Here is a 61,180-nt window from a genome sequence, read left to right as displayed (position 1 = left end):
ATATATATTATTGTATATATTAAATAATAGAAAATCGAAGGAAGAAAATAAAGGAAACAAAACAAGAAAGGCTAAAATAAGAGTCTCAATATGAGATTGAGTCTTGGTTTGAGTCTTAACTATATTTACTCATATCACAGGCAACTCGCCCGGCCCATCTAAGCCTAGCTCCTTTAAAAGGGGCTTGGGATATGGTTTTTTGCCCGATGGGCTAGACCATATTTAAAAATCAAATCCGAATTTGTAAATAGATCAAGCTCAGATTTATCTCGACTCTATCCGAACTTGCATCCAACTATATTTATCCAATCCCTAATTTTTCTTCAAATCATCGACATTCTAGTCTTAATCCATTCATTGCGATGAAGGCCTAAGACTGCTCTTCTCCACCATTATCTTCTTAATTGCCAGCCGTCTCCTCAACGTGCTTGGTAGCTTGCCTTCTACCTAGCCTTCCCCCTCCTCACATAGTCTCATCTTCTCAACCTCCTACTCTTCAATTCTTCGAGTTTTTCCAACCCTAATGCATGATTCATCCCGATGAAGACCTAGGATTGCTTCTCCCTATCATTATGTTCTTTCTAATTGCCACCTCCTCATGATGTTCTGACCTCTCCACCCACTCGTGTCATCTCGACATCTCCGCCTCCTCTTCAATCTTCATTAGTCACATCATCCCACCCTCCCCTCTTCCTCCTCACATCATCCCCACCTCCTAGGTCTCAGCCTCCTCCTTGCCTCCTCCCGATGTCCCCACCTTCTCATCGCCTAGTGGTGTTGTCGACCGTGGCAAGTAAGCAAAGCCTCTAACAATGAATTTCACATACACCAACGTGTTAAATACTTTAATAATTAATAATTAATATAGATAAAGGTCCTTATCTAGAAGTTTTTCCTAATCTTACTGGTCCATCACTTCTCTTGATGGCCACTTTGCCGAGACTACGAAGAAAATTTTGGATTGGATGACTTTCAATGATCTTTATTAGAATAAATATCGTATTTTCTGAATTTTCTTTTTGCTCTTGCCTTAGCTTTTCTATCTTTCTTAGGAGGCAATAGTGATGCATGATCTGGATGTGTTTAATGATACATCTATTGATTGCAGTTTTATTACTCTATAGCCTCCTCTCCGACTCTTTTTTTCCGCTCAATCTAAGTATTGCTTAGTATCAATTTTGGTCAAATGCTTTGGAGATGTTTTGATTATTTTAGTATTTTTTTTATTCTTCAATAAAAAATTATTTTAATATTTTTATTGAACTCAAACAAGGTATGTACCCTATTTACTTCTAATATCTTAAATAAATAGGACACTACTTAAATGATATCCATGAAAATAAGTCTAAATTTAGTAAACGTTTGTCCAACTATATATTAGTAGTCTACTTGCTTCCTGCTTGTTCTTACCTTCGAATGGTGAAAACTAATACAGCCGCTCTCTTAGACCGAAATGTTAGTTCTGACTAATCGGAGAGGTGGGTGAGTTTTTGCATATCCACTTGCATTAAAAAAAAAAATACTGATCATTTATTTTTTTGAAATTACCTACCTGGATGTATTCATACACATAATTATAATGTGAAGAAGATTAGACTAAAATCGAGGCTTATAAGTAAAAGATTAATAAAAACTAAGGTCAACACCCGACAAGTCAGAAGATACAATTTAGAAACAAAATCTGATCTAACAAAACCAAAGAACCAACTAATAGCAATATTTCTTATGGAAATATTGACTTGAAATATGAATACAGTGTAAAACTATTAGGAACTGAAGCTACCTGGTTATTTCTAGGAAATTCCAAGAGCTGTTTCATATTCTACTTTTTTATATTTTTTGCTGATTTTTTTTTTTTAAATATCATGCACACATAACTTCAAACATCAATGGCTAGTGGCAACGTCTCAGTTAGTATGGATATAGAAGATGGATATAATGATATGGTCATCCAAAGCATTAGAAGTTAAATTCTAAAGTGTGGGATTACATGAAAAGGATTACAAAAAATGATAAAGTAAAGGCCAAATGCAAGTATTGTAAGAGGTTATTTTTAACTAGTGCTAATAAAGGAACTTTTTATTGGTTACATCACATAAAAGGATGTCTTAAAAAGAGGAACGACCATGATATTAAGCAATGCATACTTAAAGCTTATACTTCTACTGATGGAAGCACATTAATAAAAGTTCATAAATTTGATCATGATGAGTCTTGTAAATCATTTATCATTTTTTTGATGGCTGAAAAATATATGTTTATCGTTGTGGCGGCTGAAAAATATCATTTTGATGCCTCTATATTACCTGACAGAGCTGTTGCAGTCTACGTAACGGGGGATCACAATTCTCATGCTGTTCGACCAAAGAGAGAAATTATTATCTTTTGCTTCTATGCCTATTGCTGAACTGCATGCAGCTTGGTTAGGGTTGCAAGCTGCTGTTCCATAGCTTCATGCCACCAATATTTTGCTTGAGGGTGGTTCGACTACGGTCATCTCCTAGATTACCAAGGACTTAGCTACACCCCCTGCCTTTCATCCACTCCTTAGAGATCTCTAGTACCGGAAAAATACTATTAATTCTTTTCATGTTTCTCATACATATCGGGAAGCTAATCAGGTGGCTGATCAATTGGCTAATAAGGCACTGTTGGATGATTTTGTGTGGTCCACTGTGGACGAGTTTAATGCTGTCTGTCTCCATTAATTACTTCATGCAGATGATTATGGCATCGGATTTCCTAGACATATGTAATCTTAATAAGCCTCTATCTTCAGCCTCTGTGATTTTCTGCAATTGCTTTCTTCTGCCATATGCTGTATGTTTCAGGAATGAAGGTCCATTTAGTGGAAGCAAGAGGAGGTTTATGACTCCAATGTGGATTGATCTCCCTTGGTAGAAGCTTATACATTATCTCAAATTCAGCTTCATCTTACATCAGACATTACACAGTGGTTTTGCTGTTATATGTTTCCCTCATTCAATTGCAGTGAAATTCAGCGTTCTATCCTTGTTCACTCAATATTATAGTGTTGCAACTCCGCTTAAGTACACTTCACTGTTGTTGTTTCTTTATTACATGTTCTCCTACGACCAAATGCCAGTGATCGAAGTTTAGTTTGCCACTCTCATCAAAGTCATTCTCAATAGACCCAATGTTTGTTGCTTAACGCTCAAATACTACAGTCTGTCACTTCTCATTTACACAGCTCCAAAGCTTTTCATTCAACTAATCCTCTTCAATATATCAACTGCTGCAGTTTTATGACAACTTTTATAATCTAAATTGTCCCATACTGTTCTTCAAGTAAATACTCATGTTACTCATTTGGGTAGTACAAGGAGTACTCACTTATTCATTTGCCAGTTATACTCAGCTCTACTGCAACTCTGGAAGGAAGTGTTTTATATCAAGAAGCTCTCACATCTGCCTGCTTCTTCAGACTTCATTTTGCTCCAGCTGCCTTTGTATTTAGTTTTTTTGTTCATATGCTTACAGGACACTCTACTGTTGTATACTTCTACTTTCTCTATGTTCTGTTTTCCGATGCTTGTGTCACCTCTTGGGCCAACCATTTACTTACGGAGTTATGGTCTATTCTTTTGGATTGTACAACATGTTTGTTCTTTTATGCTAATAATAATACATATTGACTTCTTACCCGAAAAAAAAAATATATAGCTAGGCCTAATATAGTTTTGTGGAACTAGCTCTTTATCGCAAATGGGGATTTTTTTTCCCCCTTTAATAAATATTGGGGATTCGGATTCATGCATTTGGATCATAGCATGATTACGTTCGGTGCATGTGGGGTTATAAAAACCCACCCAACGCTAGCAAAAGCCATTTGATAATAGTGGCATCCTATCATCTCATCATGCCCACTAAACAACGAAAGTAGTGGCCACTCCTTGGTGGTTATCTTTAATTACGGAATCCATGCGTTCTCATGCTAGCAGACCTTTTGTCATATGGCTCATCTTTATTCTCCCATACTTATGTAATATTTGTGATCGATCATTCAATTATAGCTGTCTTAGATAATATATTTGTCAGTGCAGTCATTCCTAAAGGCATGCAAATACTCAGAGAAACAGACACCTTCCTTTATATTGGAGATGTCGGCCCACCAGACCTGCTTATGAATACCCCTCCCCTCTCTCTCGCTTCCAAAGCCACTCCCCCTTCTGAGTGCCTCCTTCCACAGGCAAACTAGTATTTGTTTCGTTGCATGTAATTCCTCTTCGGAATAGGCTAAAATAAGATCAGAAACAAGTTAAGTTCTTCTTCATAGAAATGGAAAATGGAGGCGAGGGTGGCATAGGAGGGGTGGTGAAGAAGCCAAGAGGGTGCTACTCATGCAGCAAAAAGGACTTCCTCCCAGAGGAGTCCTTTCAGAGTTGGGCCAACTATGGCCGGGCTCTGCGAGAGACTGGAAAGCGGCTCGGGGACCGGATCACCGCGCGGTCACTGGACCGGACGGAGCTCAACGAGGTGAGGGCGAGGAGTGGACACGAGATGAGGAGGAACCTCTCCTGGTGGGACCTCATGTGGTTCGGCGTCAGTTGTGTCGTCGGCGCCGGCATCTTTGTCCTCACCGGCCAAGAGGCCCATGATGCCGCAGGGCCGGCTGTGGTGCTCTCTTACGTTGTCTCTGGTGTTGCTGCCATGCTGTCAGTTCTATGTTACACCGAGTTTGCTGTGGAAATCCCGGTAGCAGGTTTGCTTCTGAAAAACTTGGGCTTGTTTGGCCTCATTAATTGTAGTTTTTGTTTCTCTACGAATTAGTGTAGTGCCACTTGAAGATTTCTATATGTTGAACATAAGTGTTTCCGTTCCTTACTTTTCTTTTTACGCTATTTTAAAACCAATTATACTAATTTGTAACCAAAAGCCAGTTATTTTTTTCTTTTTCTTTTTTTTGTCTTTGATTATGGAAAACAGAAGCAGAAGACAACGTAATACTAAGCCGGCCCTTTAAAAAGGTTTAGGAAATCTTAGAGAAGAAAAGCTCTTGAAGCTGGCAATATTCTTTGAATTGATGTCTAAACGTGCATAAGAATTGGGCATCCCTTATTATTTCGGAAGATCAGACAAAAAACAAGGATCGGCCCTTGGTTTGCCTGTTATTGACAATTAGTGCTAATTCATGTTTCCATTATCTTTTGGTAACAATCGTTACTCGTGTTTGTTCTCTTCATGATTTTGTTTGTCTTGCTGCATGGTTACGATTCGTTTTGTATACAAGTAGAGAATTTAATGTTATCATCAAGAGAAGGGACCTGAGAATAAATATAATCGTTTGCTGAACCTGTCCTTGACACTAGTATTGAAGGTCAACCGAGGGACTGTGAGATAATTTCCTCTTTATCCTCTGTTCGGTAAATTTCCACTTGATCCTTTAACAATTGTTTGGTCAAAGGATAATCGAATAGGATAACTAGATAAGGTGATTAACTATGAAAAGATATGGAGGAATAAAGTAAGATACTTAACCTTTTTGGCAGAACAGAGTTTATTTTAATTATCTGGGTAAATGAGATTTAATTATACGGCAGCGGACCCTCTCTAGAGCCAAAGTTGGGTTGCAGAGGATCCACGTTTCTCCAGAGAATAGTCCTCTTGCCTCAGTTTCAAATGTAGGCGCATGACTAACTATTAATTTGGAGAGCATGAATTCTCTACGGTGTACTGCATCATACGTAGATATAAATTGTATACGTGTATACCACGTATGGATGCAAGTTGTACGATATATATTGCTCATGATCGTATATAGCTGTCCATCGTGCGATAGATTTTGTGTGATGTATTGCACCGTGCAGTACATCGCAAAAACCGCAAAGGATCCATGTCCTAATTTGGATAGATTAGATTAGAGAGGTTTGATTTCATGCACTCCAAACAAAAAGGCTTTAGTAACTCATTATTGTCAAAAAGCCGCTCAACTGCTTATCAAGCAAGGTCAATGATGCAACACAGCTAAGCGTGTTACCTGAGTTATCACAGTATTGCTCGACTCCAAATCATACAAAAATGCTTTGATAACTCAAGAATGTCACCCAAGAGACACTCAGCCGGTGTAGTGCATCCCTTGAATTGGTACATATATTGTGAGGTGTCATACAACTCACAAAGCTTCACAATTGGCCCAAATGTCATGGTTTCACACAACCACATCCAAGAAAAATATAGACATAGTGGAAATACTAATGACGTTTACTCGCTAATTACTATTTTTTTTGATAAGACGTCGCTAATTATTATTCTTTGGCCACATTCAGGTGGCTCCTTCGCCTACCTCCGGGTAGAACTCGGCGACTTCATCGCTTTCATTGCCGCCGGCAACATCCTCCTCGAGTACATCGTCAGCTGCGCCGCCGTCGCCCGCGCCTGGACCTCCTACTTCGCCACCCTCCTCAACCACCACCCGGACGACTTTCGCATCCACATCCCATCCCTCTCCCCGGACTACAACCGCCTCGATCCCATCGCCGTCGCCGTCACGGCCACCGTCGGCCTCGCCGCCATCCTCAGCACCAAGGCCGCCTCCCGCTTCAACTACGTCGCCTGCATCATCCATCTCACCATCGTCGTCTTCATCGTCATCGCCGGCCTCACCAAGGCGGACCCGAAGAACCTCTCCGACTTCGCCCCGTTCGGCGCCCGCGGCCTCTTCTCCGCCTCCGCCGTCCTCTTCTTCGCCTACGTGGGCTTCGACGCAGTGTCCACCATGGCCGAGGAGACCAAGAACCTGGCCCGCGACATTCCCCTCGGTCTCATCGGCGCCATGACCATCACCACCGTCTGCTACTGCCTCCTCGCCCTCACCCTCTGTCTCATGCAGCACTACTCCCGCATCGACGTCGACGCGGCCTTCTCGGTCGCATTCCAAGCCGTCGGCATGAATTGGGCCAAGTACGTCGTCGCCTTCGGCGCGCTGAAGAGCATGACCACCTCCCTCCTCGTCCTGGCCGTCGGGCAGGCCCGCTACCTCACCCACATTGCCCGCACCCACATGGCACCGCCGTGCCTCGCCCACGTCAACGCCTCCACCGGCACCCCCATCAACGCCACCGTCGTCATGCTCGCCGCCACCGCCGTCATCGCCCTCTTCACCAACCTCAGCATCCTCTCCAACCTCATCTCCATCTCTACTTGTTAGGATTTGACGCCTCAAGATTCAGCCCACATTGAGCCCACAGCGAGGTTCGCGGCGAAAAATGGAGTCCAACGAGACCAAGATCACCTGAATCGGAGCTCGGATGGAGAAGATACGAGCTTTCGAAGATAGCACGAAAACCGAGGCGGCGGAGGACCGCCGGCGACCGGCGGCGGGCGGCAGCGGCGCGGCCGCAGGCGGCGGCGCGCGGGACGCGCGTCCCAGGCCCGCTGGCCCGCGTGGGACGCGGGACCCAGGCCCGGGCGGGACGCAGGACCCAGGCCCGCGCGGGACGCGCGTCCCAGGCCCAGGCCCGCGCGGGACGCGCGACCCAGGCCCAGGCCCGTGCGGGACGCGCGACCCAGCAGCCTGCTGGCCCATCCCCGGTCCACCGTGAACCGGGTGGTCCACGGCGCGTCCTGTGGACCGCGTGGACGTTTCTCACTCGTTTCTCGCGGTCCACGGCCCTATTCCGTGGACCGGAGCGCGATCTAAGGGTCCAGAGAGCTTCCGGTGTTGATCGGACGGCTTGGGACGTGATTTGGCTTGATTAAGGATTCCTAATCATCCTCTAACCTATGTTTAAGGCTTTAAAAGGCCTGAGACACAGCAGAGAACGAGGGGTTTCCGGTTTCTCGCCGCCGTACGAACCGAGGAGAGAGAGAGAGGCGTGAGGCGCTGTGAGAGAAGGAGCAGGAGGCTCCTGGACAGCGGTCGCCAGGCTCTTCAGGGGTTCAGGGGGGTCTCCAAGAGAGAGAGAGCTTTTGTGAGGGGAACTTCATGTGAGAGAGAATTGGGTGTACAAGGGTTGAGGGTGAGGTCTCCTCTTGTAAAATTTTCTTTTCATAGTGAAGTTTGCATGCCCCGTGGAGGCGAGCCCTTTTGTGGCTGATCCACGTATTTTGATTGTTTTTTCTTCTGTTTTGTTTCTTCTTTCTTCCTGCTGCATCGCGTGGTACTGAAAGGGTCTTGGGAGGTGGTGTCCTGGCCAGACATCCACCCAACAAGTGGTATCAGAGCAAGGCGGTACAAGGACGCAGATTGCAGTGGTGGTGAGCAAGACTGAAGATGGAGAAAACAGGAACAATCAAGATGGAGATCAACAAGTTTGATGGTAAGAGCAATTTCTCCTTGTGGCAGGCAAGGGTGAAGGACGTGCTCATCCAACAGGGGTTGATCGAAGCTCTCTTGTGCGATGAGAAACCGACCACCATGGAGGTGCAGGATTGGAAACGGCTACAGATGCAGGCGGTGAGTACCATCCGTATGTACCTGACGGATGAGGTGGTGATCCATGTGCTGAGCGAGACTTCCCCGACGGTGCTGTGGTCGAAGCTCGAGGAGTTGTACATGGCGAAGTCTCTCACCAACACACTTTTCCTCTGGAGGCAGTTTTACCAACTGCGGATGACTGAGGGACAGAGCGTGCAGGAGCATTTGAGCCACTTCCAGAAGATCCTCACCGACCTTCTCAGCGTTGGCGAGAACGTTGAGGAGAAGACCAGGGCGCTGGTTTTGCTGGCGTCGCTTCCCCCTTCGTACGAGTCCTTGGTGACTGCTCTTCTAGTGGGGAAGAGCACTATCAAGATGGACGAGGTCATCGCGGCGATACTCCAGAACGAGGTTCTCAGGAGGGAGAACCCAGCTTTGAGCTCAGGTGTCGATAGCTCAGCTTTGGTGGCTTCTGGAGGTGCAGGAGGCGGTAGACGGAGCGATAGGAGATCGCATCGAGGGCGGTCTAAGTCCAGGAGGGACTTGAGCAAAATCAGGTGTTACCGGTGTGAGGAGTTGGGGCATCTAGCCAGAGATTGCCCTCAACTGAAAAATCGGACGGTGGCTGCTGTAGCGACGGCCGGCAGTGATTCAGATGGAGATGTCCTAGAGATATCTGACGAGGTATCTACTTCTTTCCAGCAGTGGATATTAGATTCTGCATGCCCCTATCATGTGTGTTGCAGAGAGGAGCAGTTTGACTTCCTGGAGAACAGTGAGAGCACTGTATATCTGCCGGATGGATCGAGCTGTGCGATCAGAGGCATTGGGACGGTCAGCTAGAGGACACATGACGGTGCAGTGAGGAGATTGGGGGAGGTCCGATACATACCCGATTTCAGGCGGAATCTTATCTCACTTAGTAGACTGGATTCGAGAGGCTACAGGACGGTAGCTGGTGGAGGAATCCTGAGGGTGCTACGCGGCGATAGGATTGTGCTGGAGGGGAAGAAGGGGAGCAGAGGACATTATTACCTGGCAGGGAGCCCAATGCGAGGTGGAGCATCGGGAGCCAGGTGGAGCCCAGAGCGAGGTGGAGCTCCAGGAGGCGGATCGGGCACGAGACAGGAGACTCGGGAGGACGAGAGGCGACGTCGCAAGGTAAGATTCCTATTGCCGCAGGATGATGCCCCGAGCAGGTCTCAGGTCAGGAGGAGCACAGCATACGACGGAGATGGGATCGAGCAGCCTGGCTCGACTCCCATGTTTGCCCATCCATGATCAGCAGGCGATTGCCCCAGGGCATGGGGGCGAGGAGATCCAGAAGCTCTCAGAGTTTGGAGGAGGCTGAATATCGAGTCGAGGTGGAGATTGTTAGGATTTGACGCCTCAAGATTCAGCCCACATTGAGCCCACAGCGAGGTTCGCGGCGAAAAATGGAGTCCAACGAGACCAAGATCACCTGAATCGGAGCTCGGATGGAGAAGATACGAGCTTTCGAAGATAGCACGAAAACCGAGGCGGCGGAGGACCGCCGGCGACCGGCGGCGGGCGGCAGCGGCGCGGCCGCAGGCGGCGGCGCGCGGGACGCGCGTCCCAGGCCCGCTGGCCCGCGTGGGACGCGGGACCCAGGCCCGGGCGGGACGCAGGACCCAGGCCCGCGCGGGACGCGCGTCCCAGGCCCAGGCCCGCGCGGGACGCGCGACCCAGGCCCAGGCCCGTGCGGGACGCGCGACCCAGCAGCCTGCTGGCCCATCCCCGGTCCACCGTGAACCGGGTGGTCCACGGCGCGTCCTGTGGACCGCGTGGACGTTTCTCACTCGTTTCTCGCGGTCCACGGCCCTATTCCGTGGACCGGAGCGCGATCTAAGGGTCCAGAGAGCTTCCGGTGTTGATCGGACGGCTTGGGACGTGATTTGGCTTGATTAAGGATTCCTAATCATCCTCTAACCTATGTTTAAGGCTTTAAAAGGCCTGAGACACAGCAGAGAACGAGGGGTTTCCGGTTTCTCGCCGCCGTACGAACCGAGGAGAGAGAGAGAGGCGTGAGGCGCTGTGAGAGAAGGAGCAGGAGGCTCCTGGACAGCGGTCGCCAGGCTCTTCAGGGGTTCAGGGGGGTCTCCAAGAGAGAGAGAGCTTTTGTGAGGGGAACTTCATGTGAGAGAGAATTGGGTGTACAAGGGTTGAGGGTGAGGTCTCCTCTTGTAAAATTTTCTTTTCATAGTGAAGTTTGCATGCCCCGTGGAGGCGAGCCCTTTTGTGGCTGATCCACGTATTTTGATTGTTTTTTCTTCTGTTTTGTTTCTTCTTTCTTCCTGCTGCATCGCGTGGTACTGAAAGGGTCTTGGGAGGTGGTGTCCTGGCCAGACATCCACCCAACACTACTCTCTTCATCTTCATGCTCGTCGCCGTCGCCCTCCTCGTCCGCCGCCACTACGTCAGCGGCGAGACCTCCACCGCGGACCGTAACAAGCTCATAGTTTGCATTGTTCTTATATTAGGCTCGTCGATCGGGATCGCCGCCTATTGGGCGGCTGGCGGTGAGGGGTGGGTGGGGTACGTGGTGTCGGTGCCGGTATGGCTTTCAACGACGGCGTACTTATGGCTGAGAGTGCCGCAGGCGAGAACGCCAAAGCTATGGGGGGTGCCGATGATGCCGTGGCTGCCGTCGGCATCCATCATCATCGATGTTTTCTTGCTTGGGTCGATCGACCGAGCATCATTTGTTAGATTTGGCGTATGGACGGTGGTGCTGCTTGTCTACTATTTCTTCATTGGGCTCCATGCGTCTTATGACACCGCCAAGGCCTCCACCTCTGGCGAATCTCCAGTCCAGGCCTAATTTTGGAAGATGGCGATGGTTTCTAGTGGGCGGCCACTGATCAGCATGACTGTTTGGGCTCTGGGTGGACTTTCACCCAAAGCCTAAAAAAAGCAGCAAAATATGAATAATAAAATTTAGACTCCATGTGCCACTTAAAAGTATTTTCTTAAGAATAATCATTTTTCATCAGACAAATGGATTTCATAAAACCTATTATCCCTGGAATTCAAAGTCCGTATATCTTTGACACTTGGAATGCACTCAAAAAAACATAGCACACCAGTACTTTCCCACAAAATTTTAACAAACCATAACTACTGTTGAAAAATAATGCATTTCTTTAATCCAAGTAGTCTGTTTTTAAAGTATTTGAAATATCTATGCAAGTGTCCAGTTCCCAGATTTTCTTAGTCAAAAGTCATTTAGTGATGTAAGTCTGCTCAGTTCCTCATAGAGAATGTTTCTTATGTCTAGATTTGCCTAGCTGATGGTAGTAAAAAATTACAGACTTTCTTCTCCAAAAAAAAAAAAAAAACTTCAGCCCCAATATACAGAGAGCTCTGCAGTAGCAACTCTTTGTATTCTCTAAATCAATTGTCATCTTCTTAGATCTCACCCAACAACAACAACTGCTGCTGTTGCTGCTACTAATAATAATAACAACAATAATATAGGATCCTATGTTTATGAGAAAAGGGTTGAGGGTGCAAAAAAAAAAAGACTCACCTTCATGTGAATCTACTGTTGGACCGTACAATGATCACTTCAAAATCTAGGTAGATGGATGAATGAAGGAGTTCAGAGTGCCTGAAGATCTACGTAGGGTATGATCCAACAATCAACGTCGAGAAAGAAATCAATCATTCTTTCGTGTGAAAGATACAACCCGAACCATTTAAAAAAGATATGAGGTAGTGTGGAAGAGAGAGTGCATGGGGAGTAGTGGCTTTTGTTAATTTGTAAGATAGAGGGAGAGCGTGCCGAAGAGAGATTGTGCATGGGGTTGTGGTGGCCTTAGTTGATATTTAAGATAGGAGAGAGTATTGGAGTAAATGTTGTAATAATTAGATAATGGAGAGAAGGAAAAAGTTTCCTGAATCTACTAGAGTGCAAAGTGTATAGGAGTGAAATGAAGTGTCTCTTGATTAACAGAACAAAACGGTCAAAGTTACAAACTGTCTCTCAATGGATAAGAAGAGTACAAACAAAGTGTTTTCTGGCTAAAGAAACCGATGAATGATTAAATTTCAAAAATATAACTACCCCCAATGGAAAAGAAGAGTAAGGAGTTATCTGGAAAATAAAATTCTAACAATTAGAGAGAAAGGTCTGACCAAAGCAGCTTGTCTTGAGTCTAAAAGGTTACACTCTGTTATGGAGATGTGGTTTACAGTTTTGTTGATATTAATTGCACAGATTTATATTGGATCCATATCTTCAAAAGCAGAAAAGATTAACAATATTTGATGGTGTCAAAAATCTAAAGTAGAAGCCTAATCCACTAGCTATAGCCCTGGCTCTAGCTATTATATTATAAGTTTTTTGAGTGTATATTATATCCTCTTAAATATGTGAATTACACGAATACTCTTGTAAGATTGCTATTTGCACATATATCTTTATAAAATATTTATTTTGCTTGTATATTTTTTTCTTTTTTTTTTAATATGTAACCATATATATCATCTAATGTTGTTAACAAATAAACGGTTTAAAATTGAAATGATTGAAATAGTCTCAATAAATAGACATGGAAAAAGAAAATTTATCAGGACATACATGCAAATAATGATTTTTGCCAGATGCTTATACAAATTTAGATATTTAGAAGGGTATACGAAAAAAATTCTTTTAAAAAAAGGTCAAAGTTTGGTTGAGACTTATCTAGTCTTCCATAACTCGATTAAATTGGTAAGTCAAAAGGAAAAAAAAAAAAAAAGTCTGTTCCAAAAGATAACGTTACGCAATTTCGTTTTCATCTGGAGTCTCAAACATAATTGTAAGATTAGTATCAGTTAGAAGATATCCTATCTACCGAAAAAAAAAAAAAAAAAGGTTCGAAGACATCCTGCCGTCTTTTCTCTTAATCGTAAGTGATCACATTTTGTCTAAGTATTCTAAGAAAACACATCAACAGTTACCACCTTGGTGAAGTACAGAGAGTTAGGCACCTAAATAGCTGCTAAAATGGACCAGAAGGGGTGCCTGAGTTGTTCAGCTTTCACGAAGCATATGCTACCCATGACTTTGCTTGCTTGTGATATTACTATATATCTCCCACAACAGATTCTTTATTTATTGAGCATATGCTGGGCATAAGCTTTTGAGTTCTGGGGCAATGCTATTCCCCAAGTTTCAGACGCATGCACAGGAATTTCCTTTAGGCCACCATAACCATCATCCACTGTGCACTTGGAGAGCCATACCTTCTGTCGGTACGGTGGAACAAAACATGGCATCACATCCCAAGAAAAGCAATGCCCGGATGCGATGCTGTTGCTTTAGGCTTAAAGCTGGCGGCAGATACGAATCATATGGTGGCTAGGCTTGAAATGCACGACATCAAATGGATGACCATGCCCACCGAATAATACATGCTATTACTTCTGCGCGGGAATCCACATGATGTATAAAATGGTGGATGAACCGTAGCAACGGGACTACTGATGTTTGATTCACTTGAATAAAATCAAAAAGAAACTAGCACTTCCCCGGCCCAGGAGATTTGCTATGAATGAGATCCATAAAATATGGCATTTTTACTGTAGAGTATGGTACCATCATGGATAGCCACCACGTCATTCATCTAAAAAATGATCGGCTCTTTTTGATCATCTTTGCGACGCACCGTGTGTCACAATGAAAAGCGTTTGGACAAGTTTTCGAGATATTTGAGAGCTATCCATGTCCGAGATGGATTGTGTATTAATGGCTGCTTGGCACTTTAAATGATCCAAGACTTGATTTGCTAAAGTAACATAGAACACGGGGCACATGGAAAGTTCCTCCGATCATATGGCGCCATGAAAAAAAAAGTTATATAATCCATAATAGTCAGGGTGATACATCATGTTGCCTAAAGTCTTCGATTTGTGACTAGACTCAGTCTCCTACTAAGATAGAGGCTGTCACCGACCGCTCTCATTGAAGTAGAGATACTCTTTCAAGGATACCTATAAAGAACTCCACTCGTAAAAGATTTTTTGATGGGGGACCCTTCAATGTTTAAGTTAGCCAAAGCTTTTAGTAAGTAACAGAGTGGAGAGTGAGAGAATGATGGAGTTTAAGCCCAATTTCATGGAAAAGTTACTTACCTAAAGATCCCCTTTAACTTTCTTTATATAAAGAGGAGTAGCTATACATTATCACTGAGCTCGATAATCGTTCTTAAAAATTTGTGCTCATTCAAGATAATAGGACGTGCATTATGCAAGTCAGGTGCAGGCAAGAGTTATGCTTATTATCCACGAGGATTATGTATGGCTGTTAAGCCCACGAGCACGTGATTAGGAAAACATCCCTCAGATTTGTAGATAAGCAATTGGCTTCAGTTGTTCACTGAGCAAATTAGTCATCATCACTTTCTGAGTACGGTTAGTTGAGTACGGTTGATTAAACCAGCACTTCGAGGTGACATTGTACTAACCTGGGCAGATTCAGTCCTCATCATTACAAGGAGGCTTTTAATAGCCTGCTTGGTATACAATCGAAGTGGGACTTTGGCCAGATCAAAGTCAGTTGATCCTTCTGGTTAGTTGACTCTATGGTTAATTGGTGTCCGATCTAGAGATCGGTTGTCATCCATCATAGCATTTCCGTTTAAGTTAAGGTATTTGGAGGCTTTGTAATGTTCATGCTCTTTTTTCGCTTGGACAGTTGGTGAATAATGATGAATTACCTCCTCATCTTGTGGCTCAGCTATTTGGATCAGAAAAATGGCCTATTCCCCCTACACTTGCCCCCAACTCCTAAGTTTGAGGTAGCTTACTATCCTCGAGCAATGGGAGTAGTCAGACAGAAGAGCCATTTTTCGATGTCAGACATCATCGAAGTGAAATATCTTCAAGTTGAGGCCGTGCTTCCATACTTCTATTGCAATATGAGAGATTTCAGACTTCGAATTTTACTGTGACTCCTTGGTTGAAGTGTTGTAAGCGTGCTGGAGTCAAAGTGATGCATCGAAATAATTTGATCCAATGATCTCTCAGATATCGTCGCGGCTTATAACTGCTTGACACATGGCACAATGCATGCTTTTGCAATTACTATGGATTACTATGCTGAGGCTGTGATTGACACATGTTGAAATCCTAGGTCGGCATGCCGAACCATCTTGCTTTGATTTGAACCATTGGTAGCAGCATAAATAGGGGTCCTCCATTTTTCCTTCTTCTATTTTCAGTCGAGTTGCCATTGGAGGAGATTGTTGCCACCAGAAGAAGCTCTTGATGTCTGTTTCCACTACCACCGGTGATTGAGTTTGAATCTTTACAAGGCTCTCAGTCAATTCTCTTTTCTTATTCTTTTAGTTCCTTGTGTTTTCTTTCTACTTTCTAAGTTTCCTTCTCTCAATTTCTCCTGTGTTCTTTCCCTTTGCAATCAGTTTCTTTTTCTTGCATTTTTCTTTTATTTTTCGCTTTTCTTTTGATCTTCCATGGCATTTGACAGTAGTGAGACTCAGGGCGAAAGTCCTTGCACCAGCTGAGATCCTTAATCGGCTCCTCCTTGAGTTGGGTCCAAAGTGGTACTTCGGGCTGCTGTTTTTTTTTTTTGAATTAAAAAAAAAATATTAGCACTCTGGATTACTGTTGTTGCGGGCTTTCCAGCTTAGTTCGGATCTCCTAGATTAGGCGACTCAGGTAGTCCCAAGCATGGACAAATCCATGAAAGATATGTCCTCACTAAGTCTGATCTAGAAAAGGTTTGGGCTTAGTTCTATTTTTAAAATTGATTTCGGTTGGAACTTCCTGATTGGTCTGGTCGAATTATAAATCTCCCTGAGGGGTGTCTCGAAATTTATGAGGTGTCCCTTCGAGCTGGACTTCTTTTTCCCCTTCATCCTTTCTTTGCTAATATTTTTTACTTCTACTGTATCGTTTCGACTCAGATAAGTCTGAATGGTATTCAGATGATTGTTGTCTTTATTTTGTTATATGATTTGCTTTAGATCGAGCCGATGTGCTCTTTTTTCTGAGTAGTCTTTTTCTTGAAGAGGCACCCCCACAATAAAAGTTGGTGGTACTTCTCTCCCCAAGGAGATTGCGGGTTCGTCAAAGGATTGCCTTCTTTAATATATGGCTAGAAAAGTCCTTTCTTTTTTATTTCTTTTGACCTCCCCTTGGGCTTTAGTTCTATCTAGAGTCATCCTCGAGTTTACCCTAATAAAAGAGTCGAGCCATTTTTCGAGGATAAGGAAGACTATCACTTGGTGTGAGATGTCAAGGTGCGGTCCTTGAAGAAGTTCATGACTGAGCGGACTCTTTACGATGTCAATATGAGATTGGCATGTCCTTTTGGTATGGCCGATCTCTCTAACTTGTATTTTTTTTTATTTTTATTTTTGAATCTTGAAAGGGTATTGACTTCTTATGCTCAGTATTGCAGTAATGAGCTTCCTCCTCGATCTGCTCTAAAGAAGAGGTCAGGCTTCTCTAATGAGAGGGCTTCCTCCTTGAAGAAGAAGCAGCAGAAGGTGGCAGCTCCATTGCCTACCCCGGCTTTGACTATGGGTGATGCTAGAGAGGTTTAATATGGATAAACAAATCACTTCAATTTATCTGCTAGACTGTCTATCCACAGATAATGAAGTGGAGGATATTTTTTGAGTATTATATGCTAGTGCAATGGGAAGCTTAACATATGCCATGGTTCGTCGAAGGCCAGGCATCTCATATGTAGTTAATATAGTAAGTACATGGGTAATCCAGGAAAGAAACATTAGAATGTAGTTAAAAGGATATTTAGATACTTAAAAGGTAATGTGGATTTTGGTATCTTGTTTCAAAAGCAAGATGGTGTTAGACAAGTTGCCGGATTTATTGACTCAGCTTATGCAAGTGACTTGGACAAAGGAAGGTATACTGTATGTTATGTATTTGCTCTTTTTGGTAGACCTGTTAGCTTGAAAGATATGCTTCAATCAACTCATGCTTTATCACAATCAAAGTGGAGTATATGACTATAGTCGATGATATTAAAAAGGCTTTGTAGTTGACATGTTTAGTCAATGAACTAAGTTTGAAACAAAAACATTTAAAGTTGTATTGAGGCAGCCAAAGTACCGTACCCTTGGCTAAATTTCAAGTTACCATACTAGAACCAAGTATATTGATATAAAATTTCATGGGAGCAGGTCGAGCAAGATAAGGTAAATTTGGTGAAAAATCCTATAACTAATAATGCAACCGATATGTTGACAAAGCTAATAACTTCAAACAAGTTCAAGCATTGCTTGGATTTGATCAATCTTTCACATTATTGAGGTTGATGAAGCATCCTAGAGCATGGAGATGGGCATCTAGGATTTAGATGTAGGATTACGATTATAGTGCAATTTACAGTTTGATTTGATCTTTAGGGTGTAACAAAAGCCTAGGTGGAGATTGTTATTTTTTGTATCTTTTACTACAATCATCGGATTGGGTTTTAATCTAATGATTTTAGGATAGCCTAAGTTTATTAAAGGTTTTATTCTATTTGCATTAAAACAGATTGTAAGCCATCATTTATTACTTCTTTGCAGGTTGTGAGAGAGAGAGAGAGAGAGAGAAAGAGAGAGTTGAGAGGGGTCTGCAAGAGTAGGGTTTGGGATTAAATCTAAACAAGAATATTTCCTATATTTTTCTCAATTTTTCTAATGGTGAAGAAGATGCATGCTTCATGGACAAAGGCAAGTTTATGCCGAACCACCAAAAAAGCTGTATTTATTAGTGGTTTATTTGATTTATTTTTCCCATTATTTTGCAAAAAATATTTACCGTAAAACTCAACAAGCATGCTGCTTGTACTTATATGCGTTGATGTATGGCAGGTTGCAGCTTAATTGGATGTTTCCTATGAATCCAGCTATGATTTTCTTTGTGGACTGGTTATAGGATTTGTTAGCTGTTGTTAGTGTTACTTATATGTGGTTGCACTACATATATTCCACTCCTCTGCTCATGCTAATCTTCTCTGAGGTAGTACCATGGTGTGAAGATCATTTTCTGTCTGCTGGCGGGATCTCACAAATGATTGGCCCATTCATCTTCACAAAACTCTACATTTCTGCTTCTCACTTCTACAAATATGGTTCACCGTCTGCTCATAGAGCATTTCAAATCTTGGAACTTCTCTTCATAGCTTACAGCTTTTTTCTTGGTCCATGGTTATATTGGTTGTTACATATTACTTCATGTTATATGCCTGGTGTTCTCAGATTACTGCTTCTCAAAGTCTGGATTGGTTCTCTACAGCTTACACAGTCTTTTGTTGGCACATTTGTATAATGTGTTTGTTATGTTTTAAGGTACTTGCTTTGTACTCTTTGTTTATACTGTTGTACATATTTTTGTTGGGTTTTAGCAGGGAAAGAGTTGACTGCATTTTTTTTGGCCCAATTGTTCATAGTTTTGGCTTCCTGTCATTATCTTGCGGTCTGTGTTCTTCTGGTTCTTATTCTCTGTTTGAGGATCTGTGGTCCTGCCTTTTGTACAATCCTTTGCTGACACTACAATAACGTATTTATTCTTACCAAAACAAAAAAAAAAAATCTTACGTATATACAGTAGTATTTTAATTCTTTATAATTTCTGGGTTTGGTTGTGAGATTGAGAGGGGAGATTGTATGTGATTTTGTCATTCATCATTCTTTCTTATGACAGTTTTCCTCACCCCACAGCATGTCGACTAAATGAATTGGAGAATCCAAGAAATGCAAGTATTAACCATTCAGATGCCTACTCTCCAAAAATTGTGTTTCTTCTACAAGGATAAGGTATCTTCTCCTTCCCTCCCCTCCCATTCTATCAAAGATTCTCTTTGAGAAGCCTTTATGGCTTTATCTTTCATTTCTCAGTGAGAGTGATTAGGCCTTGACTAATCTTTTCTTAAAAAATTAAATAGAGTTTCCATCTCAGACAGAAGAGAAGATCCAAAATCGAGAAACCTCTTCCAAATCATGTATCTCTTCTATTTTATTTGTGTAACAACATCATGTTAGTTTGGGAGTCTTCTCAATCTCCATCCCTGCATATGGGTTCAGTTAGACACGCATCCATTTATTAGCTACTCCTAACTCAAGCTTCTGATCATCATAATTTGTCAACTTAACCAAGAAATAATAAGTCTTACTTTATAAATAACCCATAAAATAGATTATATGCAATAACCTGTGCATGAACCAGAATAAATTGCACCAACTTTGTTGCAGACGACGCTAACTTGCACTCACCTGCATTGTTTCAATTGCAGTAATACACACCCATGTGAGACAGTAACTTGAGTTGGCCCTGGTAAGGTCAAGGTCAGAAATCTGTAAGGTTGAATCAGGTCAAGGCGAATGGAAGACCAGTAAGAGGGGATTTTGAGGAGACCGTGTTTTCTTTGCAGCATATTTGTCTTGACAAGAACCTTCCTTGCAACTTCTGAAAAGAAAACTCATACAATCCTAGATGGTGAGAGTCACGCCAAAAATAGTTCCGGACGTTAGGTTTGTAAACAGGGGAGTTGTTTTACTCTGGGGCAGTTTTGTCTCGTGGATGTTTTCTGGTTTGCTTTTGAGTCTTACCTCTGTGACCAAGGCGCTGGCCTTGTATCTCTCATTTCACATCCTAGTGGAAAGGTAGTGACTCTTGTCACCATTTTCTTTTTTTTTTTAAATTCCTTTAATTTGTATTTTAATTTAGTGTTAAATGTTTTTGCTTTACAAAAAGTTTGTCAATAAAATGGTTTAAATCTAGGCGATACAGAAGCATGTCCGGGAAAGAAGAGAGGAGATTTGGCATGTTTAAAACATAATCAATTAACATTGATACACAACTCAAGATCCACTTTTTTTTTTTTTTTTTTTTTCATTGCACCGAATTATGTTTCAATTGGTTAACTTTGTTCCACTTTGCATTTGGCTTGTGAAATAGTGAATTAGGCAACGGTTTGTTCAACCATCCTGAATAGATAACTGTGACTGCAAGGTTAATGCAGATTTTAACTAGTCTAGTGAATTGACCTTGCCCACTTAAAAATATAAAAGAAAAAGGAAAAGGAAAAAGAGGAGCAACAGGGGTAGCGTCTGCCGAAAAAATAACATCTAAACAACCATTATTCAAAACATAAACATAAAAAACAAATTTTACGTGACATCATTATATAAAACAATACCATCATTTTTAAAAGAAATTTCACGAAAGATGGTACTAAGTAATAAAATTTGATGGTTGACCAACAAGAACATTTTATAACAGTCATCATAATTGTTATCCAACTACATTTATTTGACAAGCTAAAATTTTAGCATGCACAAGCCTACAAGACAGCATTATAGTTCATCAAATATAGATAGGCCTACGTGCAGTCCAAATTTAGATATTCTTATGTGCAAGTTAAAAGGGATGTACAAGTGCATGAGATGCCTGTAACTGTAGGATGTGGGGACAGTAAGATGCAAAGGGGGTTTCTTTGTTTCGAGCCCCATGACATCTAAATCACAATAGAGCAACCTTACTGTTCAAGGCTCACTCACAAATATTCTTACATGCAAATACGGGATTTAATTCGGTGGGTTAAATTAAAATGCCTCAACAATTTGACAATCACCTAAAACAACCAAGAGTAGGAACATGAACAACATTTTTCTTGTTTGCAACTGCTCCTACTTCTAACTGAACAAAAGTCACGGGCCTTCAGAAAGAAGAATAGGAAAGGAAACATATCCATATAAATTATCAACAAAACCAAAAAAAATCCAGAAAACTAAATCCACAACCATGTGACACTAACAGAGGAGGCTCACTCATTTAAAGATAATTGCTTCTTGTGCTTCATAGCCTTTGGTTGCAATTTCTCAACCTTCTCAACTGCATTTTTCTCATCGCTCACTGAACCTTCTTGGGCACTACACATCTGGGATTTCATATTGAACCCAAACTTCCTTTGGATGGGGCTCCAACCTTTCCTTCCCAGGGCCAGCTTCTCAATCTCCTCCCTCATGCTTGAGCACTCCTTTTCAAGTTCAGACACTCTCATCCTCATACTGTCCATGCCCACCTTCAAGACTTGGTTCTCCCTAACAGCTGATGCCCACCCACCACCCTCACCTGAAAGTGGAAGGCCACTCCCCAGCGGCCTTGAACCATCAAGGTTGTCAGACACAAGGAGGCATCCAGCAATAGAAGTCCTCAGCTGAAGCTGCTCAAAGAAGAGAACCTGGACCACAACTCGAAGTGGGAGCCTCTCATTCTGGGCTGCATGAGTGCAAGCCTCTAGGGAGAGCTTTTGGCAGTCCATCAGCCGACATAGCTCTTCCCTTTCAGACTCTGTAAGCCATGGGTGTGCCTGTATACCAAAAGATAGACTTCAGAAACATCCAATGAGCTTGTATTAATATGCGTGCATGAAGGAACATGCAGTCAGCATTCAACAATGACTTGTATCAGAAAAATATCTCTTGTCAAACACCCTGGTGGAAGCAAACTGTCATAAGTAATCCCAGAGGGCTGAACAGGGGTTTTGTTCAGTACTGCTTTCAACACAAGTTTCAAAAGGCTAGCCAAGTTATTGATTAATTAGATAAACAAGGAAAGCAGGTACTTGGTCTGTATAACTGAAAGCAAACTAATAATGGACTTCAAGCTGATCTTTTAAGAGTTCTTGGGGGATACTTTATGGCTGTCTATGGGCCTTCTGCTAGAAGAAATGTTGTCAATAATATATGATTCAAACAATTACCTTCAAGTATATGTCAATGGCACGATACAGTCCATCATCCAAGGGTCGGGCAAATTCTGGTAGAGCAGCTGCCAATGATTGAAACTTGCGTAGCTTCAGGTTAACATCTGGTGCAACCTCTGCCAGATACCCATCAATCAGCTTGGCGACCACAGTAATTGGTGTCAAAGATGGGGATCCCAACAGCTGCTCATCATCAGCTAAACCAGGGGATACCCCACCAGTCATCTGATCCATAGCTAAGAAGTGTTCAAGAATTCTGTGGATGCAATCCACGTTGTAGAGTGTTTCCATGGAGCCAGAGAAGCTAGGTATCAACAGATCTTCCAAACTAGCCTGGTCTAGTTGCATTCCTATCCTTCTCTCCAAGTTCGACAAGCAATATGGGCTGGCTTGCAGGATCATTGCCGTGCGAAGAAGACCAAACAAAAGCTTAGTTGATGTCACACCCTTCTGCAAAGGCAACAGCCTATCAAGCTCTTCAATAAGATGCTTCTGTTCCTCTTCAGATGGTGCAGCTTTGGGTTCTCTATGAATTCCAGTTGTGCTGATACTCTGACGCCTATTAAGCCCTGGCAAACGCATTTTTGCATAGAAAGTAAGCGAGCCTGCAACAATCTCCTCTCTGATCCCTCGAGATTCCATGACTGAAATCAACCTCCTATACATTGGAAGACTTAAGGATGATACATCCTCATACCACCAATCCGTACTGCTATTTCTCAGCCTGGCTCCTGTGCTTATTCCATTCCACAGTACACTTCCTCCAGGACTTTGCATAGGACCATGCTCCCTCATCGGCCAGCCAAGCAAATTTGGGTCAGTACATGCTTTTATAGCTAAGCAATCAATGCATCTCTTCACAATGTGCAGATCTTCAGCATGAGGGAGAACATCATCACAAGTCTGGAGTGCCTTGATTGAGTCTTTCCAGCTACGTAGGACTACTTGGTTAAGGAAGGTTTCAGTTTGAGCAATCAAGTTGCCCTCAGCAATTTCTTCGGTCATCTGAAGGTGCTCAGCAGCACAACGCACATAGACAACATTTGATGCAGTCAGTTCCAACTTCACACCATAGCAGAACTTAGCAACAAGTTCAAATGCTTTTGCTCCACCAGGAACATCTGGTAGCTTTATGATACATCCATCTTCCTCATCAGATTTCTCACCGATTAATTTTTCCAAAAGGCCACTCTTGGATAACAGAGGAAACTGCAACAAAGACACAGATGAATCAGAAACCAGAATGGTGTAATCAACAAGCAGGGTAAAGACATAGAAAAATTGAAAATCAGAGGGTACAACTGATGATCAGGGTGAATGGGAAGCAATAAATAATTCTCCACATGTCAAATGTTAAGCAGATGAAGGTTCAGTCTCTCACAAAAGTTAATATTCCTGAATCAGGAGACAAGTTCCTATAGCTGCAATTATATTCCAACAAAACATAGCAACTAACCAAGTAAACAATTTAAGCAAGGAAAAAATAGTCATGTCATGACAAATACCTCCCATGTTAAAATCACGAAAACAGGCTGGAACATTTTAACTAATTTAACCTAATATGCATTTTCAAATAACTTGCAGTTATTTCCAGGAAAAGTTTAACCAAATAAAAAGGGGAACAATATCCATGGCCCCATAACAAAGCCACCATTTTTGCACTGAAACCATTCTCCTCCAATTCCAACACCGCCACCAAGGGCCAGTCAACTTTCTATTCCTCTCCTTCAACAGCGTAGTGTTAGTGAAGCAATGGTTTCACATCCATCACCCTACAAGTCAGCAGAAAGAATTTTTTTCAATCATCACAACATCCAAGAATAGGGGTTATCAGAACTTGGCCAGAGGAAGACTATCAGGTTTCACCATCTCTAAGAATGAGGATACATCAAGCTCACCATCAGTTAGGGTGATGACTTCCATACCAAGCCCATCAACATCATTGACCCGATCGATTAACATCCATGATGATGATGGCAAATTTGAAGCTATGATTTTGTAGGAGGATGTGGATGGGACGGAGAGGTCAGTTCTGGTGATTGAGGGATTAAGAAACATGGATAGTGAGGATAGTGCTATGGTGATGGGAGGATGGATGGAGGCAAGAGATGATGCAAAGAGTACAAAAGTGATGTGGTTCCATGGATAGTGGTGGTAGTTGAGGAGATTACATTGGAGGACATTGGTAGTGAAAATAAGGGCAGTGAAGATGGCAGGATTGGTGGAGGTAGATAGTGCAGAGACCACCAAGGTGGTACGGTTATAGCGGTGAAGGTGCTTAGTGGGATACACACCACTGATGTATGGGACACGGCTAATGGTTTTGGTGCGTGGGTGTTTGGCGGGGGTGGGTATAGGCACCCCATGTCTTGTGTTTCTAGAAGTGTCAATACTTTTGGAACCACGGAAATGACACAACATGGCAAAAACTCCATTTTGAAATGTCCTACGTACATCAACAGAAAGTATCAACTCTCGGCACTTTTCTTTGGAGTGCCATGTAGTTAACTTTTGTTTCAAGTATGATATATGTATGTATTGTGTGGGGATGTAGTCAAACATTTAGTGGAGGATCAAGAATTAATCAATTAATGTATGTATGTTCATGCGCACGTAAGTACATATTTTCTTTTCTTTTATTTTTTCTCCTTTTTTTTTTGCTAGGGGGGTTACAATTGAGAATTTAGATGGGGATCAATATGATGAGTTGACCAAACACAACAAATACAAGGATGGTGAAGGAGGATGGTATCTTGATGGATTCAGTATGGAGAACAATAGGATGAAGAAAAATGAAGTGGGAGATGGTATATTATGTCGGACGAGCACAACTTGTTTGGGTCTATTTGGTCCGTTAGAGTTCTTGATCTAATGTCTGCAAATTTAAAAGTATTTGTCCCTGATACTTTGATAAGCAAACCGATATCTAAAGACAGTACACATGTTTCTTGTAAGAATTAATTGCTTTCACAAGACTAAATTCTCATTAAGGAAATTATATTTTTCTCAATAGAAAATAAAAACTACTAGTAACGTGCATATAAATTTATATTTCATAAATTTTATTAGTGGTTACAAAAGAGAACTTTTGTAAATACATTTAAGATACATCTTACCTATTGAGAAACAAACTTTCTTTACCCAGTATTATTATCAATATCATTTCACCTTTAAGCATACGCAAGAATTAGAAAATGGCGTTAACATAGTATTGATCAATCAAGTTATCACTTTGCTTTCTATGAGACTTGATGAATATTTATTGAGAAAATAAGAAGGTTTAAAAAGAGTATGCATGTTTCAGTGCGATGCTATTTGGGGCATAGTTAAAGACTAACAACCTCAACAATAAGCACAGATAACACTAAAATGATTAACATTGATATTCGTTAAAAGATGATACGACTATAAGCACAAACAAGTTCAATCTCACAGTGAAAACTTTTACCTTATGAAGATGGAAAGAGATCTCTCCAACTTCCATAGTAACATCACTCGGAAGACCGGTTGTGCAAAACCTTCAAAATGAAACCAAAAAAGAAACATCAGAAACAATAGCAGATTATGGACCTATTTGGCATCAATTTTTTTTTTTTTTAATTTTCCAGTTTAAAAGTCATTTTCATTGTTTCTAGAAAAAAGAAAGTAAGAAATTCTTACTTTCAATATTTAAAAAATAAATAAATAAACTCATTTTTTTACCATCTAGCAATATCATCTCCACCACCACTATTGCCACTTCCACAATTACCATTGCTACTATTGTTGCTGCCGCCAGCACTACCACACCACTGCTAACATCATTGTCTCCTCCGTCACGTTGTCAGTGCCTCCACTATCACCACAACCATCGCCACATCCACCATACCACCACTACCATCATTGTTGCCTGTACCACATCATTGATCTCCCACCACCACCATCATTGCCACTACTACTAACACCACAACACCATCACAATCACCCCCACTATACCACTGATACATCATCATGACCCTCTACCATACCACCGCCAACCCTGCAACCAACACCATCACCACCTTCATAGCCTTCACTGTTACTACCACCATCGCCATATTTGTTTTTTAAAATAATAAACTATATGAAACATGCTTAGATTTTAGAAAAATAGAAAAAAAAAAGCAGAAATAGATTTTTTATTTTCTGCTTCCAAAAATAGAAAAAATGAAACTGATGCCAAATGGCACCTATGCATGTGCATAAAGTAGCACATTTAGTATGCCATCCAAATTCTATTTTCCAGAAAATTTATATCACAATCATCATATCGGGCATATTTTCTCTTGAGAAGTGAGGTATTAAGTTCTAGCATATTTAGTGAACTTTGTCACAACAATGACTGTGTAATTTATCCTTAACCAACTAGTTATATGTCATCCAAAGTATGATGGCTTTACAGATCAAGTTATGACCCATTAAAGTTCAAGAACTTTCACTAAGAGTTCTCAACCTGTGTCAGCTCTCCCTGGTTTGGCACCAAATTTCAGGCCCGGGCCACCATCGTCCATTGGCAACACAGTCTCTATAACAAAATCAGAAAATCAGTTCCCATGCAATGCAAGATTGGGAGTTTTGCCTAGATTCTAAAAAGGTGACCCTAATTTGACAGATTTCTGCAGCATAAATTCCCCTCACTCTTTTGGGTTTCAGCGCAAATAGCAAACAGAAGGTTGCAGCATTCTTGGTCAAACTCTTTCTGATAAAGAACAAAGACAAATAAGTGATCAATCAACTATTGAAACTCAGGCCACAGTGTGTGTTTATCTAGGCCTTGATTTCAGAAACATACCCTGTCTGTGACTAACCTTTTTCTAAATACATACTGCCTTCAAATCTTTTTCTAAATCTCATAAAGACCTAGATGATGGTAACACAGTCTAATGACATTAGATCCTATTTAGATTTAGGCCGACAAGATGTATAAAGCTCAATTGTCTCTATACAAGTTCGCAACTTAGAATTGAGATGATGGCTTTGATGATATATTTACCATGCTAAGCACAACCTGCAACAGTGAGATTTCTTTTGTCTCTTCTCTGTAATGGTAATTGAGTGGAAAGAAAACATGCAGCTAGACTAATAACTATTTCCCACATTATGGATCAAGTTAGCAAAAAAAAATTGATACCATGATTTCCTTGTCAGCCCAAAAGTAGATGGTAAAGTTGCATTCTCAAGGTCTTGTGTAAGTTTGGACAAAGACAATTCTAATCCACCTAACGAACTGTGATGACATGCAAGAATTATGGTAAACCATTGGCAAGTATGAGATGTGAAAAAAGCAATGAGAAGGTAAGTGCAAAACGAACCTTGTTGCCCAAGATGTCCAACAAGAAGAATTATTAAAGCTGGTTGTAATAGTTCTGATAAAGTTCTCTTTACAAGGTAATTGTAGTTTAATATCATAGCCAAATTGTCTCTAGAGCCTCATCAATAAAGTTTCTCATACCAGCTCATTGGAGTTTCATGAGCTGGGAACACATCATAAAGTAAAATAATAGGAGGCTTTCAGGATGTCCAAAACATGGCATTGTGAAGCAGTAGCTTCCACAACAATATGTTAATTCTAGGAATCCATGATTAGACATGTGGCAGATTTTGGAATTTTTGTATAGGTATATTTATATGGAAAGACTGACAGGGTTACAGAAATTGGTATTATATACCACACTAAAGTTAATAGTTGGCTAGATAGAGTTTCTTTCTAGAGGATATAGAGTTTATATGCAATTCAGAGGAAGGAAGAGAAAAAAGCATTCTTGCCTCAGAAAAAAGTGGAACAAAAATAGTGCGCCAAAAACCAAATAATCCAACAATAGAAACTGTATATGGTAAAGAAAACTGTATGCCCAAACGATCAATACCCCCTCAAAATGCTATACAAAGAAACACATGCATTCCATAGAAATCTTTGACCACATAACATACCCTGCTAAGTTGACATAGATTTGGATCCCGCTTCTCTGATTTTTCTCCCAAACCTTAAGGAGAGGAAGGAGAAACTGAATAACGTCCAAAAGCAGCATAAAATACCTTTAAAGAAACAAAAGGAAACAAATCCCAAATGCATTCACCTTCTCTTTGACAGAGCTTGGATGACTAATCTTTTTTTCATTTCTCAAAAGGTTCTCTAAGGTGAGGGCCATCTCAATCAATCAGTCATGTTTCTATAAAAATATCAATTAGAACATAAAGTCCTTTAACAAGAAACAGGTGAAAATATTTTAGGGCTGACGTAACATTCCATCTCACCTCCAGAGACTCATTCAACCTTCCTGAAGAATAAAGCTGGCAACTTGACAAGAAAAAATCTTCAAGCTTCAATTTCTAACTCTTGAGTGCAAACTCAAGTTCCTTACCCTAGTATCCAACCCAGACCACTATACTCGCCCTATATCAGAACAGTTTTTCACCATAGGATTCTTCGATAAAGCAGCAGTAGACACACCAAGAATGCACAAGGCTCGTAAGGGGTTGCAGATGTATTTATTGAATTTATGGCCATCATCCCTTAATTCAAGCAATTTTTTATCAAATAATGCCTGTTTTTCTGAAGGATGGCTGTTCTTGTAAGATTTATAAGACTTCATCAAGTAATGTAAAGTATGATGGTCTAAAATTACTTTTGAAAGAAAAAGAATCATGTCAATCAACAACCTCATAATATCATCCACTCGAAACTTACTTCCAGCATAAGCATTTTCACATCATAAAGTCAAGCAAAACAAACCTGTGAAATCTACAAATTCCATAGGGATTTTGATTCCCTAACAATGGCAGAAGTTGGTTCAGCTAGAAAAATTTATACACATATGTCATATCAAATGGTAGTAAGATATACCAGTGATGCTTCTTTTAAATTTTACAGAATAATGCGCCAAATTCACAGACAAAACTACTTTCAGTCATGGTCTGCCGTACTGCCCCATATCACCTGATATGGAGTGTACCATATCATACCATTACAGTGTCCCGAATTATACGACACTCGCTGCACTGTCTCATACCATACCAAACTACATATGGATATTGTAATAGGACAGTACCGATACTGAGTCTGGAGATGGCAAACCTTGCTTTTAATACTTTAATATGGTCCGAGAGTTTACTATTCAATACAAAATCACAATATTAACAAAATGCTGAAAATATAAAGATCAGGAGGCTCACTGATCCCTCATAACACAAATGCATATTATATTTTTTTCTTTTTGTTCTCATACTACTACAAATAGATTCCTTCAAAACTCTAACTGAAGGTGTCTGATAATATTTTAGACCTTGACTGACCAATAGAGTAGAACATCCTGTCTGGATGTATGCAGAACCGAGTTAGTTGTAGAAAGGCAATGGACTTGGTCAAAGGCCACTTCCAAATATAAATCAACAAATTTTCATGAAAACAACACAACCAAAATAAACTGCCAGATGAGCTAGAGAACTCAGCGTACCAGGCCTGCCCTTGCCGTCTGAATGCATCGGTTTTTGCTCCCAGCTTCACACAGGCCATCTTGAACAGTCCCAAAAGGAAAATGTAACTCAGAGGACAGCTGAGTGACCTCTAAATTCTCATAAAGCCTTCAACTTTAGAGGGATTCCAATAAAATTTGAAGTCAAAACAACACAATCCCTTATCAACTTAAAGAGCTTGCTATATTTTGATCAAAAAAGAGGTTGCCATATTTAGAGGAAAGACTCCCTCAAAATCACCAAGGCGAGACGCACAACATCAAAAACAAACAGCATCCTACAGCGTAATTCCTTAATCTTCCAAAATTCATGATAAATCCTGAAACTTCATCCCCCCAACACCACTAAATGTCAAAAGCCAGCTGAAAAATCAGCCAAATAACCTGAAAAAGCCACACAACGTTACACATCTAGAAGCCACCGCAGAGACACATATCCAGAGAAAATTCCACCAAGAACCTCACTAAACCCTAAATCTACGACAGCTCCCGAATATCAGAAACCACCAATAAATCCCCAAAGAGAGTTCCCCAACACCTCAATACAATCACCCAAAAAGGAGACGATTACCCAGTAAACGCCTTGCAGCCAAGATGCTACGTTTGCCACAAAATCTTAAACAACAAAGGTACCAGGAACAAAAACTCCGATCAAGTTCCTGGCTTGAAGCCACTATCTCCTCGGAGCAATTAAAATCCCACCCGCTATTTCTCTCCCACCCAAGAAATGAAGTAGAAAAAGAAGAAATAGAACCGAGGACTCTCCGGACAAAGCTCTCCAGCCAAGATGCTGGCTTTGCCCCACAATCCAACAACACAAAGGTCCCACGAACAAAATATCTGATCAAATGCAAACCTTTGGGCCGGTTACCCTACATAGACCTTTAAAAAAAGAAAAAACCCACAGAAATCTCTCTCCAACCCAAGAAACGAAGCCGGAATCGAAGAATAGAAGGGGGGAGGCCCTCCGAATGGCAGTTTCCGTTCTGTCTCATTCTCCAGTACTTTCCTTGACAGTGTCTTATTGGATGGCAGGCTTTGACGAGGTGAAAGGAGAGGAGACCGTGCCACAGAAACCTCTCTGGCAAGAAAGGACAAAGGGAGAAGTTAAAGAGCCCTACCCTGAATAATTAAAATATACCGGAGACGAGGACAGAATTGTGGGGTTACCGGCGGTTACCGGCCGCTATATTCCTGGGAGAAGGTTCGGTACGCACCTTCCATAGGATAGAAATAAAATAAATGAGGCGTTATAAAGCAAACGTTGTTTAATTCTTCTTTAATGACGCCCAAACATTAGTCTCTCGCAACTGAACAAGCTCGTCGCTAAGGCCCATGAACTTGTACTTGATTCAAACCTTATTCGGACCCAATGCATACTTGTACAACTATAAATCTGACACATGATGATAGATCCACGTAATATTGTTCTACCAAAAAAAAACCCACGAAAAAAAAAAATCCACATAATGTTCAGAATCGGATTTAGTTTATAAGAAATTCATCGTATTCAAATCCTACTTGATCGCATGCAAGCATTACACGCCGGCTCGCACCCGCACATATGTATGTGTGCATAATATAGATCAAATTTGCTATCTAAAAATTCTCATCTAACAACTCAACTTGCCGAATTAAACAATGACATGTGCTTAGTAAAATCAACGATGAATCAAATCTCTGAATAATCGATAAATGTGGATAGTCCAACATGATCTTAATCGGCCTAGAAAAATATATAAGAATTCATCAACAGATAAAGCAAGTATTCAAATCATAATGCGTTTGATGAGACATATTGTCACCATCTCGATCAAGAGATAAAAAAAGAGTTTAACTATTCGTCCACTTATAAATCTCATGTCTCAATTGTAAAGATTCTCATATTTGCCGGTATAAATACTACATATAAAGAATACTTAGGTACAATGGAAAAAACTCCCACATGATACTTCTCTCTTTCATCGTTCATGTCTCATCTCAAAATTCAACCTGACTTAAACATTACATGATCCTCTCTAGACACATCCAGTGAATCTTTGATAGTTTTCTAGTGGTGTAGATCTACTCTAGTGCAGTGCTATGCTCCTTCATCTCCATCAAGTAGACTAGCTCACCTATCTGCTCTGTTAGATTGAGTTTCAAGTGGCAATAAATTAGTGTGCTAGAGGAAGTATCCCCTTCTTTTAAGATTCTTCTAGAGATCTAGAAAGATAAAGTCCCAATGGAACAACCATCACTCCATCAACTAGCCATGGCAAGTCTCATGACTCCCGACCTAACCCTCAGCAGTCTTTGGCTTCACAATCAGTTCTTGAAGGAGTGGTGGCTGAGTAGTCTAATCTACTCATCCAATTAGTGCCAATCTAACAAAAATATTTTGAGAGATATGATGCTCAAACCAGCAAATGATGGCCATACAACTAGATCGATAAGATGACATTGCACCAAATGCTGACTATCATCACAAAAATTCTAATCCTTACCAAGAAGATGATCTCTCTAGCACTCATTTCAAAAGGGGCTCCAACCAGAAAGATTGAGAATCTCTCCAAATAGAAATATTCTTTAAAAGAGAAAATGATTTTTATTGAGAAATCGAGGAGATGAATCTCAAAATTGAGGCCCGAAAGGAAGGCAAGCCAATCAATGAGAAGACCCGGAGATCACCACCAATCCATCTTTTCCAAGGCAATCATGTATGAATCACTACCAAGGGGATTTAAAGTGCTCTAACTTAAGTTGTATGATGGCACCTCATACCCTATGAACCATCTTGAGAGTTTTAAGGCTCTTATGATGCTATAAAAGGCAACCAATGTCGTCTTATACTAAGCTTTCCTAACTATCCTAAGGAAAGCAACCCATCTTTGCTTCTCTAGCCTTTAGTCAAGACCTATTCACTCTTTTGATCAGCTAAGCTGGTAATTTTTTTTTGGATAGATGTATTTCCAAATTATATTCTCCATGTTTATAGCCTAAAAAATGAATCGAATTAACGCTCTAACCATTGGAGGCTCAGAAAATAGCTATTAGACATAAAATATAGTTATTTGAAATATTCTAAAAAAATTAGCCATTATGCTATCAAAATTCTATGAATCGGCTCACCCAAAATCTTAGCTGGCTAAGATGAAATGCTGAGTCCGTTAAGTGAAACTCTGGTCGGCTCGAGAATAGATGCTTATTTTTCTACTTTCTATCTTTTTTGTCTACTTAAGATTGAATTGGCTCATATCTCTTCTTAGTTAACTAACTCCATGATTTAATTGACTTATTTTTTTTCTAGATCGACTCAGAGGATGCTTGATTTTATATTGCTTTCTATCGTTTTTTTGGTGTTGAGACTGAGTCGACTAACCAATTACTTAAGTCGGCTAACTTTCTATCTTAGTTGGCTAACTTGAATTTAGGATCGACTGAGAAAGATGTCTGAAGTCTTCATTTTTCTATCTTCAACCTGAGTCTGAGATTGAGTCGATTCAGAACAATACTTAGTTGGCTAAGAAAAAAGTTTAAACTTTACATCTTTCTATTTTTTTTTTGAATTGAGACTAAGTCAGTTAGGGTTCTATCTTAGTCAACTCAGAAAGGTGCTAAATATGCCAAAGTCTACTATCTTTATTTTTGAGTCGGTTCAAAAATGTTTCAAATTTCTTAAGTGTTGGACTCAGTTTTTTTACTTACATTCATTAAAAATTAAATTTGAAAATATGAATTTTAGCCAATATTTAAGAAGACTTTTTCAAATGAATCAACCCTTTGAGCATCTTAAGAATTCCTACAATTACTCTTACAAGCAACATTAGTGACTTTAATTTGTGCTCAACTACTTTTGATATAATCAAAATCAATTCTTGAGTCAACATATGTTATAGTTGGTAATCTATCATCAAAACCTTTAACAAATATATTTTTTAGAATTTTTTGTATTTTCAATAGGTTATGACCAAGACTTGTTTTGTTATATATCACTCTTTAGCTATCCAAAATCATTTGATATTTTTCTAAACTTATGATAAACTTATTAATAATAGGTTTCAACTTATCAAATTCTTCTTTTAAGTTCAAATTTTGATCAATTAATTTTTTTTCTTTAAGAAAATATTTTCTTCTTTAGGAAAGTCTTGATTGATCCTTTTAAATTCTTTATTTTTTTAGCCTAGCTTCTTAACTTGTCTAGAAAATCATAAAATGCAACTTATAATTCTTCAAATATAAAATCTAACTTGGGTTCAAAGGTTACCTCATCCTCATGAGCCATCATTACAAGAATTTATGCATTTAGCCACAAAATAATTTTGTTGCTAAAAAATAATTTTTATCATCAAAGTATTTGCCAATGAAAAAAATTTGTTGCTAGATTCATAACCAATGCCCATCACTAAAAGTCATCTATGATGAAAATAATAATTCATCATAAAATATTCAATATTTTGTGATGAAATGAATGTTGTCACCAACACATATATAATTTATGATATAATAATTCATCACTAAAAGTTGATAAAAATGGTGTCACCTAAACATCTAGTTTGTTGTAAAAAATCAGATCTAAATATCACATATATTATATTTTGGTATAAAAATATTTTTTCATGATAAAAATATTTTCATCACAAAATATTTTAGTGATAAAATTTTTTTCATGACAAAGAAATGGTTATCAGTGATAATACTATTTTATTTCTTAAAATTTAACATTAAAGATAAAATATTTTTATATATTATCCAACTGAATCCGTTCAATATCTGATATCTAATCAAATTTGGATAGAAATTCTTTTTTGAACCTAATTGAATTTGGATATAGATCAAAAGATACACTTGCCATATTAAATATGGAGAAGAATATCTTACACACACATACACAAATGATCAATCCTAATATCTCTTAGTTTATTATCTATTACTCAACCACTATGATAATTTTAGCCTATTATAAAGTTATAGTTTATTATCATTATTGAAAACTTATTTATATTATAAAATATAATTATTTCATATATTATGATATTTTGCATTTTAATAATTAATTATTTTTATAAAAAAATAATTTTTAACTTTTAATCATAATAAATAATAAAAAATTTTATTTTATTCATTATTATATTTTGATAATTTTTTGTTTAGAATAATTTTAATATATTTCTATAATTGCATATATCTAATTTTTTGTTCATTATTTTTTTATTGCATACTATAGTTATATCATAATATATACATGAACATCTATTTCGTCATTAAATGATGAATTTTCTATAATAAAACTATATATGTTATCAATAAATATATATTTAATGATAAAATATTATCATCACTAAATCATATAAATAATTTGTAATGAAAATTATTTTTTTAAAGTTATACAATGATGTATATATGACAAAATCTAATTTATAATTGAATAGTTAGTATTCTATGATAAAAATATATATTACTAATAAAAGTATATTTAACTATGAAATGTTATCATTGCTATTAGTTAATTAGATAATTAATAATAAAAATAATTTTAATCATAAATTTATACATTAAAAAATACATAACAAGATACTATTTCGTTGCTAGATAGCCTACTTTATATGACAACATATTATCCATTGATAAAATCTTCAATGATAAAATACTATCCTTATCAAAAATAGATATCTCTTTGTACGAAATATAATTTTATTATCAAATATATAGTAGTGCTAATTTTTTTAAATTTCTTATATCCATAGGTATGTATTTTGAAATGATTATAATATCACCATCAAAATTATTAATTAATTTATGAAAAAAATATATTATCACTAAAATTTATGGTATTGATGATCATAATTTTTTGTTGTAATAATATAATAAATTATTTCTGATAGCATTATAAGAAAAAGATTGAAGTGAAAGTATTTACTACCATAAATTTGGTGATAAAAATTAGCAATGAAATATAATTTCATTGCCAAAGAATGCTATTTAAATGATATGTCATGATGAATATTTTATTTTTTTATCTTATGATACTTATTAGTAATAAATTATAATTCATAGTAAAATATTTTATCGCTAATTGATCATTTTCTTGTACTATGATCAAGGAGATCAATTTGTTAAAAAATATTCTGAAATTTCTCTCATTCCATCAAGTCCATGAGAGAGCTACTGTGGCCACAAGAATGATTAGTAGTTGATCTTTTGGGAAAAAGAGTGCAATTTAATTAAGAAAGATTTAAACATGTTCGGTGGTGGCTACATATCTAAAATCAAGCTGATAGCCTCCCAAATTTTCTTGATAAAAAGGAAGTTAATAAAAATATGATTGATTGATTCTTCAATAATATTATAGAAAATATACTCTCTAAAATCTTGACTTATTTTTTTCTTAAATTCTCTCTTTTCTTAAACTTAATTTTGAGATAAAGTCATATGCAATGTTTGATACGGATATGTCCTAAAAGAGTTTTGACAAAAAAGCAACTCATACCCCTCTTGATGGTTCATTTAAGTGGCCATTTAATTTTTTGCTTTTTTCTTTTAGGCAAAAACTATGGCCTCTTTCTTTTGGTCAAACATAGAGTAAATTTGGTTTCTCTTTGTTAACTTTAATTAAGATAGAGACCAAATGCTTTTAAGATAAAGCCTACATAAGCTTCGTTGAAAAATATTTGGCGATGGATTTTATACCAAGGTAAAAGAATACAATATCGTGGGTTTACAAGTAAAGCAAGATCAAGAGTCCATGGTGCGTGGGTTCGCCCCTTATATTTTAAATAAAGTATGATTTGTATATGATCTATATTAAACTTAGATTTTGATATTTTACTGCTATAGAGTCTTCATCGATTGATATAGGAAAGTTTAAAGTTTGTAGAGAAGAAGAAAGTATGAAATTTGAGACAAAGAACTAGTGGAAGGCTTTAACAACAAGGACTACAATGATGTAAAGCTAAGTTTTTTTTCGTAAATCTCTAGTAAGTATCTCTTGTATTAGACTTATAATTATTTACTAAAGGAAAGGTTTTCTTCCAAAAAAATAGAAATTTATCCTAGGGGATGAATTGCCACAAAGATGAAAACAATATATAATGAATTCTAGATTTTCTTAATTTCAAGGTTAAAATTGAATTTTGGAAAAGGACAAAGAGGAAGAGCATGGAGATCTTTGGTTGTAATCGATTTTAGTCATCTCAACTATCTCCTTCTAGCTCATGACCGTTATTTCAGCATCATGAAATAATAGCAAAACCAACATTACATTAGAAAAGAATATAGAAAAATAAATAAATAAGAGATCTAGAGAGGGGGATAAAGAAAAGTATATAAATAAATAGAGGGTTTGAGAGAAGGGTTAGGGAGGAAGGCAGAGACAATAGAAAAAATTGGAGAGGGGTAAGATGGGATACAGAAAAGAGGTGGGTTAGATAGTGAAGAGATGAGCAAGCTACGCATGATGGAAGGGGAAGGAGGCGATGGCCAAAGAAAGATTGGGGCAACTGGGCTACAAGTGTGAAAGAGAGATGTTGGTGCACAAGATAGAAAATTTGGAGAAAAAAATAGATAGATCATTTAATAAGATGATAGATTTTATAAATTTTTATTTTTTAAAAAAAATAGATAGTATTTGATGAAAATATTCCAGAAATTGGGAATGAAAGTTAAAATTACCTTAATGTTCTATATTTGGAATTTTCAATTGAGGATGCCTAAGTTTTGTTTCTTTTTAGAGATTTGGGTTATAGTCAAAAAAAGGACAAGAATAGAAGTGGAAAAATTGAGTAGTGTGGCAACTTTTAAAATTTGAATGCTAAACAGAGATATATGGTGATCAAATTTATAATTTGAAAAATTAAAAATTTGATGGATAGTTAAATTGGGAACAAGAAAGAAAACTGAAGACATCATGAGGATATTGAGAAGAGAAAATATGAGATATAAAATTATAGATGAATATAAAGTGCACATATTTAATCATAGATAAGCAAACAAATATAATGGCATTTTTATCAAGAAATTTGATAAATAAAATCTTTTTTAGTAATTTCCTCTTTCATTTTGCAATATAAAATAGACATAGCATTAACTATTTAGAAAAGTGTCTATGGTGCTGATTTAGTTGTATTTTTTTTTTAGAATTTTGAAATTTTTTTTCTTATTCTTATAAGTCTAAATTTATTAAGAGAAGGATTAAATCTATTAAGATACTATGTTTCTTTTTAATTAAAAAATGAGAAGGATAGAGCCTAGTTTCTTATAGAGAGTCTCAAATAGAAAGTCTATTCATAATCTCGCTTTTTTTTAAAAAAAATTGATGAATTGAGTATGTGATGATGGACTATTGCAAGAGAGATTTTTTTTTAATTCTTAAAATTTTGAATTATTAAAAGATAAATATTAAGTTAATTGATATGAGAATTTTTTGACGATTAAATAAAAGATAGAAGAAAGTCCAGTCTCCTACGAAGTATAAGATAGAGCATTACTTTTTTTTTGCTTTTCTTTATTTGAGTATAGAATATTCAATAATAAATGATAAAAAATAAAACTTTATTTTATATAATATCATATAATATCGAAAAATCTTGGTATCTTTACTTTCTTTTCAATTTCATCACTTCTCTCCTCACATGTCTCAAGTTTTCACCCTAATGTACCTCCTCCTCCTCTCTCTCTCCATCCCTACCCCTCTCTCCATCCCTACCCCTCTCTCACCCCTTTCTCTCCCCATCTCTCCCCTGTTCTCTCTCTTCTCCTGTTTCTCCCCCATTCTCTCCATCCACCCCTGCCCCTCTCTTTCTCTCACCCCCCTCCCTCTTTCCTCCCACATGTCTCTCCCATACTTCTCTCCTATTTATAAACTTAGGCCGATCCCCTCCTCTTCCTCTTTCTTTCTCCATTATCATTATTATCATTTCATATCCACCATTCATCTTTGTTAGTGGATCTATCATATCATCATTCATGTTCGATATCTAATTGTTATCATAGGCATGGCAAGAAAATGCTTGCTCTAAATTAATGGGGTTGACATGACCAAATTCAAGATTAGATTTTGATAATGTTTAGAACTAGGTTCAAGCTAGCTAAAATGGCTAGGCCATCCTTAATCGACTAACTCAATAAATTTATAGATATATATAAGATTGGACATTAGGTTAAAATTAAAGTCCAATTTTCAAAAGAAAATTTCAAGTCAAAAGTTTAAATATAAAAAGAAAAAAGTACCTTGCTAGATTGGTAACTTGTGTTATATTTTAAGTTAGAAAAAGTAACCCCTTGCATTTTGCATGACTTTTCAAATACCCTCTGTTGGTGCAAAAATCCGCCTGCGCCGGAGAAGCTGGAGTTGAGGAAGCTGCGGTCGCCGCCGGGACCTGCAAGGGAAGTCTAAACCGGAGGTGGGGTTGCTCCGGCAAGACCCTCCGACGCTCAAGTCAGTTCTCTGCCTCAACAAGAATGGAGTGCTCGAACGGAGAATTTAGCAGAGTTTTTAGATAAGGCAAAAGAGCTTAAAAAATAACGTATCTGAGTCCCCTTTTATAGGCAGAGGGGGCAACGGATTGATGGTGACACCTGCAACCGTCTGGTAGTGGGCCGCCCACGGTCAGGGAAATTAATTGCGGAGAGTGGTGGGGTAGACTCGTGGCTATTGTCATAGTCTGCCACGTATGGCCTGTTGCAGATAGTGGGGCGGCGTCTGTTGCCGCTAGCTGTCAGCGAGTAGTGGGATCGTGCAGCACCTGCCGCAGGGAGCGGGACAGAATCGCGGCCGTTTGCTACAGCCTGTCAGGGAGTAATGGGTCCGCTGCTGGAGCCACGTAGAATCCGCTGTAGGACCTGGAACAGGATCATGATTGTTGTCGCGACCTGCCGAGGGGGTGCGGATCTGTCGATTGAGGTTCGGCCGCGGTTGGAGTCCGACCTCCGTAGGAGCCCGGGCGGAACCGCTCTGATGTCGGAGGTGGAGCCCGGCTCCCGTAGGAGTCCGGGCGGAGCCTTTCTGACATCGGAGGTGGAGCCCGGCTCCCGTAGGAGTCCGGGCGGAGCCTTTCTGACGTCGGAGGTGGAGCCCGGCTCCCGTAGGAGTCCGGGCGGAGCCTTTCTGACGTCGGAGGTGGAGCCCGGCTCCCGTAGGAGTCCGGGCAGAGCCTTTCTGACGTCGGAGGTGGAGCCCGGCTCCCGTAGGAGTCCGGGCGGAGCCTTTCTGACGTCGGAGGTGGAGCCCGGCTCCCGTAGGAGTCCGGGCGGAGCCTTTCTGACGTCGGAGGTGGAGCCCGGCTCCCGTAGGAGTCCGGACGGAGCCTTTCTGACGTCGGAGGTGGAGCCCGGCTCCCGTAGGAGTCCGGGCGGAGCCTTTCTGACGTCGGAGGTGGAGCCCGGCTCCCGTAGGAGTCCGGGCGGAGCCTTTCTGATGTCGGAGGTGGAGCCCGACTCCCGTAGGAGTCCGGGCGGAGCCTTTCTGATGGGAATTTCGGCCGCGGGTATTTTATACCCAACACCAGTCTCCCTACTTCCAAGTTTGAATTTCAAGCGAAGGAAGTACACAGAGAGAGAGATGCGCAGCCGAAATTGCCCCCTCGATCCTTGTGCGCAGCTGCCCCCACTTAATGCGCGCGTGTCAGAATCCGTTTTTTTAGCAAAGGCGACTTGAAAAGTCTTTTCGGAACCCCCGTTGAAACGCGATCCCAGGCGTCGCTCTGTGGGAATCTGTGAGCGGTCAACCCTCGATAGCAACGAAGCGGATAAGCGCGACACGCGGCACACACCATCTGGCCCAGGAATTCTCGCCGTCATAACTGCGTCAGGATCCGTCGGCTATTTAAACCCTTCGATCCATTCACGGTCTCATCCTGGCGTTCTTCTTTTCCCCTGAGAGTCTTGCTCCCCTCGCACCGATTCTCGCCGCCTTTTGCCAATCAATCCTCCTCTGAGGGTTTCCACACCATGTCCTCAACTCTGGAGGCTGTTCTTGAGGGGATTGTTAGGGCTCAGAGGAAGGTGAGGAGGAGGACGACGGCCGGTGAGAATCTCTGTCATCTCAGAGGGGGCCCAAGGAAGAATTTCTTCAACAACAGGGGTTTAATATCGGGGGTTGTTGTAGAAGCTATTCTGCCTGCGAATTTCGGAGTAGTAAGGCGGGGCAATACTGGTCAAGAGGGCAGAATAGACGTCACAAGTCATGACGGGATCCTTGACGCCGTCGGGGCCAAGGGACCAGAGACGGTCGACGGCGGGGCGGTAGAACTTGTTGCGGAGACGGTGGAAGTAGCGCATGCCGACCTTGCCGGAGCATCTCAGGTGGCGGCCGTCATGGCTACGGCTCTTCTTGAAACAGGTCTTCGTTACTGCCGTCGTTACCCCCGCCGCCTCCGGAGATCAATCCCGCCCCTTTCTCGCTAAGGCCGGGACTTTGGGAACAGAATGGGGCGAGAGCTGTAACACGCACTGGAGAACGCGACTGAGAAGGATAGAGATGGAGTTCATGGCTTGGAGCGGCCTCGGGTTCGTCCTGCCTGAATCGTGCTCGCGATACTTGCGATGACGTGTATCTTCTTTTTCCTGACCCGCTGGGTCCTGTAGTGTGTGCTTCTATCGAATAAAATAGTGATTTCAGTATCTTGTTTACCTCTCGTGTCAAATAATTGTCTGCTGAACTTCTTTCCTTCTCTTTGCCTGTGTCATGCCGTTCCAAGACCGTCGGCGACCTTTTCAGTTCATGTGGGGTCATCCTTCGTCGGGCTTCTTTTCGGTTTTTCCTGCCGTTAGGAGATATCCACTTGTTAGGTTTGCTGGGATCTTTCTCCGCTGGAGTTGGGGCTAGGTTCGAAGAAGCTCCTGGAAGTTGAAGTAGCATAGTTTTCATAAGAATTAGGGCAAAGTCTTTCTGTAATCAAAGTCATAAGTAAAGTCCAGCTTCCGTAGAAGTCCGGGCGGAGCCGCTCTGATGTCGAAGGTGGAGCCCGGCTCCCGTAGGAGTCCGGGCGAAGCCTTTTGGTGGCGGAACCCGGCTCCCGTAGGAGTCTGGGCGAAACCTTTTGGTGGCGGAACCCGGCTCCCGTAGGAGTCCGGGCGAAACCTTTTGGTGGAGGAACCCGGCTCCCGTAGGAGTCCGGGCCTTACTCCCCGCTCATGTCAGGACGAGGTTCTCCTCCTGTTCCTGATAGGGCTGTGAGGGTACGTATGGGCGCTGCGAGGCCTCTCCCCCCGTCCGGTCTAAAGGAATCGGGCCTTCGATTTTGCTCAAGTTAGGGCGAGGTTCTCCTCCTGTCCCTAACAGGGCTGTGGGGGCACATATGGGCATTGTGAGGCCTCTCCCCCCGTCCGGTCTAAAGGAACCGGGCCTTCGACTTTGCTCAAGTTAGGACGAGGTCCTCCTCCTGTCCCTAACAGGGCTGTGGGGGCACATATGGGCGTTGTGAGGCCTCTCCCCCCGTCCGGTCTAAAGGAACCGGACCTTCGACTTTGCTCAAGTTAGGGCGAGGTCCTCCTCCTGTCCCTAACAGGGCTGTGGGGGCACATATGGGCGTTGTGAGGCCTCTCCCCTCGTCCGGTCTAAAGGAACCGGGCCTTCGACTTTGCTCAAGTTAGGGCGAGGTTCTCCTCCTGTCCCTAACAGGGCTGTGGGGGCACATATGGGCGTTGTGAGGCCTCTCCCCCCGTCCGGTCTAAAGGAACCGGGCCTTCGACTTTGCTCAAGTTAGGGCGAGGTTCTCCTCCTGTCCCTAACAGGGCTGTGGGGGCACATATGGGCGTTGTGAGGCCTCTCCCCCCGTCCGGTCTAAAGGAATCGGGCCTTCGACTTTGCTCAAGTTAGGGCGAGGTTCTCCTCCTGTCCCTAACAGGGCTGTGGGGGCACATATGGGCGTTGTGAGGCCTCTCCCCCCGTCCGGTCTAAAGGAACCGGGCCTTCGACTTTTGTAAGATTGCGTTCTCGTTTTTGATACCGTCTGCTTGAATTGTCCCTAGACAAGTGGGCACACATTTTTCGATTAGGATGAAATCACTGGTAGTATACCCGTAAGTTTTCTGAGTTCCATGGTCGCGGGAGGTCGGCCCCTCCGAGCTCCTTAAGATAATAAGTCCCAGGTCGGACTACTTCTTTGATCTCATAAGGTCCTTCCCAATTTGGGGCTAGTTTCCCCTGGGCCTGCGGCTGTGAGACAGCAGCTCGTCGGAGTACAAGATCCCCCGCTCTAAATGTCCTGTTCTTGACTCGGGCGTTATAATATCGGGCAACCTTCTATCTGTAGGCCGCCATTCGGATCTGAGCGATCTCCCGCCTTTCTTCCAGTAGGTCGAGGTTGGCCCTGAGATTTTGTGCATTCTGGGATTCATCGAATGCCACGACTCGTGCCGACGGGAGTTTAAGTTCGATCGGGATGACGGCTTCTGTACCAAAGGCTAGAGCAAAGGGAGTCTCTCCTGTAGGCAACCTCTGGGTAGTTCGGTACGCCCATAGCACATGGTAAAGCTCATCCGCCCAAGTTCCTTTCGCTTTTTCAAGCCTTGTCTTGATTCCCTGTAAAAGGGTTCTGTTCGTTACCTCGGCTTCGCCGTTTGCCTGGGGATGGGCCACTGATGTGAACTTGTGGGAGATGTTTAGGTCTTCACAGAATTCAGCAAATTTGGCTCCCGCGAATTGCCGTCCATTATCAGTGATCAGTGTTCGAGGTAAACCGAACCTGCACACTATTGATTTTCAGACGAAATCCTGTACTTTCGCTTCTGTGATTTTGGCTAGTGGTTCGGCCTCGACCCATTTGGTGAAGTAGTCGATTGCTACAAGGAGGAATTTCTTTTGACCGGACGCCATGGAAAAGGGGCCAAGAATATCCATCCCCCATTGTGTAAAAGGCCATGGGGCACTCAGGGGTGTGAGCTCGGTAGCAGGTTGTCTCTGGATGTTGGCGTACCTTTGGCATCGATCGTATTTTTTGACATATTCGATAGAATCATGATGCATTGTTGGCCAGTAGTACCCTTGGCGGAGTAGTTTGTGGGATAGAGATCTGGCACCCAAATGGCTTCCGCAAACTCCCTCGTGCACTTCCCATAAAGCATAGTCGGCTTCTGAGGGTCGGAGACATCTCAAGAGAGGCAAGGAGTACGATCTCTTGTACAATTTGCCCTCATAGAGGATGTATCGGGATGCTTGATTTCGGAGTTTTCGGGCCTCTTTCGCGTCTTGAGGGAGAATCCCATCTCTAAGATAGGTTATCAGCGGGTCGACCCAGCTGGGCTCGTGGTCAATATCCATTACGAGCTGCGGTTCTTCCGTACTTGGGTGTTTTAAAACTTCAAAGAGGACGCCTTTGGGCAATTCGGCCGGAGCCGATGTTGCTAGCTTGGAGAGAAAATCGGCTCTGGCATTCTCCGATCTTGGAATTTGCTTGATGTCGAAATTGTTGAAGGCGGGGGTGAATTCCTTCACCTTCTCAAGATATTTGGCCATACTGTCCTCCCGCGCTTCAAAGCTCCCGCTGACTTGTCCCACTACAAGTTGGGAATCGCTGTGCACCCAGAGTTGGTCTATTCCAAGCTCCTTAGCGACCCTCAATCCTGCGATTAGAGCTTCATATTCTGCTCCATTGTTTGTTGCGGGGAATCCGAAACGCAGAGCGTACTCCGCGATGACTCCCTCCGGGCTGATCAAGATCAGGCCTGCACCAGCGCCCGCCATGTTGGAAGATCCGTCCACGTGGAGGGTCCAAAAGCCATCGAAGGAACTGGCTTCTTCGTCGGAGGAGTCCGGTTGAGTCTTCAGATCGTCAATTTTGCTTTGCTCAGGTTCGGCCTCCTCAGGGACGGTGCATTCTACTATGAAATCCGCCAATGCCTGGGCCTTTATTGCCGGCCTAGACTGGTAGTTGATGTCGAATTCTGTGAGCTCGATTGCCCATTTCGCCATTCTCCCAGAAATATCAGCTCGGTGCAAAATCGCTTTGATCGGTTGGTCAGTGAGCAACGTCACCGTGTGCCCTTGAAAGTAAGGTCGGAGTCTCCGAGCTGCAATCAACAAAGCGTAGGTCAGTTTCTCTAATTTAGTATACCTGGTCTCGGCGTCCCTTAGCACGCGGCTAATGTAGTAGACCGACCGCTAAATTTTTATTTCTTCTTTGACAAGGACTGTCGCGAGGGATGTGGGAGAGACTGCCAGGTACAAAAATAACTTCTCCCCAGGTTCGGGCTTTGCCAGTAGTGGAGGTGAGCTAAGGTAGCTCTTTAATTCCTCGAATGCCTGTTGACATTCAGGGGTCCAACAGAAGTTCTTCGGCTGTTTGAGGGTTTGGAAGAAGGGCAAACATCGCTCAGCCGACCTCGCGACAAAGTGATTAAGAGCTGCAATCCTCCCAGTGAGGCACTGAACCTCCTTGATTGACCTCGGGGCGGCCATCTCCTGGATGGCGCGAATTTTCTCCGGATTGGCCTCAATCCCACGCCCCGACACCATGAAGCCCAAGAACTTTCCTGAGGTTACCCCAAAAGCACATTTGGTCGGGTTCAGCTTCATTCTGTATTTTCGAAGAGCGCCAAAAGTTTTCTCGAGGTCGGCAACATGATTCCCGGAAGATCTACTTTTCACGAGCATATCGTCCATGTACACCTCCATGTTTCGGCCGATTTGTTCTTTGAAGATTTTATTTACCAACCGCTGATAGGTTGCGCCTGCGTTCTTGAGGCCGAACGGCATAACCTTGTAGCAGTAAAGGCCGCGATTAGTGATAAAAGCAGTCTTCTCCTCATCTTCCGATGCCATTCTAATCTGGTTATAGCCGGAGAACGCGTCCATAAAAGTGAGAAGCTCATGGCCCGAGGTGGCATCCACCAGTTGATCGATCCTGGGAAGGGGGTAACTGTCCTTTGGGCAAGCCTTATTTAGCTTTTTGAAATCGATACACATCCTCCACTTGCCGTTCGCTTTCTTGACCAAGACGACATTGGAGATCCACTCTGGATAATTGACCTCCTTGATAAATCCGGCCTCGAGAAGTTTATCCACTTCGTCGGCTATTGCCTTCTGCCTCTCCGGGGCATGACTCCGGATTTTTTCTTTTGTTGGCCGATGTTTAGGGTCGACCGCCAGATGATGCTCCATGACTTTTGTGTCGATCCCCGGCATATCCGTCGGGACCCATGCGAAAACGTCCGCATTCCTTCGGAGGAAATCCACAAGACGCACCCGCACCCCCTCCTCCAGGTTGGAGCCGATTGACACAACATGCTCCGCATTCCCATCATTCAAAGGAATCGATATTAGATCTTCGATTGGACCACCCCTCTCTTCAGTAAGGTCATCGCGCGCGTCCAATCCGTCGACCGGACAGAGGTCCACTTGGCTGTTCTTTTGCAAGGCAATGTTGTAGCAATGCCTGGCCAGCGCTTGGTCTCCCCGAACTTCTCCAATCCTCTTGCCGGTGGGGAACTTCAATTTTAAATGGTAGGTTGAAACGACGGCTCTGAGGGCATTGAGGCCGGGACGGCCAAGAATTGCATTGTAGGCAGATGGCGCCTTTACCACCAGGAAATTCACCAGAGCCCTGGATTGCTTTGGATGCTGACCCGCGGTCATAGTTAGAGCTATCGTTCCTTCCGTGGGAATGGCGTCACCAGTAAACCCTATCAAGGGGGAGCACATCGGCCTTAGATGACCGCCAAGAGTGGTCATTCTTGAAAAGACGTTGTAGAACAAGATGTCAGCCGAACTTCCGTTGTCGACGAGAACGCGACGGATATCATAATTTACTATGTTCAAGGAAACTACGACCGCGTCGTTATGAGGGAATTGGACTCCCTGGGCGTCTTCTTCAGTGAAGGCTATGGGTTCCTCGACTTTTTGCCGCTTGGGAGGTGCAGCTGATTTGCCGATCGCCTCCTGCTGGGATTCCCTCGAGATGACATTAACGAAATCCAGCGGAGACTGGTCGCCCGACCACCCTTTATCGGCGGTCACAGCCAGAGGTAGTTGTGCAGAAACCCCGCGAGAAGGCATCGGACAGGGAAAGGAGGCTTGGGTGCCGGAAAAGATGGCCGGAAGCGGATCCGTTGAGCGCTCCTTTAAGAACAAAGGTGCTGCGAAGATTCGCGCCCTTCCTCTAGCGCCAATCCTGTTGGTGCAAAAATCCGCCTGCGCCGGAGAAGCTGGAGTTGAGGAAGCCGCGGTCGCCGCCGGGACCTGCAAGGGAAGTCTAAATCGGAGGTGGGGTTGCTCCGGCAAGACCCTCCGACGCTCAAGTCAGTTCTCTGCCTCAACAAGAATGGAGTGCTCGAACGGAGAATTTAGCAGAGTTTTTAGATAAGGCAAAAGAGCTTAAAAAATAACGTATCTGAGTCCCCTTTTATAGGCAGAGGGGGCAACGGATTGATGGTGACACCTGCAACCATCTGGTAGTGGGCCGCCCACGGTCAGAGAAATTAATTGCGGAGAGTGGTGGGGTAGACTCGTGGCTATTGTCATAGTCTGCCACGTATGGCCTGTTGCAGATAGTGGGGCGGCGTCCGTTGCCGCTAGCTGTCAGCGAGTAGTGGGATCGTGCAGCACCTGCCGCAGGGAGCGGGACAGAATCGCGGCCGTTTGCTACAGCCTGTCAGGGAGTAATGGGTCCGCTGCTGGAGCCGCGTAGAATCCGCTGTAGGACCTGGAACAGGATCATGATTGTTGTCGCGACCTGCCGAGGGGGTGCGGATCTGTCGATTGAGGTTCGGCCGCGGTTGGAGTCTGGCCTCCGTAGGAGCCCGGGCGGAACCGCTCTGATGTCGAAGGTGGAGCCCGGCTCCCGTAGGAGTCCGGGCGGAGCCTTTCTGATGTCGGAGGTGGAGCCCGGCTCCCGTAGGAGTCCGGGCGGAGCCTTTCTGATATCGGAGGTGGAGCCCGGCTCCCGTAGGAGTCCGGGCGGAGCCTTTCTGATTTCGGAGGTGGAGCCCGGCTCCCGTAGGAGTCCGGGCGGAGCCTTTCTGATGTCGGAGGTGGAGCCCGGCTCCCGTAGGAGTCCGAGCGGAGCCTTTCTGACGTCGGAGGTGGAGCCCGGCTCCCGTAGGAGTCCGGGCGGAGCCTTTCTGACGTCGGAGGTGGAGCCCGGCTCCCGTAGCAGTCCGGACGGAGCCTTTCTGACGTCGGAGGTGGAGTCCGGCTCCCGTAGGAGTCCGGGCGGAGCCTTTCTGATGTCGGAGGTGGAGCCCGGCTCCCGTAGGAGTCCGGGCGAAGCCTTTCTGATGAAAATTTCGACCGCGGGTATTTTATACCCAACACCCTCTTATATATGTAATTGTTGTAATATCGACCCTCTATTTTTGGATTCTTGCAATGTTACTCATGCTCCTTTTAATTGGGGTTAGAGCTTGTTGGCAGTGCCTACATGGTAGGTGATATGGAGGTAGTTTACTAAAAGTGGCATTTGTTAGATGATGTGAAGATAATATGGTGATGTAGATCTACCATCACCATCACCATCACCCTCCAACATAACCCACCCTCAAACCCAAACCCTAACTCCATTCTCTCCCCTAACCTTCCTCCCTAAGACAACCACACAACCTCCGCCACTGCCACCCACTCCATCTTGTGGCCTTTGTTTATGGCCAAGATTGATCAAAGGCAGTAAGGAAAGAACATATTAAAAGCAACAAATCAAAATTCCATAGAAGATGAGAACACAAATTCCAAGTTAGTGTTTAGAAATAAGAATTAAGAAAAGATAGGAGCATAAATTTTATGATTAATGTTTAGAAAACAAGAGAGAATTGCACAAGTTTTTAGCCAACAATTCAGAGAATTTAACAATGTTAGGTTTAATATATTACCATCCAAAATTGAATTTATAATCACCAAAACCACATTTGTACGCAAGAAAATGGCATGCTAATGATGCAAAATATTAATTCACATGTAGAATTTTCCAATCCAACTAATGAGCAATCACCAAGAGTAGCTATAATATACTTGATTGCTTCTGTTTACAATACATAAGATACTAACTTGAACATTTGGAAGAGAGGATGCTTACATACATAATGTACAATTTATGAGTTGATCCAGAAGCTCATAAATGAAAAGAGAAAAAAATCAAAACTAAGAGAATAAAACACGAGATGATTCTTATTTTAATTCCATGATTCATACTAAGAAAAGATGAGAGCACAAATTTCATTATTAATGTCATAGTGATAATCCTTCTGCAATCCATCAGTGAACTAGTTGATCATTCAGAATGATATAGTCTTCAAGGTAAATAAAGAAATAGAGGAAACATGATTTAAGGTGAGAGGGAAGTTCTCATAACTCAGCTGCAATGAAGCCATAATAGAGTTACTGTTTTGGGCCAATTCTTCATGAAAATTGTTGGTAAGCCATCTCCATTCAATAAACTAGTTGGTTTACAAAACATCACCCTATCAATAGCCTTATTTGCTGGTGGAAGCCCACTGCATGTTTCTACAATTTCCATCCCAATTTCATTCAACTTGAAATCAAGATTGCTTTCACAAATCTCATCAAAAGCAATCCTTGAGAACAAAAACCAACTCTCTTCATCTGTTAGAAATTTGCACCGATGGAGTTGCTTGTTAGCAACTCCGATCTATTTAGCCATCAACTCAAATCTTGTTATTATTATGACTCCACTACCATTTTCTTTGGTAGCCCATCATTCAAATATATCCATCAGCCACTTTCTAAGACCTAAGCATCATCCAAGACTAGTAAATAACTCTTGCCATGTAAATAGTTGTGAATTTTCTTCAATAGCTTGCCTTCATCATCTCCAATGCTCCAGTCTCTCAGGTTCTTTGGCACATTTCTCATGACCTCTTGAAATTATGTGAAATTGATATCCACATCTTCTTCCCAAATTTGTCTTCTATCTTGATGTCACAAAATACTTTTTTGCATATTGGTACTCTCCCCTAGATAACCTATAGCAACTATTCCAATAGCCTTCATATTATCATCCACTTCAAATAAGATCGATTTTCCAATTGAAAGGAGGATAGACTATATTAAAACAATATAGAAGATGCAGGATTGACAATATAGTAATTAGACATATAGAAGACTATTTGCAAATTCATACAAAATGCATAGAGTTATTATTTCTAGCCTATATTTTTTGATGCTACAAACCATTGTCTCATATTTATCAGGAAAGACTTTTATTTTGCTAAATAAAGTTTAAAAATTATAATTTTCTAATTAAAAATTTAGAAAATGTTAGTTTGAAAAAAAAACACTAAACAAAATATACAACATACTTTTGGCTATGACTGAGGTTTCTCAAACATAAGAGAAGGTTTCATCTGAAATATTTCCTACATTTTACATCTTCCCCCTCTATCTCACCATTGCCCCGTGTCACCATCTGTTTTTGTTTTTTGAATTTTTTACGTACGTACCCTCCTAAACATTCAAATCTGCGTAAATATTCTTTCAAAATTGATATTTATACGTATACCCTCACAAAATACTTGTTTTACATGTATATCCTTCTTTTTTCTTATTTTTTTGCACATGTACCTATATCATTTAATACCATTAAAAAATTAATGATTTAAAATTTAAATGACTAAAATATCTTTATAGATATATGTATAAAAAAAATTATAAGAATATATATACAAATAGCAATTTCATAAAAGTATTCATGCAAATTTGAATGTTTAGAATGATATACACGTAAAAAATTTTAATTTAATTTTTATCTATTTCATCTAGATAGATTTAGGCCCTCTTACTCTATAATATAGTAGCATATTATATAATATAATAATATAATAATAATATTATATAATATTTTATATATTAAAATATGATATTATATTTTATTTTTATGTAAGATGGGATGGTTATGTCCATTTTATAGCAATATGATATACCTTATACACTTTACAGACATATTTTGATAAAAAATTTTAAAATAAAATATAATAAAATTATAAATTTTTATTATTACATAATATCCAAATTCATAATTATATCCATTCTATGCATATGTACAAGTTATTCATCTAATATTAAGTTCAGATACTTTTTTTAGAAGCATATTGTTATACATTAGAGAAAATATAGATGGTTACGATCTATTTATTTTCTAGATAAAATAATTTTGATCCATCATTTGATAAAAAGATCATTTTATCTATATAAATCAATAAATTAGATAAATTTATTATTTTAGTTACATATATTAATTTTTTTCTACTAGAATAAGAAAAGAATTAACAAACTAAGAAATATATATTTATGTTAAATTTTTTTTGTATGTATATACTTTCAAATAATCAAATTTACATACATATCCTCATAAAATTGTCATTTACATATATATCCTTATAAATTTTCCTCTTTGTATATTTATCCATAAAGATATTTTAGTCCTTTTAATTTTAAATTATTAATTTTTAAAAATATTACATGATATGGGTATATATATAAAAAAAATTATAAGAATATATATTTAAATATAAATTTTAAAAAAATATTTATATATATTTAAATATTTTAAAAAATATATATAAATAAAAATTTTTATTTTTATTTTTATTTATTTTCTTTCCATCTCCCTACGCTCCTTTTAGCCAGGGCATAAAAGACCCCACGCGCACTGGGGGTACTCCTTCGCCTCCTCGCTCTTTCTCTCTCCATCTCTCGCCCTTCCCGTGAGCCCATTAGCCCATCTGACAAAGAAGGGGACACGCCGTCCCGGGGACAGGAATACACCTCTCATCTGACACTCCCTACACCGTTCTGCCCCCACAATCTTCTTCTTCTTTTTCTTTTTCTTATTCTCTTCTTCTCCTCTTTCCTAAAACCACCAAATGAAGCCAGATTCTTAGAAGAAAAAAAAAAAAAAAAGCTGGAAACAACTATCCTTTGTTCCTCTTCCCTCTCCTGACCTCCCACTGCCCATCCTCTGTCCCGGCCGAAGCAAAGAAAAAAAAAGAAAAAAAGAAAAAAAAGGGAAAACCCTCTGTAACAACGGTAAAATCTCCAGCCTTTGGCCTTGGACTCGGTCTCTCCCCACCGCTTAGCATTTAAACTTTCCTGGATTCTCTTATCTTTCTCTTCTAAGACCCTTTAACCCAGTCCGAGATCTAAGACCATGGAAGGGTAGCTATCTTTGGCTTTATGAGTTAGCCTAGTACTGGAAGCTATTTCCCTTCAGTTGATCTACTAGCGAGGACTCTTTCCTATTCTCTTCCCTTCCCTAATCTTCTCTTTTCTTCTGTGGCCTCTTAGGAGAGAGAAAAATCTCAGCTTTTGGGGTTCTGGATTCTTGCTTCAATGCTGCTTAACTTTTAAGCTAAAGCAGTCGTCTTAAAAGCCTCTCTGGCTTCTTCACTTTTTGACCTTTTAATACTTTCGAACGAATGGTAGCCATATTTGCTCTTTTAAGCTAGATATCGAGTACTAGGAACCGTTCTCCACAATTTTTTCATAAAAACCTCAGCTTTTTTTTATGGGGTTGGAGGCCAGTTTTATTTGAGAACACCGCTATATTCTTCCTTGCATTGGCGTGGGGAGGAGGGGGAGATGGGGTGCGTTCACTCGAGGGTGGAGAAGGATGAGGCGGTGCAGAGATGCAGGGAGAGGAAGAGGCTCATGAAACTGCTGCTGGGCCACAGGGCGGAGCTCGCTGCCGCCCACATGTCGTATCTCCAGTCCCTGAGGAACACCGGCGCCACCCTTCGGCAGTTCACAGAGGTGGAGTCCATGGTCCCCGTGAATGCCCCACCCAGCCTCGCATTGCCCCCCTCACCGCCCCCACCACCCCCTCTGCCCCCTTCTCCTCCACCCCCTCCCCACTTTAGCCCAATTACGAAGGAGGGGGACGAGGAGGGTACTGAAGAGGACTCAATTGATGTAGATGAGATCGACAGCTGCCCGACACCACCACCTCCAGTCCACAGCTCGGCGTGGGACTTCTGGGACCCATTCGGTCTGCCAACCTGCTCGAATTCCCCTTCTCCAGTCCTTCAAAGAAAGGATGGAGGAGAGGTGGTGCAGGGGGCCGTGGAAGAAGAAGATTGGGCGGAGACGAACACGGAGTTTGGGGAAGACGCGGAGGAGGAGGAGAAAGTGGAAGGGAAGGAGAATGCTTTGGCGGGTGCTCAGAATTTGGTGTTGAATCCCATCAAGGAGAACTCTCCGGTCAGAGAATTGGCGGATGATAACTCATCCGCAGTGAGTTGGTACACCAAGGATACCGACATGGCGTTGGTGGTGTGGAGAAGCAAGAAGACGTTGGCCGGGATTGTGAAGGAGCTGGATGATTATTTCTTGAAAGCTGCAGCAAGCGGGAGGGATGTCGCGGTTCTTCTGGATTCCAACGACGGCCAGCGTCATCCCTTTGACTTTGAAGGGAAAAGGGGTATCTGATGTTTCTTATCATATCATTTACATGATAGTATGTTCTTTGTTCTTATGACATCGGAGGAGTCCCTTCCCACATGATTCTTTACATTAGTATTGTTATCTCTATTATATCTTTTAATACTAACCTGCTTGTTGTATAGGTTTTGTTTGGGTTCTGATATTGTTTTTGCTCGCATATGGATGTTGGAGTGGAATTTGCATGTATTTTTTTCGACTTAGTGTGACTGCAAAAGATCTAGCACACCAGATTGACAGGATAAGACTTGTTACCATGTACCCTTTAGTTGTATCAGGACTAGCGCATGGTTTCTTTCAAAACTTCTATATCGTGGAAGTTTTTTCACAGGTAGTAGCGCCTATACTTACAATTCATTTGGCAAAGAAGAATATGCATGTTTTTTCCTTATTCAGTCAGGCTTCAGAGTTCTGGTTGTAACAAATAAGTGGTTAAAGCATATAATTGAAAGTTATTGTTAGTTAGGGTGTCCCCACAAGTTTAGGTTATTTTATATGTTCATCATAATTCCTGGTCAATTTTCAGCTGGCATTAACTAATTGTTTTTCGCCAGAGGAAAGTTAGCAAAAAAAGAATTTGAATATTTGGCTGTAGAATATGTTTACATTGCAAATACTGCTACTTAGTGAATGGTAGGAGGTAGTTTTAGGGGTTCTATCAGGATGGCTTGGGGTAGGTTACCAGCCAGCCTGGACCCTGAATCCTAAAGGGGATTGGATCTAAGTTTTTATCGAGACCCTACCCACAATCAATCGGGTCGGGTTCCGGTCTGGTATCTATGGAACTATAAGACTCTTCTGGTCTATAGGTCAGGTGTAGATTGCATCTCACTCTGGGTCAACAACAGCTCCACATGCGGAAAACTAGAGATTATTAGAGAAAAGAAATAAATGATAATGAATTATGGTTGGATGTGGGACAATGGTGATGATGGAAACTTTTGTTGGGAGGCGACATTAGAGGCCAGGTTATGGTGGTAAGGAAAACTGTAATTTAATTTATAAGCAAAACAAAAGAATAAAATTATACAAAATAACTTATATCAGGTAAATCATTGGTTTCATGTTATGTCTGGGTCAAATAGGATATGTCTTTGGGTTCATACCTGACCCAGAGTCCATGGGTCTGGATTGGTTCTGAGGCTACCGGTCCAAGTAACAGACCTATTCTTGATTCAATATAAGAAATACATTGCAGCATCTTTATCTTCTATACTGCTCATTATTCCAACCTCAAGTAATTCTCCTTCAAGATTGAAGAGCTCTTCATGAACTAATATACTGACAGGCAGCACTAGGATCTGTCATGGCAATTTGATTTTATCTGCTCCATGCATGACTGTGACATGAAAAATTACACCAGACTGGCTCCTCCCTAAACATATATATGAAATTTGAACACAAATGTACATGTGTCTGAGGTTTATTGGTTCCTTCACTTTGTTGTATGGAGTCCTATGATCTATACTTAGCAGGATTCTTTCTGTATCATATTTTTATTTTAGTCAAAAATTTGCATCCTGTTTGCCCACAGGGAAGAGTTTAAAGTCTGCCAAGGTCTTCAATGCGTTGTCTTGGAGCTGGTCTTCCAGACCCCCACAGTCTAACAGAGGTGCTTATGTTCAAGAAGCAAGTGATCCTTGTAGGCCTCAAAACCATTGCATGACACTTGAAAAGCTTTATGCTGAGGAACAGAAGCTCTATAAGGCAGTTAAGGTAACTACACTAGTCAAAAGAAGATAGTTGGAACTTGGAACCACTCTCAAACTTTCCATGATGACAAAATGAGTGGCATTTTTATTGCTGTTGTGAATTATTTGTTTTACAAGGCCAACAGGATTCACTGCCTGTGGTTTGATAGGCAAACAAAATGCTATGATTTGTCCTATATTTAGTTTAGTATGCAAACATCTGTTGCTTTTTTTTCTTTTCATTTATTATTGTATCTTCAACGATAACTGTTAATATTACCATGATGAGCAAGCACTCTTCCATCAATTTCTGTTTTATTTTTATTAGTCATTCATGGTTTTTATTTTTTGACGTCATGATATTTAATGCCAAGATGCATGATTATACGAGCATATGTGGCTAGACACCAATCTATTTGAGTATGATAGTTGTGATTGTGAGATTTTGCTTTGATATGATGGATAAGGAGGTGGAAAATCTATATATTATTAAAAGGAATGAGAATTTTGAATTTCAGATATCCCATTTAGATTCTATCTATCACTTTGTACCCCAAAATACCCTTGGCTATGCATCAATCAATCCCCTACATATCCAAGGTTGCATAGGATCTGAAGGATAACAAGCCCCAAACAAGGCTGAAATCTAAGAATGCAAAGCGAGTGATTGACTTATGTGAAAAATTTGACAATAGAAAATCATCTTACACCATTAATTACTAGCCTATTGTACATTTACTTTGAGAATGAAACTCTTTAGCATTAAAATTTTAATCCAAAAAGAAACTCAAAGTTACTTATTAGTATGAGAGATAAAACCAAAAGGGCAAAGGTGAAGTGAATCCTACCCACTGAAACCATTCACTCAAACACTCAAAATCGGTAATGGCAGGAAATTATGGGGACACTAGTACTAGGAAGAATACATGATGCAAATTGTATAGAACAAGTCAGAGAAACAAGCCAAATTTAATCTGTTTCTCCCTTCTCTCCATAATGCTATGTATCCAGAACAAATGAAAATTCTATATTAACATGTCCTTTCAAACCATTTTGGAGAACATTTTTGGTATGTAGCATATGCCTTTGATTATCCACCATCGTGAAAGCATCTAAGACATGCCTGCTTTGCATGAGAGAACCTTGTAAGAACATAACATCTATGGGTGGCCTACATTTCCTCATAGTGTTTGTTTTCAACTCTGTAAAGGATAGTCATCAGTTACCATTGTATTTGATATATAATTTATGATATCTTGATATTCATTTTTGAAGGCATAATATGTTCTCAAAAAATTTTGAAGACATGGTATGTAAGATTGACTATTTAATTCCAATCATAGCCTTGAATTCTTCGTGGTATCCAAAATGCTTTTCATTTTTTGAAGGTGTAGTAGTTCTCAAAATTTTTGGAAGGCATAATGTGTAAAGTTGAGTATTTAATTCAAGTCATTGCGTTGAGTTCTTCATGACCTCCAAAATGCTTTTCTATTTCATCCCAACAAGCTTTCTAAAACATGATAGTTGTTAGATTTACATGTCATGTTTGGACCAAAGTAGAAGAGTATACTTTTGGATAATTCAAAATATCAAAAGTGTCTAGAAGTCAAGAAAGCTATGTTTGGTTATCAGAGGGAGACATCTTCAGTGATGAAGTCTTAATATTACAAACAATGAAAGCTGAAGGGTTCATGGGTAAGGCAAGAAAGAAAGAGTAGGAATGAAAGGGAGAGTGCTTCTTTGTATATAATTAGTCTCGGGGTCTGGTCCCATGGTTACAGATTCCCAATTTGTTAATTTATTTGGTTGGCTTAGTAAAAAATATATGTCAAGAGTCTTTGTTTTATTCCTCCCCTTCATAATATGTGTTCACTCGCATGAGTAAAAGTAGAATACATTAGTTATTATTAGTTATTATGAATGCTTAATTGTAACAGTGCTTCCAGATTTTTATCTTAGGACACTGGACCTCAAAAATTCTTTGAAATGAAATGGGGTATGCTAGTGCTGAGGCCAATTTCCTTAGAATAACTATAAGGGAAGTGGATCCTCTAAGAGACAGGAGAAAATAAAATATAAAATATAAAAGGGGAAGTTTAATGCAGTCTGGAGTCTCAGAGTATTGTTGGTAACATATGGCCAGATGAGGTGTGAAAGAGTGGCAACTCAACGACTGGTGATTCACAAGTGATATCAAGCGTGCCTACAAAAGATCAAGGATGACAATTGAAAAATTTGAATGTGTGCATTTATGATTTATAAAAATAGGCAAGCATCTCCAATAAGAATTTAGTAGAAATTTGTTAGATGTAGCACAGATCACTTCCCCAACACTGAGTATTCAAGTTGGAACCAGATCATCTACTAGAGTTCTATGCACAAGTGGAAGTCAACAAGAGCATATATAAGGGTGTAAACAAGCTGAATGCAAGCAAGTTGAGGCCACCTTGAGCTTGGTTAATGGTCAGCTCATGTCAGGCTGGGAAGACTCAGCTCATGCTCAGTTCATATGCAACCAAGCCAGTTCAATCTCGGATTGCTTGAACTCGACGTATGAACAGACGTGAGCTCAGGTCTGTTCAACTTGGTAGCCACTCACCTTGGTAAAAATGGAGGAGCAGTGGAGGGCTTGGAGGACCATGGAGGGGAAGGAAGAGAGATTGACTGGGCAAGGATTGACATCATATCAATGTGTATTTCAAGTCCTGTTGGTTCAGACTCCCCATCTCCATGACAGGTGGTGCTGGGGCCAGGCCAGTTACTATTCTCCATGCCTTCTTACTGAAACTCCACTCTTCGTAAGGTTCCACCCCTTCTATATCATTCCAATAATGGGGCTTAATTAGACAAAAAGGCTATAGTGAAGAAGGCAAAGGTGGGTTATAGACGTTCTCCACTGCACATATTCCATTGGTCAGAGAGTGGAGGGTGGAATAGGCCTCCATTTATATTTTCACATTTGGGTGAGTTGTAGAAGAGATGAATATGGAAGTTGGTAACTGGTGGTGGTAAGTCCTAGAGGGAGAAAGAAGATAGGATATGACTTCTCCTGTTGCAAAGAGAGCCAACAAGGAGAATGCGAAGCCGCACACATCTATTCTCAATTCAATGGCTGTATCGATTAACTATTGCAGGTAATACATCTTTTCCAAAGAAATCTTATAATACTTAAAAATAAGATAAAATATTACTATTTACAAAATGATTAATCATATAATTTATTGACCACTCGAGCTATTTTGAGCCAAACTCAAGTTTGACTCTTTTATTTCTAGAGCTCAAAATTTTAGCTTATCCTTGGCTGATTTAATAAGCAAGCCAATATCAAGTTGAATTTCCAGCCAAACATGATCTGCTCATGAACAGCTTATCGATTGATGATTCTAACCTTATGCATCAGAAATTCAAAGCCCATAATCAGAGCAAAGGAGCTGGATGCACCTGAAATCACCATCAAAAGCGACATACTTATGGGAGAAAAAGAAGAAAGTATCATGTGATGCAGTAGATCTACATGAGGAGAATGCAGCCCCAGTAATTTAACTACATAAATGCAATAGAAAGATTCAGATGTTATGCATGAAAGAAAAGTAGTTATTGTAGGAAAGCGAAAAGGTTGAATTTGAAGTGATGGAAGCACATAGTGGTGTTTTGACTCAAGGGGGTCTTGTTTGATTAATTATTAATTATGTGGAGGTTGAGGAGTCCTATTAACCTAGACCGCTATGTTTTATAACAATGATGTAGAATTGAAGTATTTATATAATTAGAAGTGTGAAAGTCGAAATCTCATGAAAAGGCTACTGGAGGATGGAAATGAATGTGTTCAAGTGGCAAGTGAAGAAAGAACGAGCTATAGGGAAGGAAGAGACTCCGGTATATTATTGACAATTAAGGTGAGCCAGTGAGACCGATTGCTAGCAAATATATATTTAGTAATTAGTTTTTTTAATCCTCCATCTTAGAGCTAGATGTGATTTCTAGCCTACACTATGAGGCCAAATGTGGTTTCTGACCTTGTCACAAGACTTATTATGGTCATAATCACAGATTAAGATAGGGTTGTTTATGTAGTTACTTCTTGAAAATTTAATGAAATTATGTTTTCTCAATAGTTTATGTTTAACCTAGTTTATCCCTCTTATTTTGACAATTAATTACTTAAGTTGTTGACTATTGTGAATAAGGTTCGTCGAACCGGTGCTAGAGGGGATACTAGTTTGTAATTGGTTCGGCATGTTGTGGGTCTGTATCGTGTCATTCTAGGGCATACCAAAAATAAGGAGAGGGAGAAAAGGAGAAAAGAGAGAGGGAGAGAGAGGGAGGGAGCAAGGCGAGGGTTGAGGGTTAAACCCTAACCATAACCCTTGTGGAGCAAGACAGGGAGGGGGGAGGGGGAGGGCCATGGGAAACTCTATCCCTAACCCTAGTAGAGTGAGAGTGAGTGAGTGAGAGAGAGAGAGAGAGATGGAGAAGGGGGGGATGCTTACCAGTGACATTGCGGGGGAGGGGGGGGGGCTTCTTTCGAACATGATAGATCTCAAGGGGAGGGGCAATTGTGAGTGGGCTAGGTAGGGGTGGTGGGGTTCTCGAATGATCCAAGTCAGAAGGGGGGGGCTTTTACTGAGGGGAGAGGGGAGGGGGGTTAATTGGAGGAGGGTTTAATTGAATGTTTTGGCCTTTCTTCTGAGCCAACAGGGTAAATCGTCTTGATTTTTCATCGGTTTGGTTTGGTATGCCTCAAATTGGATAGTTCGAGTTGGTACAACCAACCTTGGGGGAAAGAATACTACAAGTTGGTGGTGGCTGATTGTTATAGAGGAGATGTCTAATGGCACCATAGGGGAGATGTTCGATGGTGTCATAGGAAAACTATCGGTGGCATCACATAGGAGACACTTGATGTCATGAGGGGGATGTTTGATGGCATCACAAGGTGGTGCTAGGGGATGCTCGTAGACAAAGTAAGGAAAACAAGGAATAAGGAGGATGTAAGGAGTTCGAATTGTGTAAGGTGATGAGAAAAAGATGTTGGCGTGAGAAAGAGTTGGAGAGAAGGGAGGGGGTGCATGAGGGATAGAGGATAGGAGAGGAGGTACTGGCATGAGTAGGAATTAACATGTGTGGAGGGAGAAGATAGGAAAGATGCAGGAATTGTGGGGCTACCATGTCCACAAGCTGTGCAACCATGTGGGGAGGAGAATAAAGAAGGGAGAGATATTGCACAAGGATTAACACATGATTTGCTAGAATAGGGGAAAGAAAAAGAGGAAAGAAAAGGAAGGTGCAACCTTGTTGGTGGGCTATGCTTGGGCAAGGAGGAAAGAGAAAAAGGGAAGGGCATGACTTGGGTGGCTTGGTTGGTAGGAAAGAAGGAAAGAAAGAAGAAAAGGATGTGGAGCAACTGGCCAGCTAGCAAGGAGACAAAGGAGAGGAGAAAGGAAGGTGCACTCGGTGGGATTGGTTGGCTGGCAGTGAGATGATGAGAAGAGGATTAAAAGAGGAAGAAGAGGGTGCAACAGCTATTGATCTGGCTAGTCAATTGGTAGGAGAAGAAGAGGGCCAACAACATGGCTGGCTAGGTTGTGTTGGCTGGTAGGGAGGAAAGAAGAAGACTGGAAAGAGGGCTCTTGGTTGGCAGGGGAGAAGAATGAAAGAAGAAAAAAAAAGGAAAAGAAAATTGCTGGCTCATTCAGTTGGAAAAAGAAGGAAAAGAGAGGGGAAAAAAGAGAAGGAAAGAAAACAAGGAAAAGAAGGATCCTGGGGTGGCGGGGGGTGATGGGCAAGTTGGTGGTTTTACGGTGTATCACAGCTAGGGGAATACTCTATATGATCTTTTTTAGCGGTGGTAGTTTTTGTGTTTCTAGCTCGACATGATTTTAGGGTTTCCAATAATTCATTGTACCTATATGCAAATATGTTAGCTCTACATGTTCCAATATACAAATTGCGATGGCCAATTATACCACTATCGTTATGGTTAATTTTACCCAGGGTTCTTCGAACCACTCCGAACCGGACAGTTCGAGGTGTGTCGAACTGTATTGGCGGCTAATTGGTGTGGTTCGGACGTTTGACTCGAAACGCCTACGAAGATGGAGCAAGGGAGAAGGAAAGACAAAGAGAAGAAAAGGAAAGGCTGGTGGTGGCCCGTTGAGGCCTCTGGGGCTCTCGGTCCATGAGATGCGAGAAGAGAGAGAGATAGAAGGGGGAAGGGAGAGAAGAGGAGGGAGCGAAAGGCAGCAAGGGGGCCTCTGGAGGGCTGTCGTGGTCGTCAGACGGTCCAAAATTCTCCCACGGCCACTGCGGGTTCAAAACAAGGATTCATTCTATTCCGTCATGTTCTTTAAAAAATCTGATACACAGTGAAGCTGGCAATGGATTTATATCGACTTCACTATGTATCATGTTTTTAAAAGACACGACGAATAGAGGCAAACCCCTATTTCGAACTCGTGCAGCTGCGGGGCTATGTTGGGTCATCCGACGGCCATAGTGGCCACTCGACAA

The 61,180-nt window shown here is 41.1% G+C and overlaps 3 protein-coding genes across 6 annotated transcripts in view; 2 read left to right on the top strand and 1 right to left on the bottom strand.

The window, feature by feature from the left end:
* The first annotated feature begins 4,118 nt into the window (after positions 1–4,118).
* On the top strand, positions 4,119–11,580 carry LOC105059967 (cationic amino acid transporter 1-like). The gene is made up of 3 exons (XM_073244577.1): positions 4,119–4,723; positions 6,288–7,157; positions 10,759–11,580. Exons 1-3 carry the CDS (start codon positions 4,300–4,302, stop codon positions 11,217–11,219), a joined length of 1,755 nt encoding a protein of 584 aa, XP_073100678.1. The 5' UTR covers positions 4,119–4,299; the 3' UTR covers positions 11,220–11,580.
* A 9,362-nt stretch (positions 11,581–20,942) lies between these two features.
* On the bottom strand, positions 20,943–30,724 carry LOC105059790 (BTB/POZ domain-containing protein At1g30440). Of its 4 annotated transcripts, XM_010943233.4 has the most exons (5): positions 29,600–30,724; positions 26,599–26,670; positions 25,576–25,645; positions 22,125–23,336; positions 20,943–21,731 (listed from the first exon to the last, which is right to left on the bottom strand). In XM_010943233.4, the coding sequence occupies exons 3-5, from the start codon at positions 25,609–25,611 to the stop codon at positions 21,186–21,188; spliced, it is 1,794 nt and encodes a 597-aa protein (XP_010941535.1). In that variant the 5' UTR covers positions 25,612–25,645; positions 26,599–26,670; positions 29,600–30,724; the 3' UTR covers positions 20,943–21,185. The 4 variants fall into 4 exon arrangements, with proteins under 4 accessions (XP_010941535.1, XP_010941534.1, XP_010941537.1 ...); XM_010943232.4 differs by lacking the exon at positions 26,599–26,670; XM_010943235.4 differs by lacking the exons at positions 26,599–26,670; positions 29,600–30,724 and adding an exon at positions 25,830–26,577.
* A 20,823-nt stretch (positions 30,725–51,547) lies between these two features.
* Positions 51,548–61,180, top strand: part of LOC105059789 (protein ALTERED PHOSPHATE STARVATION RESPONSE 1) — a 20,057-nt gene continuing 10,424 nt past the window's right edge. Inside the window, exons 1-2 of the mRNA XM_010943231.4 lie at positions 51,548–52,959; positions 54,514–54,695. Of these exons, the coding sequence (XP_010941533.3) occupies positions 52,122–52,959; positions 54,514–54,695 (1,020 nt within the window). The 5' untranslated portion in view covers positions 51,548–52,121. The remainder of the gene's footprint in view (positions 52,960–54,513; positions 54,696–61,180) is intronic.

This window comes from Elaeis guineensis, chromosome 10 (genome assembly GCF_000442705.2).
Source record: "Elaeis guineensis isolate ETL-2024a chromosome 10, EG11, whole genome shotgun sequence".
Lineage (NCBI taxonomy): Eukaryota > Viridiplantae > Streptophyta > Magnoliopsida > Arecales > Arecaceae > Elaeis > Elaeis guineensis.
The sequence above is the reverse complement of the archived record's forward strand: the minus strand, read 5'-3'. Positions and strand labels throughout refer to the sequence as shown.

What these genes read in the sequence shown, in the direction of transcription:
- LOC105059967 (XM_073244577.1), top strand. Translation starts at nt 4,300, where the DNA reads ATGGAAAATGGAGGCGAGGGTGGCATAGGAGGGGTGGTGAAGAAGCCA. An exon ending in TGTGGAAATCCCGGTAGCAG is followed by an intron (nt 4,724 to 6,287) that starts GTTTGCTTCTGA and finishes GGCCACATTCAG; the next exon opens with GTGGCTCCTTCGCCTACCTC. An exon ending in CTCCAACCTCATCTCCATCT is followed by an intron (nt 7,158 to 10,758) that starts CTACTTGTTAGG and finishes ATCCACCCAACA; the next exon opens with CTACTCTCTTCATCTTCATG.
- LOC105059790 (XM_010943232.4), bottom strand. Translation starts at nt 29,658, where the DNA reads ATGGCCTGTGTGAAGCTGGGAGCAAAAACCGATGCATTCAGACGGCAA. An exon ending in AGACGGCAAGGGCAGGCCTG is followed by an intron (nt 25,646 to 29,599) that starts GTACGCTGAGTT and finishes TTCATTTTGAAG; the next exon opens with GTTTTGCACAACCGGTCTTC. An exon ending in CCATTGACATATACTTGAAG is followed by an intron (nt 21,732 to 22,124) that starts GTAATTGTTTGA and finishes TTTGGTATACAG; the next exon opens with GCACACCCATGGCTTACAGA.